Source organism: Magnolia sinica, chromosome 3 (genome assembly GCF_029962835.1).
Source record: "Magnolia sinica isolate HGM2019 chromosome 3, MsV1, whole genome shotgun sequence".
Taxonomy (NCBI): Eukaryota; Viridiplantae; Streptophyta; class Magnoliopsida; order Magnoliales; family Magnoliaceae; genus Magnolia; species Magnolia sinica.
The window spans coordinates 41,075,110-41,147,198 of record NC_080575.1 but is presented as its reverse complement, the minus strand read 5'-3'; the positions used below and the strand labels follow the sequence as shown (position 1 = coordinate 41,147,198).

The 72,089-nt window shown below is 40.6% G+C and overlaps 1 protein-coding gene and 2 non-coding genes across 3 annotated transcripts; all 3 read right to left on the bottom strand.

Annotated features, from left to right (window-relative positions):
- Positions 1-23,434: 23,434 nt before the first annotated feature.
- LOC131239835 (uncharacterized) lies at positions 23,435-55,169 on the bottom strand. Its single transcript, XM_058237713.1, has 5 exons — positions 53,501-55,169; positions 53,309-53,385; positions 31,443-31,554; positions 31,161-31,277; positions 23,435-24,035 (listed from the first exon to the last, which is right to left on the bottom strand). The coding sequence occupies exons 1-5, from the start codon at positions 54,866-54,868 to the stop codon at positions 23,691-23,693; spliced, it is 2,019 nt and encodes a 672-aa protein (XP_058093696.1). The 5' UTR covers positions 54,869-55,169; the 3' UTR covers positions 23,435-23,690.
- LOC131241635 (small nucleolar RNA R71) lies at positions 45,519-45,625 on the bottom strand. Its single transcript, XR_009169195.1, has one exon. It is a non-coding gene; the product is annotated as a small nucleolar RNA R71 (small nucleolar RNA).
- Positions 55,170-60,865: 5,696 nt separating the features above from the next.
- Positions 60,866-60,972, bottom strand: LOC131241692 (small nucleolar RNA R71). Its single transcript, XR_009169248.1, has one exon. It is a non-coding gene; the product is annotated as a small nucleolar RNA R71 (small nucleolar RNA).
- Positions 60,973-72,089: the final 11,117 nt, after the last annotated feature.

Below are 72,089 nucleotides of genomic sequence, written 5' to 3'. Positions count from 1 at the left end.
CCCAAAGGAACTCAGAACCGTCAGAAGAACGATTCAAAGTGAAGGTTCAAAGATGAAGAAGAACAAGGAAGAAATCAAGATGATTCACCAACTTATCTCTCTCACTTTCTCTCTCTTTTCCACTCCCTTTCCAAGCTAGGGTTAGAGAAAATTCGTATGGAAATGAGAGCTAGGGTTTAAGGACTATATATAGGCCTTAAAATGATGGAAATAACCCCAGGGTCAAGGTATACTTAGGTTATAACCAAAGCACGCCTTTCTCGATCCAACGAAGCACTTCTGGTGGGCCTATAACCACGAAAGGTCGGACTTAAGCTCATTGACCATGGATCTAGGTCAAGCTGAGTTTTCATACCGACCGGCTCTTCAGATCAGCCGTGGCGGACCACACTCAATTCAACGGTCATAGAAACTCGATCAGGTCCACAAGCACTAGGATATGCCTGGGCCAACTATCCTGATCAGAGGGTGAAATTGGGTCAGAATCCAACGGTCAGATAGCTTAAAATCGTCGCGCAAGCGACACGACTCAGATTTCATAAAAGCTTATTAAATTCCAACCGTTCTCACACTCTTCACTCCGAGCTCAAGCAAATCGACCCAGAACATCAGATCGACTTGATTTTCAAGGGGATGACCAAGCCCAACTCGGTGACCGCAACAGCCTAAGATCATCGCCATTGGACTTTCGACGTGCGGTCTAGGTCCGATCCAGATCTTCCAAAAATTCCCCAGAACAACTGGACTTAGCGATGGATCCCAGATTTCAGAGTAATGTAGCGCTCACTAGTCTACACATTTAGAGCCATGCAGATACAATTTAAAGTGATTGATGCGAATTTCACAAGCAATCGAGTAAAGCACTAATTACCCCAAAACAACTACTTAAGGAAAGATTAGCACAAAAATTCCAAGGTCGCTACAATCTACCCCCCTTAAAGAAAATTTCATCCTCGAAATTCATACCTTCATATAATCCTCGAGGATCAGAGGGTAGGTCTTCCTGACCTCAGCTTCAGATTCCTAAGTAGCCTCTTCCACACCATGATGCGTCCATAGCACCTTCACAAGAGGGATAACCTTGCTACTCAATACCTGCTCCTTTCTATCCAGAATACGCGTCGGTCGCAGTACATAAGTGGCATCCTCACTCAACTGTACTTGCTCCCAACTGATAATATGCGAAGGATTAGGAACGTACTTCTTTAGCATAGAAACATGAAATACGTTATGCACGCCCGCAAGAGGTGTGGGCAAAGCAAGGCGGTATGCTACCGCTCCCACTCGATCCAGAACTTGAAATGGACCAATAAATCTCGGCGTCAGCTTCCCCTTCTTACCGAACCGCAGAACTCCCTTCATAGGAGAGACCTTCAGAAAAACATGATCTCCCACTACAAACTCAAGCGGTCGACGCCTCGTATCAGCATAACTCTTCTGCCTGCTCTGCGCTGTCAAAAGTCGACGTCGAATGATGTCAACCTTCTCAGAAGTCACCTGCACCAACTCTGGGCCAAGCAAACTACGCTCACTAATTTCTGCCCAACAATGTGGTGCTCTGCACGGGCGACCATACAATGCCTCATAGGGAGCCATGCCGATACTCGCCTGGAAACTATTATTATACGCGAACTCTGCATACTGGAGACAATCATTCCAACTGTCTTTGAAATTCAAAACACAAGCTCGCAACATATCTTCCAGGACTTGATTCACGCGCTCCGTCTGTCCATCTGTTTGTGGATGAAACGCGGTGCTGAACTTCAGTTTCACACCCATTGCTTCCTGGATACAAGTCCAGAAGATAGATGTAAAATGCGTGTCTCTATCAGACACAATCTCTAGGGGAACTCCATGCAGACGTACTATCTCCTTGATATACAACCTAGCCAACTCGTCTGCAGAGTAAGTGACTCTGATCGGTAAGAAATGCGCCGACTTCGTTAATCGATCGACAATCACCCAAATAGAGTCAAATCCCTTTCTCGTCCTCGGCAACCCAGAAATAAAATCCATAGAGATGAAATCCCACTTCCATTCAGCTATGGGCATGGGCTGCAACAACCCAGGAGGTCGGCGATGCTCTACCTTGACCTGCTGGCACGTGAGCAACGAGAAACAAATTCAGCAATCTGGACCTTCATATTGTCCCACCAATAAGACCTCTTCATATCCTGATACATCTTCGTGCTACCTGGATGCATCGCAAGCTTAGAACTATGGGCTAACTCGAGAACCTCACGTCTCAAGTCAAAGATGTCAAGAACACATAGCCGGCCACGAAAACGTAGGCCCCCATCAGAACTAACACTCCAGTCAAAGTTCTCATCTGTACCAACCCGCTGCCTCATCTTCACCAAAACTCATCTTCTGCCTGAGCTGCAATGATCCTCTCGTCGATAACGGGCTGTACACGAATGTGTGCGATAACCTTATACGGCCCAACCACCATAAGCTTCTGCTCAAAATCGCGCACGAACTCCAACATATCCCACTCTGCTATCATCAGCGGAGCCGCAAACTCCAAAGCCTTCTTGCGACTCAACGCATCTGCCACAAGGTTTGCCTTACCAGGATGGTAAGAAACATCGAACTTGAAGTCCTTCAATGTTTCCATCCATCTGTGCTGCCTCATATTTAAATCACGCTGCGTGAAAATATACTTAAGGCTCTTGTGGTCGCAAAAGAGCTCGAACTCCTCACCATAAAGGTAATGTCTCCAAAGCTTTAATGCGAAGATGACAGCTGCCAATTCCAGGTCGTGCGTAGGGTAATTCTCTTCGTGTTTCCTTAACTGACGCGAAACATAAGCAATCACCATGTCCTTCTGCATAAGGACACAACCCAGACCAACGTGAGAGGCGTCAGTATATATAATATACTTAACCCCTTGCTCTGACAATACTAGCACAGGGGCGGACGTCAACTTGTCCTTCAGCTCCTGAAAAGCTAACTTCGCCTGCTCACTCCAAGCAAACTTCAAATCCTTCCGTGTCAGCTGCGACAACGGTCTGCAATCTTCGAGAAGTTCTGAATAAAGCGTCGATAGTAGCCTGCAAGACCCAGAAAACTCCTCACCTCGGTAACCGAACCAGGCGTCCTGCACTGCACCTACCTTGGCAAGGTCGACGGCTATCCTTCCTTGGACACCACATGTCCCAGAACTTGATTTCCTCTTTCCAGAAATCACATTCTTGAACTGCGCAAAAAGCTGATTCCTCCTAAGAGTATCCAAAACCGCTCTTAAGTGCTCCTCGTGCTCTGCCGGCTCGCCGAATAAACCAAGATGTCATCGATGAAGACAATAACGAATCGAAACAGGAAAGCCGAAATACCCTGTTCATCGGATCCATGAACACGGCCGGTGCGTTCGTCCGAACGACATCACAAGGAACTCATAATGACCGGAGCTAGTCCTGAGCGGTCTTCCGCACGTCCCCATCCTTGACGCATAAATGATACCACATTGCAGATCAACCTTCGAGAAGTACCGTGCCCCCTTCAATGATCAAGCAGATCATCAATCCCGGGCAAAGGGTACTTATTCTTCACGATTACCAGAAGTTCAACTGCGATAATCAATACACAATCGCAAGGAACCATCCTTCTTCTTCACAAACAGAACAGGTGCTCCCCAAGGAGACACACTAGGCCGAATAAAACCCAATTCCAACAAACCATCTATCTGCTTCCTCAACTCCTCCATTTCACTCGGAGGCATCCGATAGGTGGGTAAGGAAATGGGCGCCGCACCAGGCATAAGATCGATAGCAAAATCAATCTCACGCTGAGGAGGTAATCCAGGAATCGACTCAAACACATCTTCAAACTCCTGAACTACCGGCGTACTAACCAACGCCAAATCGGCCGAACTCTCCAACAGAGAAGAATAAAAATCAATATGAAGAGGGTAACTGACCTGAACTGGGAAAGTAATAATCCCGCCCTCAGGTCCATGGATTGTCACTGATCTCGCTTCACAATCAATCTCAGCTCGCATCCTCGTGAGCCAATCCATACCCATAATAACATCGTAGTGATAAAGAGGTGCGACTAGCAAATCAACACAGATCGATCCATTTCCCAGATCGACCAAACAATCCATACAACGCTTGCCCAAGGCAGAGGACATCCCCGTAGCGGTAGTAAGCGTCACTCCTTGTATAGGAACAGATCTCAAACCCAAACGCCTAACTGCCGCATAAGAAATAAGAGAAGTAGTGGACCCTGTATCCACTAGCACAGAAACGGGAATACCTTCAATATGCGCTGTCACCTCAAAGGACCTCGGCACCAAGTCAGACATAGGCGCTTCAGCTGAAAGCGCATGAACACGAGCCTGCTGCTGACGATTCGGCGAAGGAACCATAGGCCGCTGAGGTGGCTTGAAACCAGGAACTGCAGGTCTGAAGGATGGATGAGCTGGCGCTGATCGAAGAGGAGGAGGAGAAATAACCGGAGGCATCGGACGGCCAACCCTCTGCGGTGGAGTAAAATCACCTGCTCGCATACGGGAGAAGCAGAAACGGTCCAAGTGCCCCACCTTCCCACAATAAGAACATCTCAGATCAGCTCTCATCTGCTGAGCGGGCGGCGCTGAACGCCTAAGAGGAGAATCAACACAGGGCTTCTTGCCAAGGAAAGGTACACCCTAGAAATCCGGTCGCAGCCTAGGAGGCATCGGTGCTCGCATGCGGGACGCTCTATCTCCGTCCTGCTATGCTCGCGAGGACATGCTCACCAGCTCCGCATACGAAGAAATGCTAGCACAGCAAATCTTCGATCGGATCTCAGGTCTCAGTCCCTCAGAAAAACGCTGCATCCTCATCGGCTGATCACCCAGGATCAAAGGAACATACCGCCCCAACTCAGTAAACCGGTTCTCATACTCCGTAACCGACAACCCTCCCTGGCGGAGGTGAAGGAACTCACTCTCCTTCTCATGTCGGTACGTAACCGGGAAATACTTCTCGTGGAAGCGCGCCTCAAACGCCTGCCATGACCAAACAAAGTCCTCCTCGACAGTGCGAAGCACACTGTCCCACCACAAACTGGCCTCCTTCTCAAACATGAAGGTGGCAAGCTCAACCTGCTCGACCTCAGAGCAGTGCAATGGTCTCAGCATCTTAGAGATGCGGTCAATCCAATACTCGGCCTCCTCGGGTCTATGAGAACCGGTAAAAGTAGGAGGTCGCAAGCGCTGGAATCGCTCGAATGTGCCGCTGGCACTGACACTGGCACTGGCACTCCCAGATGGAGGCATAGGTGAAACAGGTGGAGTCGCCCCTACTGACTGAGCAAAGATGCCAGCCATGGAGGAGAGGAACTCCTGCTGTTGCTGTTGCTGCTGAAACTGCTGCTGCTGAATCAACAGCATCATCTGCTCAAACTTATCAATAGGCGACGCAGAAGAAGGTACATGTCTCGGCTCAGGAACCGAGGGTGTGACTGGAGGAGCCATCGGTGTCGACCCAACACCGGCACGAGATGGACCCGCTTGCGGATCCGACTGGCTATCGCTCAAGGGAGGAACCCCAGCAAGCGACTCAATCAGAGAGAGACGGGCCGAAGTCTTCGAACCCTTAGGAGGCATCCCTACATTAAATCAGAGGATGCAACCTGTCAGATTCTAAGTCACATAATCCATCCACACAACAACACAGCACAGCACAACTCCAAAAACAAACAACATGCATTCCATTAATCAAAATCGTCGCAATACAAGTAGTGCAGCAATACATGAATCACGACTAGGAAAGCATGAAAACAACAACATCTAACACTTCAAACAGCCACAATAACTACAACCACTAACAGCTACAACAACTCCAACTACAAGCCAACAACGGCTACACACAGAAAGAAAAACACAACAAAGCAAAGACGGCCACGATGATGCTACTCGTCGGAATGAGGAGATGGAGGCGGAGCACCCTTATCCTGCAAGCAACACAGGATAGACTTCAAAGTCCGGGACATCTTCCTAAGCTTATGCTTAACAAAGCCTAGAAGATCAACCATCTACTGGCGTAAAGCAGCTTGACCTTCTTCAAGCCGTGAAAGACGGGCATCTCTGGCAATCTGCTCTGCGCCCTGCTCTGGCACCACAGGAGGAGAGCTATCACTCGAATCCTGTGCCTCAATCTCTTCCTCGTCTTGCTCTGCTTCTTCCCCAGACTCCGCACCACCTTCAGCATAACTCTCATCATCACCACTCTCAGACCCAGCCTCACCCTCTGAGGCAAGCCGACCAGAACCAACCTCCATCAGCTTAAGAGTCCTCAAATTAATATGGCGAACAGGGACAGGCTTCTCAGCTCCAAGCCTATAGCCAAACTCATGTACGATCTTGCAAATGAGGCGGCCAAAGGGAAGAGACTCGGTCCTTCTACTCGAACGAGCGATGAGAATAATCTGACACAGGACGTACGTCGGCACACACAACTTCACATCCTGCCCCACCTGATACAGAAAATCCACCATCAGGGGCGTACACTCGCTGCGGTTGCTCCACCTTGGGTATATATTGAATGTAAAGATGTGGTGAAGCAAACGGAAGTCGTTCGTCATGAAAGAAGCCAGAAGACTCCTATTCGGCTGCCATTCAACCAGATGACCACACAAGAATCGGGTGCGACGATCCTTCTCGCGTACATTGTCCACATTCTTCTTGCTAGCATGCACTTCACCAAGTGGCACCTTCAAAAGTCAGGATATCAAAGCAACATTGACAATACCAACTCGACCGCTACCACAAGGAATCTTGAACTGCAGAGGATCCAGCGAAGGCTCCAGAATGTTGGCATAGAAGGCCCGAACAGTGCTAGCATTCGCGCGATACTCGCCTTCGAACAAGGGACCCCAACCAGCCCCTTCTAGGCGCTCCAACAAGAAGAACTCACCAAAGAGCCGCGGATCAACATGAGCCTCAAAAAGGACTCTACGCCCCTCATAGACTCCATGCGACAATTCCACCAACAAGGTCCTACTGACATGAGCTCGAGGATTGAGGTCCCGCTTCGTCTGGAATTCACGTGCTGCGGACGTGCTAGCGGCGGCACCTCTCGGCCTCCGTGCACGGGTTGGGCGGCTTGGCCCGGCTTCATCCACGGGTGCTCTCTTCTTCCCCATCAAGGAAAGGAGGGAAGAAATGGAAAAGATGGCCGTCACAATCTCAAAGAGGGCCATGAGAAATGAGAGAAAGAGAGAAATAGGAAGATGGTGAAGCTTCCACACAACTATTAGCCAAATAGAGAAAGCAATGCCTCAAATGAGAAGGAAAGAAAGAGAAATCAGCAATGGAAAGGAAGATTTGAAAATGGGGTGATGGGTTTGCACGAAAATGGGAGGAAGATGAAGATTTGGGAGAGATTTGAAGAGTTTGGAGAGGTTTTGGAAGAAAAGGAAAGCTTGGGGGTGGGTTTTGTGAAGGAAATAGGGTAAAGAAAAGGATATAAGGGTGAAACCGTGGAGAGGTGGGCCACACTAGTCCTAGGAACAATCGGCTCGCGTCGGCCCGGCCAGCCTGGCCCGGCGACCGGCGATCCCTCGCCGAACCGGCGATGACATCGCCGGTCTCTGGACATATCGGCGATGCCTCGCCGATTTGGCGAGGCCCTCCTGGTCCCCCTTGGCCCAAAAAGTGTGGTTCCCCCCCTGGGCCCCACTGAAAATGCCCCGATTGGCCCCTTGCGTAGTTTGAAGCCTATCGGGTCATTTTGACAAAAATCTGATCCAAATAACGATTTCTGAAAGGTTTAAAGATGAAAAAAGGGAAGATAGACCGTCTACACCCATTAATAGAGCGTCTAGGAAAGGTTTCGGGTCGCTGTGTGTGATCAGGTAGGAATACAGACTCGATCTCGGCAAAGGTTTTCAAGAAACTTTTGCCGATAGAAGCTACGGAGTACAAACACAAAGCGATGATAGACCCGCACCTAATTACCCTAAAGTGGCGACAACGTGCGGTGTGTGACTATAACCCAGGTCCGGTTTAATCCAGATCATGCTCTGATACCAACTTGTAACGCCCTGGAATTCGGGGGTCGAGCATAACTTAGCTCCCGAGGTCCAAAACATCACTTATGCAACATATTTAATGATAGATGTATGTTGACTGTATTAGTGCATAAAACATGGAATAGATTAAGCCAAAACACAAATATGATTCAGGGATAAGTGAATAAAGCAAGCGGAAGACTTATAGTAAAATATGTGTACAAGTGTAAACCCCTGAATTACATATACAAGCCAGGTCGCGTGAAAGTGTCATTTAACAAAATTATAAGTATCAATTACATCATTTCAGTCCCCAAAATAATCCCAGAAATCCCGCGCATCAAACCGAGGCTCGCTAGAACCCGTCTGAAAACTGCATATAGGAGAAGGCAGCCTCGTCGTCATCCAGCTCCCGCTCTGCCTCAGAAGTCGCATCCACATCTGCAACATCAGAGCCTAAGACAGAGTCTGGTGGGTGTGTAACACCGCCCCAGAAATGTGGGAGTGAGTGATCAACTCCGTGGAACAATAAGGCACTGGTTAACATGTTATCAGTTCAATCAAACAGTAATGATAAAGCAAGACAAGTAAATAAATCCTAAGTACTCTTGTTAATGCAAGGATGTATGCGAAATGATGCGTGCCCTCACGCGTACACCCTCAGCGTCTTCATCTTACGTTACGCATGACATCGCCTCAAAGTGCGCCACATCTACAAAGCACATGCAAATGCGGTGCATGGATATGATTACCAAGTCGTTATTAGTCCAATTCATACAGCAGGATTGGGAAGCTAAGATACCTTCCTCATGTCACCATCCAAACAGTGATCCATTCTAGGGTCGTCAATCCTAGACATCTCATACGATCATATAGTTGAGGTCGTAGCAAAGGGCTCGTCACCAATCAATGCACGCCTTTCATGCCCTTACTACCACAGTTCGGCTCGTCACCTCCTTGTGGTATCCAGGTATGCTCGAGGTCACTACAAAGGGCTCGTCACCAATCAATGTAGGCCGACAGCACGAATATAGTGTCCCATACCACCATAATCGGCTCACGAGTTAAGTTGCTCACTGGTCACTACGGGGAGGCTCGTCACCCCAGTGTAGGCTGACAGCTCGACCACGGTGTCCCATACCACCATGTCCGGCTCATGAGTCTTAGCGGATCAAGGTACCATGGTTATTAGGATTTCACTGGTAAGTTCAGTACCCTAGATTCAAGCAGTAGCGTCCATACATGGTTAACATACAACGGACAATCGGGTTACTGGACGAACTCGACTAACACGAGCGCACGTTGAGTTGAACGACATAGAGTGCGCAAACACTCCGTGTGGCCAAACCACTGCCGACAACTCTAATATGACTCGGGTTCGTCTAATACGTCCTACGTGGCGAAAGCAATCTCAACCACAATTCATAGGATCAATTACCGATTTCCTGGACTAAGGCATAGTCCCAAACACACTACACTACTACAGGTATTCTTATGGAATGTAAAACAGTAATGGAATAACCACTCAAATCATGGTACATACTCATCTGAAGAATATCAACTTAACATAAATGTAAGCATAGGAGATGCTTGAATTTAAATAACTTGGAATGTAACTGCATAAAGGAAATCATGCGCATCAATAGGAGTATTGAGAATCACTTCTCAAATAAGTGTAATAAGTTACACTTAGGTCATTCATGCATTTCTACAAACACTTAGCATACATGGAACAACATACATGACGCATGTTGAAATACATGCACTTAGACAATTCCTTTTATCAAGGAGTTGTCATACATGCATCTAGCATACATACATGACAATTAATCATGGAAAACATAAGTGCATATTTTATACGTATACGGTACTTTATAAATACACATAGAATACACAAATCTCAATATAGCACATGCATATCAGGAAAGCAATGTAAACATGACATTTGACATGTGAAATCTCATCCATAGCAAGAATAAATCACTAACTGGGATTGAAAGCCTTGAAAACCATAACCTATACACTTAAAGTCCGCACCTTAAGCCAGAAAAGAAACACCGACTGATTTAGACGAGTTGTCTTCGTCAACGGCGATAGAATACCCTAAAACAAAGATAGAAATGAGGTACAACAACACCAAGACTAGTCTAAGCTCTATCACAGGTTAGGGTTAGGTTAACCTACCCCAAAGGAACTCAGAACCGTCAGAAGAACGATTCAAAGTGAAGGTTCAAAGATGAAGAAGAACAAGGAAGAAATCAAGATGATTCACCAACTTATCTCTCTCACTTTCTCTCTCTTTTCCACTCCCTTTCCAAGCTAGGGTTAGAGAAAATTCGTATGGAAATGAGAGCTAGGGTTTAAGGACTATATATAGGCCTTAAAATGATGGAAATAACCCCAGGGTCAAGGTATACTTAGGTTATAACCAAAGCACGCCTTTCTCGATCCAACGAAGCACTTCTGGTGGGCCTATAACCACGAAAGGTCGGACTTAAGCTCATTGACCATGGATCTAGGTCAAGCTGAATTTTTATACCGACCGGCTCTTCAGATCAGCCGTGGCGGACCACACTCAATTCAACGGTCACGGAAACTCGATCAGGTCCACAAGCACTAGGATATGCCTGGGCCAACTATCCTGATCAGAGGGTGAAATTGGGTCAGAATCCAACGGTCAGATAGCTTAAAATCATCGCGCAAGCGACACGACTCTGATTTCATAAAAGCTTATTAAATTCCAACCGTTCTCACACTCTTCACTCCGAGCTCAAGCAAATCGACCCAGAACATCAGATCGACTTGATTTTTGAGGTGATGGTCAAGCCCAACATGGTGACCGCAACAGCCTAAGATCATCGCCATCGGACTTTCGACGCGCGGTCTAGGTCCGATCTAGATCTTCCAAAAATTCCCCAGAACAACTGGACTTAGCGATGGATCCCAGATTTCAGAGTAACGTAGTGCTCACTAGTCTACACGTTTAGAGCCATGCAGATACAATTTAAAGTGATTGATGCGAATTTCACAAGCAATCGAGTAAAGCGCTAATTACCCCAAAATAACTACTTAAGGAAAGATTAGCACAAAAATTCCAAGGTCGCTACACGATGGCATAGGATGCTCAATTGTGCATTTAAAGGCTTTCTGTAGTGAACTTAATGCCATGGAAGAAGATGACGGGGCATTGATCCGTTTGTTCCAAAAATCCCTAAGGAGTGATGCATTAGATTGGTACACGTCTCTTGATTATCATAAGATTAGAACATGGGAACAACTGTCTCAAGCATTTATAAATTGTTCCGCGTATAATCTAAATTCAACACCTTGAAGGTTAAACTTGGCCGCCATTATGCAAAGGAGCGATGAAACATTGTCTGCATATGTGGGCAATGGAGAGCCATGGCCACACGAATGAAAACACCCATCGACGAAGAAGGACAAATCTCTATGATTGTCCATTCGGCCAATCCAAATATATCGGGATATCTAATTTCATATCCGTATGCTAATTTTACCTAGCTAATCTGTGCAGGGGAACAGGTAAAAGCTGGAACAAGAGCTGACATAATTGCACCATGGCCCCACCAGTCTACTTCGGCACAAAAAACGAAACCTGAAGAAAAGATAGGCAAATACGATGTAATGACCCTGAAAATTTTGTGCTAATCTTTCCTTAGTAGTTTTTTTTGGGGTAATTAGCGCTTAACTTGATTACTTGTGAAATTTGCATCAATCACTTTAAATTATATCTGCATGACTCAAAACCTGTAGATTAGTTAGTGCTATGTTACTCTGAAATCTGGGATCCATCGCTAAAGCCAGTTGCTCTTGGGATTTTTTGGAAGTTCTGGATCGGACTTGGACCACGCGTTGAAAGTCCGATAGCGATGATCTTAGGCTGTTGCGGTCACCATGTTGGGCTTGACCATCACCTCAAAAATCAAGTCCAGAGGATGTCCTGGGTCGATTTGATTGAGTTCGGAGTGAAGAGTGTGAGAACGGTTGGAAATTTAATAAGATTTTATGAAATCTGAGTCGTGTCGCTTGCGCGATGATTTTAAGCAATCTGACCGTTGGATTCTGACCCAATTTCACCCTCTGATCAGGGAAGATGGCCCAGGCATGTCCTTTTGCTTGTGGACCTGATCGAGATTCGGTGACCGTTAAATTGAGTGTGGTCCGCCACGGCTGATCTGAAGATCCAGTCGGTACGAAAACTCAACTTCATCTAGATCCATAGTTAATGAGCTTAAGTCCGACCTTTGGTGGTAATAGGCCCACCGAAAGTGCTTCGTTGGATCGTGAGAGGCCGATTTTGGTTATACCCTAAGTATACCTTGGCCCTGGGGTTATTTTCATCAATATTAGGCCTATTTATAGTCCTTAAAACCCTAGCTCTCTTTTCCATACGAATTTCCTAACCCTAGCTAAGAAAGAGAAAGGAAAAGAGAGAGTAAGTGAGAGAGAAGTTGGTGAATCATCTTAGATTCTTTCCTGTTCTTCTTCCTCCTTGAACCTTCACTTTTGAATCGTTATTCCGGCGATTATGAGTTCATCTTTGGGTAAGTTAACCTAACCCTAATTTGTGTTAGAGCTTAGAATAGTCTCTGTGTGTTGTAGCTCATTTATATTCTTGCTTTAGGTTATCTTGTCACCGTTGACGAAGACATATCGTCTGAAATCAGTTCGGTGTTCTTTTCTAGCTTAAGGTGCGGACTTTAAGTGTATAGGTTATGGTTTTTAAGGCTTTCAATGCCAGTTAATGGTTTATTCTTGCTATGGATGAGATTTCACATGCCAAATGTTATGTTTACTTTGCGTTCCTGATATGCATGTGTTATATTGAGATTTGTGTATTCTATGTGTATGTATAACGTACCGTATGCGTATAAAATATGAACCTGTGTTTGCCATGATTATTTGTCGTGTACTTATGCTAATTGTATGTGCGACAACTCCTTGGTAAAAGGAATTGTCCAAATGTGTGTATTTCAACATACGTCATGTATGTTGTATTATGTATTCTAAGTGTTTCTAAGTGTTTGTAGAAATGTCTGAATGATCTAAAGTGTGATGTACCAACCTAGTATGGGCGTTGAGAAGCGATTCCCAACTCTCCCACTAGTGTGTATGATTTCCTTCATGCAAGTTTTATTCCTTGTTGTTTAAATTTAAGTATTACTTATGCTTACATTCATGTTAAGTTGATATTCTTCAAGTGCTTACATACCGCATGATTTGACTTGTTGTTCCTTTACTGTTCTAAATTGTAGATATGAATATCTGTTGTAGTGGAATGTGTGTGGGACAATGAATAGTCCAGGAAATCGGTAATCGGCCTTAAGTTCGTGGCTGAGGTTGCTTTCGCCACGTAGGACGTGATTAGACGAACCCGAGTCGTATTAGAGTTGTCGGCAGTGGTTTGGCCACACGGAGTGTTTGTGCACTCTATGTCGTTCAACCCAACGTGCGCTCGTGCTAGTCGAGTTCGTCAAGTAACCCGATTATCCGATGTATGTTCACTATGTATGGATGCTACTACTTGAATCTAGGGTACCAAACTTACCGATGAAATCCTAATAACCATGGTACCTTGATCCGTTAAGACTCATGAGCCGGACATGGTGGTATGGGACACCGTGGTCGAGCTGTCGGCCTACGCTGGGGTGACGAGCCTCCCCGTAGTGACTAGTGAGAAACCAAACTCGTGAGCCGATTATGGTGGTATGGGACACTATATTCGCGCTGTCGGCCTATATTGAAAGGTGATGAGCCCTTTGTAGTGACCTCAAGCATACCTGGATACCACATTGAGGTGACGAGCCTTATTGTAGTAACGATGGTATGATGGGCGTGCATTGATTGGTGACGAGCCCTTTGCAACGACCTGAAAACATATGATCGTATGAGATATCTAGGACTGACGACCCTAGAATGGATCACTGTTTGGATGGTAATATGAGGAAGGTACCTTAGCTTCCCAATCCTGCTATATGAATAGGACTAATAACAACTTGGTAATCATGATCATGCACCGCATTTGCATGTGCTTTGTAGACGTGGCGCACTTTGAGGCAATTTCATGCGTGACGTAAGATGAAGACGCTGAGGGTGTACGCGTGAGGGCATGCATCATTCTGCATGCATCCTTGCATTAACAAGAGTACTTAGGACATGTTTAATTCTTCTGCTTTATCATTACTGCTTGATTGAACTGATAACATGTTAACCTGTGCTTTATTGTTCCACTGAGTTGATCACTCACTCCCACGTTCTGGGGCGGTGTTAAACACCCACCAGACTCTGTCTTACTTGCTGATGTTGCAGATGTTGATGCGACTTCTGAGGCAGAGCGGGAGATTGATGATGATGAGGCTGCCTTCTCTTTTATGCAGTTTTCAGACGGGTTCTAGTGAGCCTTGTTCTGATGCGCAGGATGCTGGGATTTCTTTTGGGAATTAAATGATGTAATTTTGAAACTTGTAATTTTGATAGCAACACTTACTTTACGACCTAGTATGTGTATGTATTTCAGGGATTCGCATATGTACACACATATATTTCTTTAAGTCTTCCGCTTGCTTTCTTCACTTATCCCTGAATTATATCTGCACTTTGGCTTAATCTATTCCATGTTTTATGCACTAATACAGTCAACATACATCCATCATTAAATATGTTGCATAAGTGATGTTTTGGAACTCGGGAGCTGAGTTATGCTCGACCCCCGAATTTCAGGGCGTTACATACGATGTTAGAAACAAAATTATGACTGCTCTCGCCCAACAAAAATTAACAATGTCATTGCCTCTACACAAGGGGGGCCAAGTGCTCCTCTGCATGAACAACAACCCCAACCTCAGCAGCAACAACCCAGATAGAATCTACGATACACAAACCAAAATAGGCAAACGGGTGTGGCATATGTGCCTAGGCAATTTACACTATTGGCCCAGTCATACATGGACATTTTGGCCACACTCATCCAAAGGAAACCCTTGGTACCTCTCCAGCCTAAACCGCTACCAAACCCGTTGCCTCTAAATTATAAGGAGAATGAGTATCGCACATTCCACTAGGGGTGGGGTCATGTCACATAATGTCGTTTCTCCTTAAAACACGCAGTTCAAAATTTGATCAATCAGAACATGATCATTATCACGCCCCCCTGAAACTATTGCTGTCAACAATAACAACATACTTCGCAGCACCAAGCAAACCCTAACACTTTCAGCACCCCTACCATTAACGCCATCCAAGGAGACTATTCTCCCCATGTTTTTTAAGTATTTTCAGCCAAAAGCTACAATATGGAGTTTCCTCCACTCATTCTACGAGGGGTGCTACCACCTCCTCCATTGGTCTTTTAAGGGAAGGCCCTTGAACCACATCCGAGTCCTACTCATCAAATGCAACATACATGGGATTAACCCTTGGTCCTATAAGGAAGAGCCCCTCCATCATCACTAGTCAACAACCACCACTAGTCGGGGGGCTTCTAGCTAGTGGTCCTTGTGGGGAAGGCTCTATGTCACGCCCCAAACTCGAAAACCGGGCTCAAAAAATTCCCGATCGCCGAATCTGGCGCCGACAGCCTCCGTAGTACCCCATTCTCAGCTCCCGGCACCCATACACTAGGTTCCAATCCTGGCATGCTACAAGGAGGATTTCAAATCATCAGTTTAATTGTAATGAGCATAACCCACGAACAATAAACACAAGAACATCATCACAAAATCCACTATGATAAAAAACTTTAAGTACAATGCATCTGAAGGGAAATACAAGATAGAGTGAATAACAAAACTCCAAAGGCTCGACCGCACACTCCTGCTGCTGCTATGCTATGGCTGCGACCTGGCGTCACCTGCACGCATCAATCGTGCATAAGCTTATAGAAAGCTTAGGGGGTGGTGTAAGTGTGTGCGCAATATAAGCGTGCTCAGAATGCAAGGTCAGAGAAATGCGGAATCATGCTGATGAACACATGTATGCAATCAGCCATACCAAGGCCATGCAATGCAGAATGCAAGTCAAGCATGTCAATCCTCATCCACATATCAATGCAGCTCCTCACTAGAGCATCAAATCAGTGCGGTTCTCAGTATGGATAATCACCGGGGTCAAGTACACTCTACGCCAGCTTGCCGCCCCTATCCGGACGCACAACTGGGAGGGTGGAAGAGACCTCACTATCCGCCTGCCAATATCGGGCCCGGCTCGTCGATAGCGGACCGATTCCTCAAGCTGGTCAAACTCAACCTAGAAATTGCCTCCTCACTCAGGCGGGTAAGGTCACACCCCTTTCCAACCGACCACGACACAGTGGGAGACGTGACCTACTGGTATACGGCCCTTGCGTGCTCGTGTATCCACTCGGTCTCGACGTTGGAGTCATCCTCTGGTACCATCGGGTTTAGGGATTTTCACCCAAGGACATCTATGGCGCCCATATGCTAGAACCAAATATTTTCGGTATCCAATCCTGCCATCCACGATGTGTCTGTGGAGACTATGGCCCTGATGTCGCTAAGGCATACGGTAACTACAATCACACAAATGCAAGTGCATGAGTCAAACTATCAGTCATGCAACAGTCCTGCATGTACCATGCACTTATATGGGGCAACTCCGCCTATGAGGGAGCCCATAAACAGTCCGCCCAAAGGCATCTGTTATGATCGGTCACTCCTCACATCAGGCATACATATGATGCGAATGATCATGAATCATGGATCTATACTAAACATGTATAAAGAGATGGGCTCTGTGTATAACGGAGATGGGCCTAGACGGCCTACTTACCGCAAATATGGGCCTATCCGTGGGCCTTAGGGAAGTTATAATGCGGACATTTAACCAACATTATCCATTCAATGTAGACGTCAAACCATCATTGTTCCCAAGGTATAGCCCACTACAAAATCAACACATATACCATGGTGGAATTACACTACAATGGGCCTTATGTACGTCCTATTGGGCCTTGACCCATGGGCCTCCAGTACATCAAATGGGCCTCATACATGGGTCTCGCATATACATATCAAGGTGGACCTTAACAAGGACCACTAACACATCAAGATGGGCCTCAACAATGAGCCTTATACAATTCAAAGTGGGCCTTAATGAATGGCCCATAAATATGTCAAGATGGGCCTTATCACATGGCCTTAAAAATAATTTCCCAAATGATTGGCCGGCTTGGATGAAACACATGCATCATGGTGGGTCCTATGTGGGATGGAAAGGATGGTTGACATAGATGAAATACATACCTTATGGTGGGGCCCACACTAAAGGAAAGTGTAGATTACGATTCATGCCTTAGTGGGTCTCATATGGGGCCCACCATAATGTTTATATTCCATCCAGCCCATTGATAAGGTCACTCAGACCTGGGGGCCACAGTGATGTTTATTTCTCACCCAACCTATTGATAAGGTCACGTGGACCGGGGTCCACTGTACTATTTATTTGCCATCTAACTATTCATAAGGTCACGTGGACCAAGAGGGGGTAGGGCCCACAGTGATGCTTGTTTACCATACAACCTGTTCATGAGGTCACGTGGACCTTGGGCCCACCGTGATATTTATCTGTCATCCAATCTGTTTATAAGGTCACGTGGACCAGGGCCCACGGTAATGTTCATTTGCCATTCAAACTGTTGACGAGGCCACCCAAACCTGGGGCCCACCGTGATGTGGTCCACAAATCCAGCCCACCCATTATGTGTGTCCCACTGGACTGACGGTCCAGACCAAATTTCAACAACATCCAAAACTCAGGTAGGCCCCACCAAGCGATTTTATATGTTTTAGGCATGTCTTCACATGATTTTAGATGGTATGGCCCACCTGAGTTCCGTTTATGGCTGATTTTTAGAGACGTCCCATGGACAAAGGGGACCCATCAAATGCAAGGTGTTAATGGCCGAAATGCATCAAGGTGGGGCCCACGGCTGGGGCTGTGAGGCCTGCCTCGTTCACCCGTCCGCCAGCGCCGCAGGCAGCGCCTGCGCGTGCTTCTGACAGCAGCAGCTGCTGCTGTCTATGTTTTTTTTTTTTAATGTTTTTCTATGGTTTTTAGTAGATGGGGCCCACATCAGCAAGATCCACTCTAGCCATTAGTCCTTGTGGCTCGATACAAACCCATAGAGTCCAATATTGAGCTGTTTTTGATATACAGGAGCATCAGGGAGTAAATCGAAGGTAGGAACACTGTTTCCGATACCATGGCCCGCCAGAAAACCAGATTAACCTCATTTTTCGGTTCAACGCCTAAAATGATTTGAGGAAGAGGATGGATGGCTTGGATCTTATACATACATCCAGGTGGGGCCTACATGAGTGCCCAAAAAAATATATATTATTTTATATATATATATTTTTTAAAGCTGGCGTATGGACCAGCGTTGGTTCACACTTCTCTGTTTACCACTCCACGTCCAGCGTCTAGGGACGCTGGACGGTCCACATACAACACAAGCATTGTGGTGGGTCCCACTTGGACATGGCCCACCTATATGTATACATATATATACATATAATATATATTTTATATTATATATATACAAAACATATATATTATATATATCATATATATATATATATTATAAAATATAATATATAGAAAAGAAGATGTATTGGGTCCATCCAAACAGTGGATGGTGTGGATCATCACCTACAATAGGATGGGCCACACCGTCTGATGTAGATGGACAGGTAGATATGACACATATTGGTGGGATCCACACCATCACAAAGAGAGAGAGAGAGAGAGAGAGAGAGAGAGAAATATACGGTGAGATAGAGAGGAGGGACCCCGCCACTATGGGCCCTCCATTGATACAACACATACATCAAGTGGGTCCCATAACAAGTGGCCCTTAAAATTGAAAGCAACGGTAGATCACCCACCTTATCTTCCTTCTTCTTGGTCCCTTAGACTCCAATGCTCCATAGCTTGCCTTTTGATGGTGGATGATGGACTTTTGATGGTGTGGATGAAAGATGAGAAGGTGTAGATGGAAGATGAGAAGGTGGACCACACTTGTGGTTTGGGAGAGAGTTGGAGAGGCTTGGACATGTGAGGCTTGAGTTGCTTGGGAGATTTGAGAAATGAGAGAGAGAGAAATGATGGGAGTGATATGGATGGGTGGGGTGTGATGGGTGTAATTAATGAAGTATGGGTTGGTTTGAAAAATGGGTAAAAGAGGGATGGTGAGGGAGAGAGAGGTTTGACTTAAGGGAAAAGGAGGAGTGGGGTGGTTGTACTTGGATAATGGATGCATTTATGGTTGATTGATGGGACTTATTGTAGAGATTCCCTCGAGATTCGCAATGCGCGGCTTTTCTTCGGAATAAACGCAGATCGACATCTTCTAACCTCGGTAAAGGGTCAATGCGCGAGTCGCGGCGTTGGAACCGCGGCGACGGCGCGGTCGCCAAGATATAGGTTTCGGTTCGAGCCGACTTTGGTAAGCGGGACTCGGCTTAGGATCGCGCGCAATCGTTGGATACAGTGCGAAGGTTACCAGAATTTGACCGAAAGGATCACGAAAGCATACGGAACGATACAGACTAGGATACGGGTCTCACACTCTATCCCCCATCCCCAGTCAGGTCCCATACCACCTACCCATTGCTGCATAGGAAAGAAGTCCTCTCCCATTCTGCATGCCGCACAAACTCGCCAAGTATGGCCAAACAATCCAGGAAGTCTCTCCCATAAACCCCTGGCACTCTTAGGGGCATTGGTAGCTCCCCAATTGAACCACGTCTTCTATTGCTCACCCTCTATCCGCTTTAGAATCTTCGCCTCCTCTGGTTCTTCAAGGAAGGATAAAACTAGTCTTAGACAACATGGTAGTCCGTGGCATTACCTAGAATGCTCTAAGGTGGGAAACATGCATCCTAATGGGAGATGGTTCTTAAAAGGATTCAGAGGAGATCCTAAGGGACCTTTGGCCGGAGTGGCATATAAGGGAAACACCGCATATGATGTAGCGACCCAGCTTAAAATCATCCCGGTCCAAATGTCCGTTTCGGAACTCCTCTATACATCACAAGCACACTGGGTGATTTTTGTCAAAACTTTGAACGATGTGCATATCTCTTGGGAGGCTCCACGTGAAATGGTTGCACACATGATAGGCCAACTCCTTGCACCCTGAGCCATCACTTTCTCAAATAACGAGCTACCACCAGAAGGCCGCGACCATGCGACGTCATTAAATATAATCATCTGTCATAAGGACTGTAGCATCCTGCTGGTACTGATTGATAATGGTTCAAGTTTGAATGTTTGCTCACTTCTGACTTCCTTTATATTTAGGACTGAAACCATATATGTCCAGGCCAAGCAATATGAATGTGCGAGCATTCGATAATTCCTGAAAAAAGCACAAGGAGAGGTTGATCTTGAACTACAAATTGGCCCAGATACATCCATCGTCTCTTGTTAGGTTTTGGACATCGCTCCATCATTCAATCTTCTCCTCGGACGACCTTGGCTTCACGAAGTTGGGGTCGTACCAACAACTCTCCACCAGAGGGTTAAGTACATCCTTAGGAATAAGGTGCTATGCATTCTAGCAGATCCAGAACCACTTTTTTCCACTGAAATAAATCTTCCAAGGCAGCCTAACATCCCAGTCATTGACGCATGGTAACTATGCAGAGACAACCCCTACTAAAACTTTCAATTCAAAGTAGTAGATCACAGTCCAATGGTATGTCCTCTAAAATCAAACTATGTTTTCACTCCAGCTGAGCATCAAATCTTAAACTACCATCTTGCACACCAAGATACCTCCAAGGTAATTAAGGTTCAAGAATGAGTGGGAAAGATAGGACTGGGATATGAGTCTCATTCACAAGATGAACTAGAGGAGACAGATCCCAAGAGGAGGATGAAGGGCCAAGAGATAAGCCATCCCCTCCCTTTCACACCAATCCAATTTGTCAATGCCAGAGTCATCCATTCATGTCAAGATCCATATTTCGACTCACCAGCTCACAACAATAGTCTCACCCTCACTGAGTTGCACAAGCAACATCTGGGCAAGGGACAAGAGTTACCGACTCTTGATTGCACCACGATGGTGGTCCCACCAGAGCTGCAACAACCTGAAAAACTCCATGACATAGGGAATGAAGGAAGGTTTGATGAATCTGACATCGAGTTAAAACTTTGCCCTCACCACATCATGATGATTGGGCATAATAGAGAAAATCAGTCCATTGCAGCCCACAACCCTACCTCTTGAGGGGAGGGAGCATATGACTCCAATTAGTTCACCACTCCTATGACATTTGAATCGGCCGGTCAATCTTCTCAAAATATTGGTCTGGAAAAAAATGTCCTTTTAAATAGACAATCGAACCTCAGGCAAGACCAGAATAGATGCTAGTACGAAACGCTTGCTTGCTCGGCATCCGATAAATTTAAAACACAAAAAATCCAAAAAACCCTAAAAAAACAAAAAATAATAATAATAAACCCTTAAAACCCAAAAACAATAGAAAATTCTCAAAACTAGAAAATAATAGAAAATTCTCAAAACCAAAAAATAATATAAAATCCCCAAAACTAAAAAATAATAGAAAATCCACAAATCCAAAAATAGTAAAAAACCTACAAAAACCAAAAACATCAAAATTTTTTTTTTAATTTTTAAATACCCGAAAATCAAAAAACTTTTTAAAAATCGCATGCAATAAAGTGCTAGACTTATCTGAAGAGTTGCATGAAGTCGACATCTATGACTTTGACATAGAAATAGACTTCGAACTCATGGGTTTAGAAGAGGTCAAGGATGAGAGAAATGATGACCTGACCCCCAAACTTGAGGATCTCCTCAATAAGTTCGATTCAAAAGCCAACGTTATACTTATAATTTCGATGTGGTCAATCTTGGAACCCCTTAGAATCCTCGGGAAGTACGCATTGGAAAATATTTGTCTCCGAGTAAGAGGAAAAGGATAGTCGAATTTTTGAAACTGCAGTTATCAAAATTTGCCTTCTCTTATGAAAACATGCATGGACTCAATGAAGAACTGGTGGTACACAAAGCTTGAAATCAAGCCGGTCAAATAAAAGTTGAGGAGAATGCGACTAGAATGGATCACGAAAGTACAGGATGAAGTAATCAAGTAATACAACGCTAGTTTCTTGGTAGTATCCAACTATCCAGAATGGCTTGCCAACATCGTTCCCATTCCCAAGAAAGATGACAAGGTCCGAATGTGCATCGACTTCCGCAACTCAATAAAGCTAGTTCAAAGGACGACTTTCAACTGCCCCACATCGATATCCTGATCAACAACATGGGAGGATACAAAATCTTCTCTTTCATGGATGGTTTCTCTAGGTACAACTAAATCAAAATGGATGTAGAAGACCATGAAAAGACATTATTCATCACGCTGTGGGGAACCTTTTGCCACCGAGTCATGCTATTTCATGCTATTTGGGTTGAAAAACACCGGAGCAACATACTAGGGAGTCATGATGGCACTATTCCATGACATGATGAACAAAGAATTGAAAGTTTATATGAATGATATGATCATTAAGTCCCGAAGCATTGAGCGGCACTTCAAAGACCTTGGAAAACTCTTCAACCAATTGAAAAAGTTCAAGCTCCACCTCAATACACAAAAGTGTGTATTCAGGGCAACTAGGAATAAGTTGCTTGGTGTCATTGCTAGTGAGGATGGCATCCGAGTCGATGAATCAAAGATTTGGTTGCCTCAGGAGACCCTCTTTGGAAGGCTATCCTAGAAGAAGAGCTTGGCATGCTCCCTAACAACAACAATCTCGTTCCCTCAAGATGAATGTTGCTGGTGGAATCGTGCTGACGGTGACTTTGAGCGTGGCAAAAGGATCTAATCAACAACAGTAAGTTGATCTTTATGAAACTTCTTTTCTGGTTGTGAAACCAGCTACACTTTGCACCATCCTCTTGCTACCAAGTTGCTGCGAATGCCTTATTTGCATGGGAAATTTGAGCGAATAAGTTTGTGGAGCAACCGCTGGACTATTGAGACAGGACCCATTCTTGTCTTTCAAATCCTATCATACATTGAGATTGACTGAAATTTTGTTCCTGAGAATATTCAACTCAGACATTCATATTCAAATACTGAATAAGAACAGTTGAAAGATCAAATTGCTGATGTTTAGCCAAGATCATTTTCAATTTCTCCAAAGCAAACTCAGACGTGCATATTGTTTTGCATTGTTTTCAATTTCCTAAATTATCCCCTTCTATCATGGATCAATTGTATAGGGATTCAAACCTTTCCACATCAGAAATGATTTTGAGCACTTTGGCTGGACAGACAGTATTCCGCTTGATTTCTCAGAAGGATACTATATGTAACAAATCTTATTACTATCCATGCAATGAAAAAGGGAAGGACAGCAATGTGAAGACTCTTGAGCATTACAAGATTATTTCATCACCTTTAACACGCAGATGCTTGAGCCTCTCTTTCATTTTAATCAACAGAGTCAATACCATTCACACATGGGAAGAACAAACAAAAATGGAACAAAAACAAACCGTAACCACTTTAAAGAAAAAAGAAAAAGAAAAAAAGAAAAGAAAAGAAAAAAGAAGAAGAAACTTTTGTACAAAAAAAAAGGGGAAAAAAATACACATGGTAACACCAATCAACCTAAAGAAGGGGCTCCGAGAGCTCCATCTCATTGGAACCCTGATTGACCTGTGCTGGGTTTCCTACAAAGTTCAAGCCCAACCATTCCCATGGCCAACATACATACCTCTGCCTGCTCTGGTTCCCCAAATCATCCCGATTATCTGATTCTTCTACTTGACGGGTCAGCTCCTCCACCCTCTCCCTCAACCTCGAAGCCCTCAAGTCTGCCAACCTTAATGATTTCTCGGCCGCATCTCTTGCAGCCATGGCTGCTGCTGCTGTCTCTTCTTTGAATTTGAGCTTGTTCTCTGAATCCACCATGGCTTGTTTTGCCTCCTCCAATTCCTGCCTGAGGGCTGCCAACTGTATGTCGCAATCAAAACAGTTAAAAATCAGGATCTCTGCTCCTGTGAGATGTTCTCAAATTTCAGCAACACACACATCCATGCACACACGCACATTTGCACACATGCACAAAGAAAAGAAAACAAATGTAGGAACAATTCCTTGAAATTTCAAAGGTCCTGACAGGCTCCATGCTACCTGTAGGATGCTGCGATATAGATATGTACATACTCGAGTGAACCTAACGCAGGCCGAGGCGGTTTTGTGCTCTCAGGCTGCCTGAATGAGTCCTCTCATAAAACCTTTCTTCGTGTAATAATATTTTATATTCCAAAAAAAAAAAACCCTAATGTAGAAGAATTATAGGGTCCTGATGCAAAAGGATGTGAAAAGTGTCCTGATGCATCCAGTTCAAACAACTGTGGCGGTCCCATGCACCAGTTTGCATAAGTGGGATCCATATCGTTGATATAATGGGCCCCATCATGTATGGATCCCCCAGAAATCTCTGAAACTGGAAGATCATGATTGCCTTCACAGTATTCTTTTTGGGGCCCGAAGCTGTATTTCTTTTCTCAACCATCTATTTTTACACCACTGATTAAGGGTTAGGATCTCCTGCAATTGGGGATATGACCCCATATCAGCCAGATTTTTTTTTTCTTGGGAAAAAAATCTCAAAAAACTTTGGTGAAATACTAATAAAAAAATGAGGATCCAAATATATTTTCTTTTTTTGGTTTTGGACATTGTGGTGTAAAGGGCCATTCTTTGGTACGAATGTTGTTGGTCGAGCAGTGTCAGCTTGACCTGCTGAAGGTCGAACAAATAGGGCCTAATCAAATAGAAATCAAGCATGATTTGGTGGTTTAAGGTCCTTTACATATAAATACAACAAAAAAAGGAAAAATGGTATTAAAAAAAATGGTACTGCTTCTTCCAATGTTTCCCAAAATGGTCCACTCCACCTCGGTTCAAATTTCACTCAAATTTTGTGTTTTGATCCTTGAAGAAGGCTTAGATCTAGTTTAAAATTAGTTTCTAAGCCTCCTTCATGGTTCAAATGAATAAAGAGGCAGAACAAGAAGGAAAATTTTGTAGAAAAAAATAATAATCATAATGGGCCCTTTATAGCTGTATCAGTCACCATTACTGGCCGATACAGCCTATATTTTCATAATGGATCAATTCACCCTATATCGTGTAACAAGGGTAGCCATCCTTTACATAACAACCCTTACAACCGTAATGAACCATTTTTTAATACCATTATGATTAGTGAACCAGCCTGATATTCTCCCTAAGTGATCTTCAAGTAAGAAAGTTAATGGCTGTTACGTAATGGAAACGGTGGTAACACGTTATGGGGTCATAATGGTAGTTACCGAAAAAATTGTGCGTTACAACTACAATTACCATTATGGAATACCTAGAGTATGATATGCCTCTTACGTGGCTCAGAAATTATATACAAGTGACATATTGGCGGTGAATATAGGGCTGTGTGTGAATATCCACATGCATTGCCTCTATGTGATCATTTGTGCACAACGCAAGAACAGAAACCAACCGCCCTCGAATGTGAAAGTCCCATTGTTGGAGGACAATACCATATAGGTTGCCCAGGTGGCATCTGCCGATGTGCTAGATCCGCTACCCAAGAATTTGGTGATTGTCTTTGGGTATTATAGAAAAATGATAGAAAGACGGAAACAAGGACTTAGTGCTAGAAACCTCCATATTTTCTGACTTCACAATTAGGACTGATGCAACTCCAAAGGCAAATTTTAGTACATCCTATAAGTAGAAAACTACTTTTTCTATTATTACACCCTCTGAAAGTGAGAGAATACCTAAAAATGTTCAATTTCCCAAGGAAACAATTACGAATTCCATATCCGTAAAGATTCAGTCCTAGTTACCAGTCTCCCAAGGATCTTTCCCCTACTAGGGGTGCAACTGAGGTCAGGCTCAACCCGAACCTGATCAGTCCAACTCAAAGTTTTGGTTGGTTTGGGATGGTTTGGGTTGGATTGCAGTAGGGTCGGGCTTGTGTTGTACATCCTCAACCAGAACCCGGGTCCGGTTGAGATCGGGTTGAGGCCACCGGCAACCTGACCCAACACAAACCCTGCTATGGACTACATAGGAAGCTCTCGTTTGTCAAGCGCTTGACCTCAGGATTTTAAAATTTTAAAATGGATGGCCACAACTTTGGCAGGGGCTTGAAGGGTTGAAACAAGTGTAAACAAATGGAAACAAATGGAAACAATAAGAATGCGTCAAGTATGTAGTATTTCAATTTAGGCCTTAGCCCATACCTCTCTCATTCTCTTTCCCCCTCCACAATCCAAAAACCCTAGCCCCCGATTTGTTCCTACTCGATCTAGCACTAAAATCTCACCAGTTCCCTTTCTCTTCTTGATCTGCCTCTGTTATTCTCTGTATCATTGGATCTCTCATGACCACTCTCAGCAGAAATAACAAAGGAGAAGAAGAGGAAGAAGATTCAAGTAGTGTTTTTTTTTTTTCTGAGTGGTAATCGATGCAAATGGTTAGGCCCATCAATACAAAAAATGCATCATATCCAAACAATAGATGTATAAAGTTGGGCCCATCAGATCTACTGTTGATTCAAACATAATCCTTAGCCATGTTGGATTAGGGATCCATACCATAGTTGACCACTAATCTAGATGATCTGGTTTCACTAATAATCTGGATCACTCAACCTGACAAACACGACCCCCAACCCAAGACTGGTTAGGGTTAGGAATATCGCACATAGTGTAGGGATCTGGTTGGGGAGCTTAGGTTGGACCACAGGCTGCGTTGAGCCATGTGTTAGCCCAGTCTGAGGTCCCTGACCCTACCTGTCAAGTCACACCCAATCACCTCCCACCCTCGTTATAGAACATTTTTCATATCCTTCCATTATTACACCCTCTAAAAGTGCAAGAATTCTTAAATTGTACAAGCGAACAAATTTTTTTAAAATTTATTTATTTATTTTTATTTATTTTTATAGCCTGACACTTAGTAAGCGAGCAATTGAACATACACAAATTCCATGTTCTTGAACTTTCGGTCTAGATATAACAAGCTTACTAGGGGTCTCCTTACCTCCTTCCCTCCCTGCCTCTAGTCGAAGGCTACTACTACAAATGCTTCATTCTTAATTTCATCTTTCCCGGTCTTGCTACACATCAATCTCAACACTCATGTCTACAACAATCTAGTGGATTGAATAGCTGTTCTATACAATTTCCCGTGAGTTTATATCCATTGCTAGTAATCACGCAACACTCTAGAGGCACATTACCACTTCATTCACCCAACTCTAATTTTGTCCCCATTATTCGAGAATAATAGACAAGTTAACCAAACAAATCAATTTGAGAAATTTCTAGCCATCAATTTTAAGTACTCATCAGTCTCACCACAAGCCATTCACATAATGATATTGATATATCTTCCCAATACTCCCTTACCTAACCACCCACCAAATCACATCCTTAAACTACTCTATCATATGCATTCTCAAGATCTATGAAAATCGTGTAAATCATACTCATTGGCTCGATACTTTTCCATTAGCCACTAAAGTAGGAAAATTAGCAATTGTTGATCCCGATGGCATGGAGTTAGAATGTTTTCCAAATATCCACATTTCCATTTTAATTTTTCTCCTACCAACCTTTCCCAAAACTTCATGTATGAACTTTATTCGCTGATAGTTGGTGCAACCTTATGCATCTACTTCTATTTCTTGTAGGTATCATAATACTTCTCCTCTATCATCGAGCATTCACTGTTCATAAAATTTTGTTGAAAAGTCTAGTTAACCATACTATTCCAATTTCACAAGGTTCATAAAACCATCTACAAATCTAGAACACTGAAAGTAGGGATTTCAAAGACCTTTCTTTGGCATCTTTATCAAAGGGGGATCATAGGCCCCTCCCTTCCATTCTTGGACCTTTTTAAAGCATTTTCCAAAAATTTAACCTTTTTTGGTGAATGAATAAACATTTTCACCTTTCTTCTTTCTTATCAATTTTATAAAAAGATAGATTCTTGGATCTCTCTCTCTCTCTCTCTCTCTCTCTCTCTCTCTCTCTCTCTCTTCCTATTTTAAATATTTTTTCCTTTTTTAACTAAAAAAATTCTGTTTGATACGCTTCCAATAACGATACGCAACACTATATCATATCATTTTTTGGTTGGGCTGACATGCCTGCCGATACTGATATTCAGAACCATGCTCTCTCTCTCTCTCTCTCTCTCTCTCTCTCTCTCTCTCTCTCTCTCTCTCATACACACACATTACAAATAACCTCATTCTTAATTTATATCCTTCCCGGTTTAGTTGCACATCCATCTCAACACTCACTATTGTAATAGGTATGGCTACTCATGTTGCCTGCAAATTACCAAGACTTTGCCTCATAAAGTGGGTCAATTAATTGCCAATTTTAAAATTTTCCCTTGAATTTATATCCAATAGGGGGTATGGCATGTGCAACGCACATGGAGAGAAGGAATTGGTTTGCTAGATGTGTGAGTGAGGAAAGGCAAAGAAATCGGAAGGGAGAGGCATCGGGAGAGAGAGAGAGAGGATGTGATACACGAAGAGAGGTGTGGGAAACGTGCGGAGACAAAAAAAAAAAACAAGAAAAAAAGAAAAAAAAAAAAAAAGAGGGTTTTCCAGCCACACGCAGGGAAGGTAGTAGGGCTGTCAATGGGCTGGGCCTATGGTTGGCTTTGGCCCGGATTTTGAACTGTTCAAGCCAGGCCTATTAAAAAAAATTATTTTGCCTAGCCCGAGCTTGGTCCATTGACAGCCCTAGAAGGTAAAGAGGGTGCTGGCTACCCGCACAAAAAGAAGAGAATAAATAGACACTAAAATCGTCACACCATTGTTACAGGGATTGGGTAAAATTCTAGCCGTCTGTTGCAAGCACAACAATCTTAAAACACCCTAAATACCCCTGGCTTATGTTGGAAATTCCCTCTAATGTTTCGTAAGCAAAATTGTCCAATATTACTGTTGTTGTAGCTATTGTATATAATTACCCTTGCAGTTTAAGTGGCACACAATGATCACATAAAACTCCGGAGGAACATCTCCAATTCTTCCACCAGCTTGAATTATGTGGGCAACATCCTTCTCAATCTTTCCACTTTCATGAGACAACATGCTGCCCACCAACCCGAAAATTTCTAAGGAGAATTGAAGCAAAAAAACCAACCTACCCACCAGTCATCTTTCACCCATCCACCTTTCAATTGCAATGGTTTCATCATCACTCATTTCTCACCTCAGACTTCCTCAACATTTGCAAATTTTTTTTTCTCAACTTTACTCTGGCACCCAAACCCTTTTTCAGGATTTGTCAGGCCTTCACGACCATTAACCTAAAACCACCACATCTCTACAAAGTCTTCTTGCACTAGACTGCTTAGGAAGACTGCCAACATTTACTGCCACTTTTTTTTGAAAAAAAAAAATTCTTCTTTAGGGAAGCTTCCCATGAATCTGTACTTCAGTTGTCAGGACCATATTTCGAGAAGTGAACAATTAGATGCCCTGGAAACACATTTCCATTGAGGCCAGCAATTTCTTTAAACTGCATGAACATGAAGTCTCTAATCATTGATTATCGAAGTTGGCAAGGAATGACCATCTCCATCACCTTGCCAAAGCTTCCAAAAACCCAATGGAATTTCACCTCTGAGCATTCTTCCAAGAACTGCTCCATGAAGAGAGAATCTCTGTCGTGCTGTATTGATTTTACCATTCATAATCACCCATTGATTCCTCTTGTGAATCTCCATCATAATCCACTCAACGATTTGCGATTATCCACTGTTGAAATAGTCAAATGTTCCCCAAGACCCCTTCCAATCCAGATGGACCTGGGTTCCCCCTACCCTTATTTCAAAACAAAACAATAAAGCTTTGCAAGTATTCTTTCTTGTCTCTCTCAATGTTGAAAAAGAAAGAAAGAAAAGGAAAAAAAGAAAAAAGAAAAAGGAACTATACCATACTTTTGATGAGTATTACGGATCGTATGCATGCAATCAAGTACGATGCACCTAACCCATACCTCAACCATTATCCACCAATTACAAATGAGGAAGAATCCAATTATTAGACAATATCTAATTAAGAATAGGAAATTCCTCAATGAGGAATTATATCATAACCTACTGAAAATGGTTGATTATTAATAAATCTTTCTTTTTTAAGTTAATTAATTTAGCTTTGCAACCTCCCATGGGAATTGACCAGATTTGGTCCATGATTTGGAAATTTTCTCAATTAATCCAGAAGCTCCAAGCTTAGTTTAAGCTATTTCGTATATTTAAAGCCAACAAAAGTTAGTTTCCAAGCTTGCTCAATTGTTACCTTAGAGTACTCAATTATTTAGTTTATTGGTGAAAGATTGTTTTACTTGGTTTCTAATTTTAATTGGATTGAATTTAGGTAAGCTTCTGTTATAGGCAAGTTCCAAGTAAAATTTACATTTATTTTTGGATGGTGATAAGTTTTTGGAAGTCCTTATTTGATAGTAAGCTGAGTTGACAGTGCTTCAAAATTACAAAGTTGAGGTTTGGAATACTTGTTTAGATGGTAATAATATGGCCCAAGAGAAGTTATGTATTTGCAGATTATTATGTGAAAACTATTGAGTGAATTCGAGTTATTTTATCATAGCTGAAAATTCAGCCCTATAATCCAGTATTATCTCCTTTTGTTTTCTGGAGATCATGGAATCCATTGAGAGGATTAATCTCTTCTCTACATCATATTCCATCTCCCTCCCTCCCTCCCTCCTCTCATATACATATATAATTTTTCTAATTGTGGTATTACTATTTACCCTAAAGTAGATTAGATCACCCTAAAATGAACACGTTGTAACCTGAAAAAAAAAAAAAAAAAAAAATCCTATTTCTCATTCTCATTATCAAGCAACCTAATAGAATGGAAATTATGATGGCATCTGAAAATGCTAATATAATTTTTGGATCACTAGTAAGATCAAAATCATTCAATAAAAGGTGCAATTTATTGAACCAACTACATTTCAAAGACAAATAATCTCAGACTTCTATTGGCCTACAGCATGTGCATACCTGAGCCATAAACTCCTGTTCAACAGCTCTGCCCGCTGCAGCTTCTTGCTCTGCTGCCAATTTCCATCGTGCAATTTCTTCTTCTGCAGCCGCAATGTCCGTCATAAGGCCTTCAACCTTTAAATATTAACAAGCCCAGTCAATACTCAATACATACAAGTGACGTAAAGCAAACTGTAATTAGTCCACAGACACAGAAGAGAGTTATTACTTTTAATCACTAATTTGTTTATAAAGAAATAATATTAATAAACTCAGAAGCCAGTCCAGAAAATAGATTACACTTTCGTTTGCCACTTGCTCCTTCTCTTCAAGTTCTTTTATCTGATTTTTTCTTTGGTTGAGCTCTTTTGCTTGAGCCTCCACATGCGCTTTAAGTAGATTCGACTCTGCCCTTAAAACAGTGAAGTGATATGCAAAATAGGATATGCTAATCAGCATAGAATTTAAATAGCAAACTCATTTTAGCCCTTGGTACGATAAAGTGGAATGCAAAATAAAACAATACATAGCAGACTTCAAATGGTACTATGTTTATGGAGGCAGACAAATATTTTTTATTTTTATTTTTTATTAAATATTTTTTTTCTTTCCCTTTAATATTTATTTTTCATAACATATGATGCATTGTTGAATCCTTCTCAGCAGAATATGGAAGTGCTTGTAGCAGAATGAGCAGATCTGGTTTCTGTCAAATGCAACTCCCATGAAATGACTGGTTAGCAGATAAATAAATCACTTCATAATGGTGTATACATGGTGAAGTTGATGAATACATGTGTATATGTCATGTCTTTATCATTTTCTTTCACTTTATATAAAAATAAAAACCATGACAGGTGTGTGGTCTCATGAGGCTAAAAACTAGGAAAGAAAAGGAAAGAGGGAAGCTACAATATAGAGGGAGAAAGAAGGATATTGGAGAGGCTAGAAAATAAAAGAGGAGGATATGGAAGAGAATAGAAAAAAGGAAAGTTGGGCATGTAGCATTCTTCTAAATATAGGTTTTGGCCTTTTCGGGGACTGTATTGGGCCCCCTGAAACCCCATATGACACGAGCTGATATTGAGCCATATCGACCAAAATTTGTTTGGCCCAAAAAAATTTAAAATATATATAAACCAGAAAATTGGAAAGAAATGTAAAACACCAAAATGTATTCTTGGTTTTTAACATGTATTAAATGATGTAAAAGACCATTTTTTGGTGAGAATGTTGTCTATTGGCTTGGCCAGTTGAAAGCTGAGTTTTGACTCTTTAACCTCTAGAGTTTTAATGATTCCTATAAATGCATATGATATATGATATATTAACCAACATCTTCATCAATTCATATGACTACTAGAGTCATTACAACCAAGTAGGCAAGAGCTATCATGATTCATGATATCTAATAACGAGCACTTCAAACAGTACAGAGGTGAGCAAATACGTGTGGAAAGGTCCTGATGAGGACATCAGAGGACTTACTCGAGTGTACCAGAGACGGAGACGACCACCTAAATTAGCACAACTTTCTTTGTGGATGGGAGACGAGTTCCAGATGGGGCCCGCCGGGCCATTTTGATGACCCCACATGCATTTGATGTGCATTAGGAAGACCTCACTTTGGGATGATGCATGTGGGCTACTTAGGAGACCATTTTAGTCATACGATTTTTATTTTGTGTCAATCCGACCGCTAAATCTTATCGATCAAACCATGATCGGGCCGCCAGATCTTCCAGATCTGGGGCCACTTGGATTCTGATCTTGCTTCCTTTATGTTTTTTTTTTTTTTTTTTTTTTTTTTTTGTTATTTTTAGGATTTATTTGATGGTTGAGATTGATAATAAGTGTTTTAGTTTTCTTATTTTGAATGATGAGCCATTTCACTTAAGTGAGAGGAATAGTTGTAATTATTCCAAATTTTTAATTATAAAAGCACAGGGGGGGGGGGGGGGAGGTCCAACCCCAATAGTGTTATTGAGAAGAAAGAGAAAAAGAAGAAGATAGAAGCTCTCTTGTGTGAAAGAATTTTTCTCATTGTGTTTTGAGGTTTGTGAGAAACCCCCCATTCCAATTGAATTGTGGAAGAAGCTTGTTTGGTGGTGGATTCTCCAAGGTACATCGTTCATCTTTCTCTTCTTCAAAAGGTATTCTTCTTCTTCTCTTGTCTTCATCTTTCCCTTTCCCTTTTCATAACAACCTTCTAAACCCATCAAAACCCCACTCAATCCTCCCTCTCTTTCTTCTCCTTTACCTAGACACCTGTGGAACCCCGTTTGGGGTTTTGCCTCTTTGATTTTCCTCCAAAACTCCCTAATCTCTATATCCTTTGAATCCCTAAAAACCCCATTCCTAAATCTTCATGCATGAATACAAAACTCTAATGAAAATATGAATTTTTGTGAAACTTTCCTCAAACCAGAATTTTGCTTACATCTTTGTTTATCCACTGGTTGTTGCACTACCCACGCTAGATTGGAAGTCTCTACTTCCAAGTGGGCTACTATTGAATTATTTTATATTTTCATACCCCGCCAGGGTGTCCCAAAACGGTTACGTATCGGCCGTAACGGTAACGGGCGTAACGGCCGTTACTGACCCGTAACGGCTGTTACGGGCCTTGAAAAAAAAAAATAAATAAATAAATAAAAAAACCCTTACCTTTTTCCTTTCTTTTCCTCTTCTTCTTCTCTCTCTTCTTCTTCTTCTTCTTCTTCTTCTTGGCCTGCTGCGGCTGCGGCTGCGGCCTCCTCCTCCTCCTTCTTCTTCTTCTCTCTCTCTCTCTCTCTCCCTCTCTCTCTCTCTGTTCTTTCCCTCTTTCCCTCTTTTTTCTTCTCTTCTTTCCCTCTTTTTTCTTTTCGGTTTCCCTCTCTCCTTCTTTTTTTTTTGGCAGCGTAAGCTGCTGTAGGTATGTGTAACGCTGAGACGAGCGCTGACACTCCTCGAGCTCCGAGTTGTACGAACGGTTCAAAGGAGATCAAAGTTTTATAGGCTCCACAGTGATGTATTTATTATATCCACACCGTTCATCTATTTTTAAATATTATTTTAGAGCATTACCTAAAAAATGAATCGTATCCAAAGAACGCCTGGACCACACCAAAAATAGCAGCGGAGATGATGATTTTCACCGTTAAATAATTCATAGGCCCACCGTAACATTTATTTTCCATCCAATCTGTTCATAAGGTCAAAAAGACCTGAATGAAGAGGAAAAACAAATTTCATATTGATCTAAAAGTTATGTGATCCCAAAAAAGTTTTCAATGGTAGACGTTCAATCCCCCACTGCTTTTTGCAGTGTGGTCCACTTGATAATTAGATCTGTATTATTTTTCGTGTCAAGCCTTAAGACGATCTCGTCAAATGAATGGACGGTTTAGATATAACACATTCATCATGCGTGGGGCCCAAAAAACTTTGACATGTGTGCTACACTTCACCATCCAAGTCCCACCTAATTTGGGGCCTTAAAAAATTGTACCAAAGACATATTAACTTAAAATTTACCAATTAAATTATAAACTGCAATTGCTAACTCACAATGCCAAAATCAAATTATTTGAATAGTTTTAATTGTTATTTGGTGTACTCTTATTTTTTAAAATAGGGCCTTTTGATTTTTTTTCATGATTCACTATCCAATAAATGTCCACTAATACATAAGTGGGATAATGACAATAAATTGCATGAATTTGAGGCTAATTTGGGGCATAGATTGGTCCTCCAAGTCAGCCCGAAATTGGCAACGCCATCTACCTGAATTTAATTTCATTTTTTTAAAGAACTACTGGGAGAAAGATATTAAATTGTTAAGTATATAAATTAGATATTTAGAAAATTAAATATATACATTTTGTAGTCAAATTTAGGTTACCTGGTTCAAAAATTAATCAGACAGTCCGACACAGCTTCTCACCAAAGAGTGGACCGTTACACCACCATAAACATGTTCCAATTTATAAATGAATGCATATTTGGAATGCTTAGAATATTTCGGATTTAATACATATTTTTTAATATTTTTTTGGCAAAAAAAAATATTTAACGCCGTTATGGGCCGTTACGCCCCCGTATCGCCGTTACGACCCCATATCCGTATCGGTTTTGGAGGTCACCGTTATGCCAACCGATACCGATACGGGACACCTTGTACCCCGCACATGTGATAACCTAGGACTTTCGTGTTATAAATATGAATTTTTGAATCTATTATGTGGTTATGTTTGATTTTACATGTTGATTGCTGAAATTAATGTGTAAATTGATCTCTCATCTTGTATCCTAGGATAGTTTCCATCATCCTCCATTAGGTCCACAAATACACATGCACAAAGGTTCCAGTACATATACAATAAGATTCACTAATACATAAATGAGGCCCAACAAATGCCTGAAAATGCTAAATTGGTAAATTCATCTCTAGAGTGCATATATCATATATCTAGCTTAAACATTTTTAAAACAACCATTTTCCTAGAGACATTTCAAGAAAAATACTAGAGTTATTATTCAACTCCAATATTCCCTGAAAACTGGCAAAAGTTTAAAGAAATTTGAAGAAAAAAATTGGATGAATAAACCTCAATTACTATTCATCTCAAAAAATAACCTGAATTATGAAAAGCAATCAAATAGGCCCTATTTGAACATAAATCAAACATGATTTGGTAGATTAGAGCCTATTACAATGAAATCTAACAAAAAGAAGAAAAATGAATTAAAAAAATATATATAAATTACTGTCCTTTTTATTTCTCCAAAATGGCCATCCTCTACTTCAATTCGGGAAATACCACTCAAATATTGTGTATTGATCTCCTTCTTGGGCTAGATCTAGTGAAATGACTTCCTAAGATTCCTCTATGGTTTAAATGAAGAAAGAAGGAGAAAATGAGGGAAAAAAATAAAGTGAAAGAGGTTCTTTATAGGGCACATGTGTGCACAAAGCATGCATGCACACATAATGGTGACAGCATTGCCTGATATGGGCCAATATGTATTGCAAACATGCACAAAGCACACGAAATTATTCAAAATAACGCTCACACACCCAAAGAGAATAGAAATGATTGAAAATAACCCTAAATCCTATCACAAGACTCACAACCACACACAATCATGAAATGATTGAAAGTAATCCTAAATTTTGTAACAATACTTACAACAACAACACACACGCACAAAATGTTTGAAAATAACCCTAAATCCTTTAACAATACTTAAAACCAAAAACACACAGAGATATTAGAAATGGTTGAAAATAACCTTAGATCTTGTCACAAGAATCACAAGCATACAAGACTCTATAAATCCAATGTTTTCCATATCGTTATTGCATATTGCAACCCTTGGGATACGGATACATATCAGTTATTGCATGGGATATATTGGTTGTATCGCGTACTATATTGCTATTGTTGGGAAACATGAGGCAACATTGAGAAATTGATCGAATTTTTCAATGAAACTTTATGGATGATTAAAAAAATACATCAATACATACTTCAAAATCAAAACATCACAAAAAACAAGTGCACATAATAGGTTTCCTTTGTATGGGGTCCTAATCTATGAGTTGTCAAAATAAATTAATGCATATTCGAAGTCTATTCATATAATTTAAAACTGTAAGAAGACCTGTACAGAAACACAAGCAATACATTCAAAAGCAAAAGAAGAAGTATAAAACTATCAAATACCTGTGAATAATGTGTGGTTGTGGCTCATACCCACATAGAGCTACGAGTGGCTCAAAATCATCATTTTCATCTAGACAGGGCCACTATTTTTTGTGATGACCTGTACCATCCATTTCACTATAACGGTTGTATTGTGGCATGGATAAAAAAAATGAGGTAGATCAAATGATCATGTGGACCATACCGACAAGATTTCTTTTAGTAGTCCAGAAATTATATACTACTGAGACTTCGTAGTGCCAGCCTACCACTCAGAACAGTCTCATTTTTGGGCCCTTAACCAAAAAAGACATGACAAAACGGATGGACGGTGTTGATATTTGAAGTTGATGAAGGTGGGCCCCATTTCACACTTCTAGGGCATTTTTAATTAATGATGGCAATTTGGTAATTCACAATGTGAGGAGGGGGAAATAAGGAGTTGTCATGCATGTAGGGTTTTTGATGCAGGACAATTAACCACTTGCTCTAAAAGCTCGTACTAATAGAGCATGGCAAATTAATCCCTTTATCTCATAGCCCAGGCCCCACATTGCATGAGTTAGGACCAATGTTTTAAATAGCGGTAGCGTGTTGTGTAGCGTTCAACCCTCCGTAGCGTGTAGCAAAAGCTACACAATACTTCTATTTATATATATATATATATATATATATATATATATATATATATATATATATATATATATATATATATATATATATATATGTATGCATATATATATATATTAAATAGTAAGAAAAAAGTAAAATATATAAATGTCACATTCTTCAAAATAAAAATCCCAAAGAATACAAATCCACCCCTTCACGCACCTCAGTGGGCCCCACATGGGTCACACCATAGAAAACAATGCACATCCACCCCTTCACACACCTTAGTGGGCCCCACGTGGGCCACACCATAGAAAACAATACACATCCACCCCTTCACGCACCTCAGTGGGCCCCACGTGGACCACACCATAGAAAATAATGCACATCCACCCCCTCACAGACCTCAGTGGGCCCCACGTGGGCCATACCACAGAAAAAGAAATGGAAAAAAGTATAAAGAACAAAAAAAAGACAGTAACCAGCATTTTAAAAGGGAAAAAATGAAAAATAAAAAAAAACTCAAAATACCAAGTTATTTTCATTGTACATCAAAAAAATTCAAAAAAAGGAACGAGCATACCTATTTTTGTCTCAAGATGAGATTGAATCAATGAAAACTGCAAAAGTTGAAGCTCCACAGCCGATTACAACCGGAATAGGGGAAATCCGATTTCTCCGTCATTTCTTCTCCATTGTTGATGAAACTGCACCAAATGGAGCTCCTTGTAGTCTCCAACAATCGGCCAAAGAAGCCCCTTCGAAGGGCTTTTCGATCGCAAGATTGAAGAGTGGAGAGAGGAGCAGCGTCGGTTTGCGTTTAGAAACCCTTTCGAATAAGGGTTTTTTTTTTTAAGTGCTTGCTTGTGGTGTGAGTTCACAACTATTTAATACAGTGAAAAAAAAAAAAAAAGAACAGGTAGCGCGTGCTACTTGCGCTACATGCTACACGTCCGCAGCGTACACTACGACCCCTGTAGCATGCGCTACAGGGGATATACGCTATTTGTTGTGCTATGTAGCGATTTTGCTACGCTACGCTACGTGGCGTACGCTACTGCTACACTACGCACGCTACTCACAACACTGGTTAGGACCTCGACCAAACCTCCCTCGTGGGCCCCACTTCACACAAGCCACCTGCTTCACACAGATAGGGCCAGACTCACACAGACCACTCAACCCGAGTGTGCCCCTACATCCCACAGGCAACCCCACTCGAGTCCGGTGTGAAAATGCTACTGCATCCCATAGGCAACCTCACTCGAGCCCGGTGTGAAAATGCCCTTTCATTAATCACCTCCGGTGAAGAGTCTTGAACACGAGACCTGCTACTATGATACTACCTAGATGCAAGATAATTAACCACTTGCTCTAAAAGCTCGAACTGATAGAGCATGGCAAATTAATCCCTTTATCTCATAGCCCAGGCCTCACGTCGCATGGGTTAGGACTTCGGCCGAACCCCCCTCGTGGGCCTCACTTCACATGGGTTTTGCTTCACACAAGCCACCCGCTTCACACAGGTGGGGCCCGCCTCACATGGGCCGCCCACCCCAAGTGTGCCCCAGCATCCCACAGGCAAACCCACTCGAGCCTTTAGTTTTGTACATAAAGGCTGAAAATGCCCCTACATTAGTTTTGTACCCCTACTTCGAGAGTAGCTTGTATACTTTTCAATTTGACAAAAGTGCCCTTGTGAAAATAAATGAGTGGTGGGGAAGTTTTGGCCTTTAGTGTGGCCCACCTGAGATTCGGATTGCACCGTTGTTTACTTGCTAATGAATATCCTGGTGGATAAATGTGATGAAAAGTATACAAGCATCCATTACACCAGAATTTCCCCAACCCCTTACATTACAAGTGAGAATCTTCATTAAGAAACTTGGCAATTGATGCCATCTCTCCCTAATTTCTTTCTTTTTTTCTTTTTCTTTTTTTCCTCTTTTCTTTCTTTTTTCCTCTTTGTTTTTGTTGTAATCAATGAGAATTTTATTAAAAGGATGAAAATAAGCAAAGGGAATAAACATTGAGGCAATGCATCGGGAACCACCCCACATATAAAGATCAATTTACACCTCCTTTAGCCAATGAATCAACAATGGAATTAGCCTCCCAAGGAATAAGATGGAGAAGCTGATGGAGCCAACATCCCTTTATTCACATACATTATAAAATAACACTTCCATGGGCAATATTTTGATCTCGGTGGCCATAGAATAGCACTTTTCAAATCTTCTTTGACAATTATCTCATCCACCTAGCCACACCACTCCAAATAGAAGTTGGCCCAATTTCGGTTGCTTTTAAGACATCTTGGTTTGAGTTTCCAACATTGTAAGGACTAAATATACAAATTATGTATTGCCCTTGCTATCTCTGCGAATACCCTTAGCTCCTGAATTCCCAAGATTGTGCACAAAAGCTTCAACAGGGATCTAAGACATGAATATGACAATCTTGATTGGCCCACCCCTCACGACCTTGATCAAGCATCTATCCAACCGGGTGCTAGTACCCTTTTTGAATACTTTCTGACATCCATCCCCAATTAATAAGATGCCATTTTATTCTCTCCTTGGTTGCATCGCGTAGGACAACATCCTCAAACACCCTTTTTATTCTGCTCCTTCCAGATGCCCCAAAGGATCAGATGAGGCAGTATGCTCCATAAGATTCTCCCTCGAATCTTGAAAGGACCAACCCCACCCCTTATGAACAATAATGGATCTAGAAAGCACTAGCTGATCCAACTTTTCTCCATTCTCTATTACTTGACACCCGCTTTCACACGTTTCTCTTAGTTTACTAAATTTTTGTCCCTTCGAAATGGCCTTTTTGTGCCTCACTATCTTCCAATGCCAAAGCCTTCTCTAATTGCAACCTCATCCATAAGGGTCAGGTGGTTTTGAAGACTTAATTGCCAAAAGATTTGGATTTTTATTAGTTTTTCCTCACTTTCGCTGAATTCCACATGGATCTGTAACTGATGATTACTTTACTGTCTTCTGAGTCCAGTGATGGTTCACACACTACTATTGGACCACGTTGTGCAATATTAGAAAGCTCCTTAACACATTGAAGCCTCAAATCTTTTTTTTTTTTTTTTAGCTTCCTCCTTTGGTAACTCCATGTCTTCCACCTTCATGGAAATACATCATGGACCCATCCCCATCCTCTTGGCCAAGATTGGAGAGATTTGGAAGGTTTCATCATCATCCTTTGTCTCTGCCATCTTCTTTATGTTACTTGAATATATCCACTCATCTTGAGACATAAAACTACTTTGGCTACAACACTTCTGTCCAATAATCCATGAACCACCATGTAAAGCTCACATACATGATAGACGTCAAAAGTGCATTATAAAGGGTGTTGGATAGAGGTTTCTTGATAGCCAACTTTATTTTGAGATTGTGCTTTTTTTCCCAGCCAAAATCTTGTGAGAAATGGAGATTTTCTCAGTCGGAAAATTATTCCAAAATTCACTCTTTTTCTGAACTAACATTTTGGAGAAGCAATATCTATGTGGCACACTTCCTTCATCTTTTCAGTCATCTTTTGCCTCCAATGACTCATGTGCCCCTCTTGATGATTTTTTACCCATCAATTTATTCAACCTCTTGCCCATCAAACCTATCACGCAGAAAATCAGTTCTGCCCTCTTTTTTTTCCTCTCCATCTATGATCTTCATCTCATTGGCCATAACATGATCATTCGCTTTCCGCTCCCCTCCTTTCCCATCACCATCACCATCATTTTTGAGTGCATTATAAAGGGTGTTGGATAGAGGTTTCTTGATAGCCAACTTTATTTTGAGATTGTGCTTTTTTTTTCCCAGCCAAAATCTTGTGAGAAATGGAGATTTTCTCAATCGGAAAATTATTCCAAAATTCACTCTTTTTCTGAACTAACATTTTGGAGAAGCAATATCTGTCTGGCAAACATCCTTCATCTTTTCAGTCATCTTTTGCCTCCAATGACTCACGAGCCCCTCTTGATGATTTTTTACCCATCAATTTATTCAACCTCTCGCCCATCAAACCTATCAGGCAGAAAATCAGTTCTGCCTTTTTTTCTCCATCTATGATCTTCATCTCATTGGCCATAACAGGATCATTCTCTTTCCGCTCCCCTCCTTTCCCATCACCATCACCAGATACCATGACATGCATCCTAGGAGGCTTCAAGATGGATTTTTGCAGTTTGTTCCTCCCTTCAGCTACAAAAATGTTCTACCCCTTAACTCTGACCAATAGCACTAGGTTTTGATTCAACAAATTAGATGTAGTTGTCCTCATTGTATTAAAAATGGTCATACGGCGGGCCATATCGGCCATACTTAAAGGAAACAGTCACCCCTGTTTAGCGATATGGGGGTGAATTGGTCCGTTATGAAAAAGCGGGCTGTATTGGCAAATATACCCCATAACCCCCTCATTACAGGGCCGATACAGCCATAAATGGCCTATTATGGAAGGATTTTATTTTCAAATTCTCTGGTTCTTCAACTTCTTTATTCATTTCAACAATGAAGAAAGCTTTGAAACTAATTTTAAACTAAATCTAGGCCTATTTTGAGGATCGACACAAATTTTGAGTAGGACTTAATGAACTATGGAGTGGACCACTTTTGGAAATCTTGGAACAATGGGGTAACCATCCCCCCCCCCCCCCCCCCCTTTTTTTTTTCATGATTCCATCTTTTTCTTTAATTGTATTTGTATGTAATGGCCCTAATCCACAAATGCACGCTTGATTTGTGTTTGATTAGGGCCTTTTCGGTCGACTTTAGCAAGTCAAGCTGACACTGCCTGCCAAACATATTCTTACATTCCTACCAAAGAACTGGCCGTTACACCAGCGAATACATGTCCAGAAAAAAAAAAAAAAAAAAAATCACCCCCCCCCCCCAAAAAAATAATAATAATAATAATAATAATAACGGACCTGTGTCGATATGCTGACAAATACCGTTACATAATACCTTGCTTGTCCTTAGCCTCAATCACACGCCCACATCTCCAAGAAGAATTTCCCACATATGGGGTAATCTCTAGCTCCATCCCCATTCCAAACCTTCCCTTATTATGTGGAACATCAATTCACCCAAAGCATGTATCTGGACCCTCTGATGGAAAGCCAAACCTCTTTGAACCCTTCTTCTTCCTGATCCTCTACGCAGGTGGAAAGTGATAAAGCATGGGTTGTGGGCCACCTCTGTCATCCGTACGGCTAATCTAAACCGTCCATCTTGTAGATGGCTTCGAATATGACAAACCCATGTTGAAATTTCGGACCCATACGTACACACGTATGCGGTACAGAGGCCACAAACGGACTACACTGCAACGTTCAAAAGTACTTTTATTGTGATTTCTCCACTGGGCCGCGTCAATGGACGTTCAAAACCACCCATTCTTGACTGAAATTTCATCCTGAATATAATGGACGAGGTGGATTTCCATGAAAGCACCTCTGTGGGGCCCACCGATCACGACAGCGCTGGACGTGTGAAAGGTTACGCACGTCCGCGAAATCCGGTTTTCCAGGCGGTTGTGGCCCACCATCTTTGATCATATGGCAAATCTGAATCGTCTATCGTGTAGGCCAGCCAAAATACTTCCAAGAGATGTTGATTTTACAGAAATAATGCAAGGAACGCGAGAGTTATGAAGCCCCGAACTTGGCTGCGAAAAGGCTTTCGCTGCGCGTGCGATAGCTTTCCAAATCCGATTTCCACCACTCCAGCAGCTATAAAAAAAAGTTCCAAAACGTGGAGAAGAGGAGGGGTTGGGAAGCAAGGACGTGGAACAAGAAGAAGAGAGAGAGAGACAAGAGTAGAGACGGGTTCAGCTTTTCTTCTTCTTCTTTAGTTTCTTTTGTTTATGAATTTTTCTAGAGATTATAGCCTCATCATGTCCATGAGTGGCTGAACCTCTTAGCTAGGGCTAAGAGGTGAAGCTTGTAGTGTGATGGGGGACTCTTTCGCTTGTGTTTTGTATTCATATTGAACTGATACCGACTATAGTTTATTAAGGGAGTGTTTTTAGTTTTTAATGGTCTGTTGTGACTAAAATTACAATGGGTTTGCAATGGCTTTGAGCATGTTCCTTCCTTTTATGTTTATGACGTCAGGAAGCCCTGTTGTTCACCATCGTCTCCTGGGCATGGTAGGATGACGGTACCCTTCCTAACCTTCATAGCATGTTGATTGGTCGCTAATTAGTTTAATTCTGTTGTTTGCTTCGTCTCCTGGGTATGGTTTGGTGATAGAATCCATTCTAATTCATATACTTTTCATCTCTTTAAAATTATATCAGAGGAAGTTCAGTTTAATTTTCATGATTTTTGAAGCAGGCATAAGATCTCCCTGATCTCTACAAGTGGATCCTCTGAATCCCTAGTTTCTTATCTCTGATTTCTCTTAAGTTTTACATTAATCTCTCACCATTATTCATCAATTTATATTTGATTTAGATTTCATCTTAGGCTAGTTCTATTTCTACCGAGATTCGACCTCGGTCTCACCGAGTTTATTACTACATCACAACCCTATACTTGGGGAGTGAACAAGTTTTTGGCGCCGTTGCCGGGGACTAACGGTTTCGTTTTCTAAAATTAACTAGTTTTAGGAATAGTTTAAGATTAGAATTTTTCTAACTTTAGGTTTAGGTTTTTCTAATTTCTAGAAACTAACCTGTTTTCCTGTTTTGTAGGATCCTGACATAAACTTCTAAATTGGTAATCCCTTTCTAATTCCTCTACTTTTTCTATTTTTAGAATTAGGGTTTAAATTTTAGAAATTTTCTAATTTTAGTATTTTCCTATTTTTAGGAAATAGTTTATTTTTAGAAACTTTCCTCTTTTGTTTTTAGAAACTAGGTTAGTTATTTCCCTTTTTAGAAATTCTTTCTAATTTTAGAAACTAACTCATCTTTCCTTTATTTTATTTTTAGAAACTTTCTAATTTTAGGTTTAGATTTTCTATTTTAGAAACTTTCTAATTCTGGAACTTTCCTTTTTAGAAACTAACTTTCTATTTTTATTTTTAGTAACTTTCTAATTCTATCTCTTTTAGAATCTAACTTTGTTTCCTAATTTATTTTCAGAAATTTTCTACTTATAGAATTTTTGTTTAGAAACTAACTTTCCTATTTTGTAGGCTTTTAAGATAGAAATTTTTAATTCGGTAACCTTTTTCTCTACTTTCAATTTTTCAGATCTCTTTTAGTAACTTACTTTCTAGTTTAGGACTTTCCTAATTTATTTTAGAAATTTCCACTTTCTTTTTGAAATTTCTTCTTTTAGAAACTAGTCTACTTCTATCTTTCTTGTTAAGAATTTTCTAATTCCAGACCTCCTCTTTAGAAACTGACTTGTTTTGTTTTGTTTTGTAGGTTTTTAACTTAGGGACTCCAATTTGGTAACTTCTTTCCAACCCTCTCTTTCTTTTTAGATTTTCTTTTCCTTTCTTAGGATTAGGTTTCGAATTTGATTGAGGGCTGCGAGTGTTTCATGCCCAAGTGGGCCCATGACAACACTCGACGTCTCTTGACTGAAGGAGGATTGGTTAAGGGGTTAACTATCCATCGCAGGACTAGACACCACTCGAAATCCTCTGAGTTAATTGAAGTGATGGCTGAAAACCAACCTCTTCTACCCCAACCTAGGGTGGAGGACATTTAGGATGAGAATGAGGTGTATCAAGCACCCCCGCCTCATACTTTACGGGATTATTTACAACCAGCGGGGCTGAGTACACCCTCATGCATGATTTTTCCTGAAAATACAGGACATATGGACATCAAGCCAGGGGTTATCCAACTCCTTCCTAAGTTCCATGGGCTTGAATCTGAAGAATCATATCTACATTTGAAAGAGTTTGATGAGATCATAGCCATTTTATATTTTCAAAATGTGTCTGAGGACACAGTCAGGCTGAAACTCTTTCCTTTTTCCTTGAAGGAGAAGGCTAAGATGTGGTTACATTCACTGCGTCCTAGATCCATTGGCACATGGAATGATATGCAAAGGGAATTTATAAAGAAATTTTTTCCACATCATAAAACGATTACCCTTAGAAAAGCAATCATGAACTTCACCCAAAAGCAGGATGAAACATTTTACCAATGTTGGGAAAGGTTCAAGGATTTGGTCAGTTCATGCCCACAACACGGCTTTGAAACGTGGCGCATTACAAATTTTTTCTATGATGGACTGACATCTTCCATGCGCCAAATGGTCGAGACAATGTGTAATGGAGAATTCATTAATAAAAATGTTGACAAGGTACGGGATTACCTCGATAGTCTTGCTGAAAAAACACAATCATGGGACTATTACCCAAAATCGAACACCATGTCTAGGCCGACTCAATTTAAGGAGAAAGGTCGATTGTATCTCTTGAAAGAAGAGGATGATCTCAAGTATAAAGTGACTACACTCATAAGAAAAGTTGAGGCCATGGAAGGAAAGAAGGATAAGGTTAATGAAAGTGTTTGCGGCATCTGTGATTGTAACATTCATACAACTGAAAATTGTCCTACGATACTCGCCTTTCGAGAAGTGTTGAATGAACAATCCAATGCCGTAAATACTTATCAAAGACCTTTCAATGGACCGACCTCTAGTACGTACAATCCTAGTTGGAAAAATCATCCAAACTTTAGTTGGAGAAATGAACAAACTGCTACCCCTCAAAGTTTCTTCAATCAAAATCCAATTCAAGGGAAACCTCAAGAAGAACCGGTTCAAAATTCCATGCAAGAGCTGACCCAGGCAATGCGAGATTTTATGCAAAAGATGGATTCACGTATGACGGTTATAGAAAAGGGGATGCTTCCTGCACAACCGCTCCCCAATCCTAAACCGCAATACGAGATAAGTAATCCCAGCTCTTCAAATCAAATGGAGCACACTAAATCCATCACCACTCTTAAGAGTGGGAAGATCATTGATAAAACCCTTCCGGTTAGGCCCGAAAAGCCTCAAGAACCAGAAGAGGACAACAATGATGGATCTAGTGAGGCTCCACAAAAATTAGAACTGGAACTTCTAGAAAAGCCAGTTGCTCCATTTCCCCAACGGTTGATCTCACCAAAACCTCTCTCTAACTCTCAGGATATCCTAGAGGTGTTGAAACAAGTGAAAGTCAACATTCCTCTATTTGATATCGTAAAACCGATACCTTCATATGCCAAATTTCTGAAAGACTTATACACGACCAAACGGCGGCAGAGTATTCAAAAGAAGATCTTCTTGACCGAGAAAGTGAGTGTCATCCTAAAGCAAGACGTGCCACAGAAATTCAAAGATCCCGGTAGCCCAACCATATCATGTGTAATCGGGGACCACCGAATTGATCATGTACTTCTTGACTTAGGAGCGAGCGTCAATCTGATTCCCTACTCGGTATACAAACAGTTAGGTTTGGGTAAATTAAAACCCACCCTAACCATACTACAACTTGCTGATCGCTCTGTTCGTATACCAAGAGAGATAATTGAGGATGTGTTGGTCCAAGTTGATAGATTTTACTACCCTGTAGATTTTATCATCCTGAACACCGAACCCATCAATAACATGAACACTCAGATTCCTGTCATTCTTGGTCGTCCATTCCTTGCTACTTCAAACGCAATTATCAATTGCAGGAGTGGTGTCATGACTGTCTTTTGGGAATATGACATTGGAGTCAAACATTTTTTTCAATAACGGCAGAAACTTAGAGGATGATAACGATTTCCACGACATTAACATGATTGAATCTTTAGTGGCCTCGGACCCTCTAGAGACGTGTCTGGCCCACTCCTATGATTTTGACGATGACATGATTAGGGAAACGTGTGCCTTGCTTGATACTGCACCGGTACTTGAAGTTAACCGGTGGAGGCCACAATTTGAAGAGTTGCCCCAAACTGATGTAGTGCCTCTACCGTCTAACCTCAAGCCGCCGAAGCTTGACCTAAAACCTTTGCCCTCTGATTTGAAATATATCTATTTAGGTCAAGATGAGACGTACCCGGTGGTGATCTCTGCCCACCTGGAGAAAGAACAGGAGAGTATGCTTATATCTACTCTCATTGAGCATAAGGGAGCCCTTGGATGGATGATAGCGGACCTCAAGGGGATCGACCCCTCGATTTGTACTCACCGTATATATCTTGAGGATAATGCGAAGACCGCTCGGCAATCACAACGTAGACTAAATCCAAACATGAGGGAAGTGGTTAAGGCCGAGGTTCTTAAACTATTGGATGTGGGTATCATCTACCCCATATCCGATAGTCAATGGGTGAGTCCAACTCAGGTAGTTCCTAAGAAGTCCGAGATCACCATCGTAGCCAATGCCAATAATGAACTCGTGCTAACTAGAGTTACTACTAGTTGGAGAATGTGCATTGACTATAGGAAGCTGAATACCGTTACGAGGAAAGACCACTTTCCTTTGCCCTTCATTGATCAAATCTTGGAAAGGCTAGCTGGTCATTCCTATTACTGTTTCCTTGACGGGTATTCGGGCTACAATCAGATTGAAATCGCCCCTGAGGATCAGGAAAAGACCACATTTACATGTCCTTACGGCACCTTTGCATACAGAAGGATGCCATTCGGATTATGTAATGCCCCTGCCACCTTTCAGCGATGTATGATGAGTATCTTTTTTGACATGGTAGGGAAATATCTAGAGGTCTTCATGGACGATTTCTCTGTTTTCAGTTCATCTTTCAGCAGGTGTTTAGAAAGTCTTAAATGTGTGCTGAAAAGATGTGAAGAGAAGAACTTGGTACTTAATTGGGAGAAGTGTCATTTTATGGTTCATAAGGGAATTGTCCTTGGACATATTATCTCGTCCAAAGGAATCGAGGTGGATAAGGCAATCTCTAACCTACCTCCACGTAAAAACATACGTGACGTGCGATCCTTCTTAGAACGCGCTGAGTTTTACAGAAGATTCATAAAGGACTTTAGTCTCATCTCTCGTCCTTTATGTAATCTACTTCAAAAGGATGCACTATACGAGTGGACTGAGCCATGTCAGGAAGCTTTCACTAAGCTTAAGGGCATGTTGACTAGTGCACCCATCATACAACCACCCGACTGGAGCCTTCCTTTTGAGCTTATGTGCAACGCTTCTGATTATGCTCATGGAGCGGTTCTAGGTCAGAGAAAAGATAAGAGGCCCTACGTCATTCATTACGCGAGTAGGACTTTAAATCTTGCCCAAGTGAACTACTCGACTACGGAAAAGGATCTCTTAGCCGTAGTGTTCGCCTTGGACAAATTTAGGTCCTACTTGATCGGATCCAAGATCATTATCTACACAGACCATGCGGCACTTAAGTATCTTCTTTCTAAGAATGATTCTAAGCCCCGCCTGATACGATGGATCCTTCTACTCCAAGAGTTTGATTTGGAGATTAAAGATAAAAAGGGAGTAGAGAACGTAGTGGCCGACCACCTTTCTCGCCTTAATACTTCTGATTCCCTTGAGGCGACCCATTTTAATGACATGTTCCCTGATGAACAACTGTTTAGAGTCTCTCATTCACCTTGGTTCGCTGATATTGCTAATTATCTTGCTACAAGTTCCATACCGACACAGTGAACTGCACAAGATAAAAAGAAATTCTTTGCCGAGTTGCGCAACTTTTTCTGGGACGATCCATATTTGTTTAAATATTGTCCAGATCAGATCCTAAGGAGATGTGTGCCAGACGATGAGCATCAGAGTGTCATCTCCTTCTGTCACTCACAGGCCTGTGGTGGTCACTTTTCTGCTAAAAAGACCACGGCCAAGATTTTGCAGTGTGGCTTTTATTGGCCCACTATGTTCAGGGACACTCATGAGTTTTGCAAGGCTTGTGAGCGTTGTCAGAAATTGGGAGCATTGTCCCGTCGAAATATGATGCCTTTGAATCCCATCCTTATCATAAAAGCATTTGATTGCTGGGGCATTGATTTCATGGGACCATTCCCCCAATCTTTTGGAAATCTATATATTTTGCTCGCTGTAGACTATGTCACTAAATGGGTTGAAGCGATTCCGTGTCGGAATAATGACCATCGCACGGTCATTAAATTCCTAAAAGAGAACATCCTTTCCCGATTCGGAACGCCTCGAGCTATCATTAGTGATGGGGGCTCACACTTTTGTAATAGGCCATTCGAGAGTTTAATAAAGAAATATGATATCTCTCATAAGGTGAGCACCCCATATCACCCACAGACAAGTGGGCAAGTTGAGATTTCCAATAGGGAGATCAAACACATTTTGGAGAAAACGGTTAACCCTGACCGTAAGGATTGGTCAATCCGATTGACTGTGTCTTATGGGCTTACCGTACTGCGTTTAAAACCCCTATTGGAATGTCTCCCTTTAGACTTGTCTATGGGAAAGCTTGCCACTTGCCTGTGAAGTTGGAACATAAAGCCTACTGGGCAATAAAAAAATTGAATTTCAATCTGGACAACGCTGGCTCGCTATGCAAACTTCAGTTGAATGAACTCGAAGAAATCCGGAACGATGCATACAAGAACTCGAGAATTTATAAGAACAGAATGAAGGCGTTTCATGACCAACGTATTTTACGGAAATCATTCACACCTGGTCAGAAAGTCCTTTTATATAATTCTCGATTACATCTCTTTCCAGGTAAGCTTCGATCTCGTTGGACTGGCCCTTACATTGTGGTCACTGCGTATCCTCATGGGGCCGTTGAGATAAGAGATCCTGACAATGGCGAGGAGTTTAAAGTAAATAGACATCGCTTAAAGCCATTTGTCGAGAAAGTTGATTTAGAGGACATGTCCATACCTCTGACTGATCCTGTTTACTAGGATTGATCTCCTAGTCTGATGGAGGTATAGGTAGGTTTCCTACTTTCATAGGACTAGGGTAGTTTGTTTTATACTGCTTTAGGATAGATGTTAAACTTAGCGCTCCTGGGAGGCAACCCAGCTTTTCATTCCATTTCATTTTCCTAGTTAGTTAGTTCAATGTTTGTGGATAACATTGCTGCAAACCCTCACGAGACTACAACTCGTCCATTAGGGGCAACCTAGGGGTTTAAAAGCTTGTTGCATACGCTAAATGCAATCGAGAGTACCTGCGAAAGTGGTGTAGGTAGGATCTTCTTTTTGTTATTTTGTTTTTGTTGATTTCTCTCTTGTGCTAACTCGCTTTTACGTTGATATTTTTGAGAAAGCCTCTTGATTCTTCGTTCAGGTACTATCTTTCCATCACTCCTTTTTTATTTTCGTTGTCCCATGTGCATTGCATGATTATTTCTTTTACAATGAGGACAATGTAGATTTTAGGTTGGGAGTGGGAGATTAGGCTACTTAATCAGTATTTTTATGGTCTTGAGCAAAAATTGTGAAAATTTTTAATTTTTCCTGAAATTTCTTGTGAATTTGAAGTGATTTTGACAATCATCTTGGATTTAGAATTAAAAGAGACGTGATGTTGGTAATTTATGATTCTTAGATTCAGTTGTCTGTTAGATTTCACAGTTAAGTTCGAGTTATTAATCCATGATTAGAAGTTGTAAACATTGATTGAGTCATGATTTCATAGGACACATCTCGCTTACACATTGAATGATTAACTTAGTATTCACTAAGCATGAAAGGAACTAGCCTGAAAAAAATAAAATAAAATAAAATAATAAAAAAATAAAATAAAATAAAAAATTCATGTTCAGTAAGAAGAATTGAAAAGGTAAGTCGCATAATCTTCACCATAAGTTTGCTCCCTATAGGTGTAGATTCGATTCCCCATGGCTGACATGAGAAAAGGGTTAGGTGTACAATCTTTACCATAAGTTTGCTCCCTATAGGTGAGGATTTGATTCCCTTCCTTGGCATTACTGTTCATGAAAAAATCGAAGGCTGATAGAATGAAAAGTTAATCTGTAAGGCAAGTGTTGGTTTCAATTTTGGTTGTCATGAATTTCGTTGTTAATTACCAATGATATCATGAAATTGACAATTGGATCTCTTAATGATTTTAAGTCGAGATTACACTATACACTCATGGAACTCGATGTTTAGAATTGTTCTAATTAATGGATTAATATTTTGAACTTGATTATGAAGTTTACCATGAGCTTGATTCCAAAAAAAAAAAATACTGCTCACCATTCATGTATCCTAGAATTTTCGCATCTCAATTATTGGTTCACAAGTCACTTGGGTTTACAGGAATTGTCTTTTATTTCTGAAATTATTTTTTCGCATGTTTTGCTCGGGACTAGCAAAATGCTGGTTGGGGGTTGTGATGAGGGTCAAATATTGCATATTAGACCCCATTTATTGCCTGATTTTATGTACATGATAACGCCTAATGTCATAATTTAATCGTGTTTTTATTGCAGGATGTAATAAGGAGCGTTGATTGAAAAAGAGTATCAAAAGCGTGGATTTGATGCTCCGAAGTCACCAGAGCAAGGGACGAACTCCAGAGGACCAATACTGAAGAATTTACATGCCAGGAATCCGAGGAAATCAAGTCGTTCACGTTAAAGAGGCCCGAAACTGGTGAAGAATGCAAGATCACAGGGTTCCCGCCATCCGATTGGCTCGAAAACGTCATACATGGCTGGGGACCATAAATAAACCGTAAATTTCAACCATTGGATATCTCTAGAAGTGGGCCAACGGACAGATCAACCCATTAGTCTCCAATTTTAGGCCCACCTACAATATGGATATGCTTCAAAATTGGACTTGACGGTTTAAATAAGATGAACTTGAAGACCCACAGTTTGACTAAATCACATGTGGGGTCCACTAAATGATCGACCACTCATGGAGCCAATAGATTGATTCATTAGACCATTATCAGGGCCCGCAACTGTCCAGGCATATTGTGGAACCCAATTCTCTGTTCTCTATGAGGACTGATTGTGGGCCCACTCCTGGGCTTTCATGGGACCAACTCCTAGGTTTCATTAGGTACAAAAGTGCAGATTGCACAAGAATCCAATCTAGCCAAGTTAAAGTTCAATATCATCCACAAAGCTCCCAATATTTGACCTAGTAATTGTCACATCATACTTGACACTTAGCAAATTGCAATTGAGTTTGACACGTAACATGCACACTACATATGTTCTCATATGTTAGGAACAAGGTATGCCGTGATGGTTGTTACGTAATAGTAATGGTGGCAACTGTTGCATGTTAAGGGTCATAATGGCCGTTATGAAAAAAATAAAAAAGTAGACCTGTAATGGCCATTACAGAACTGATACAGGTTTTTTCCCAAAAAAAAAAAAAGACTTCAACGTCCGTTACGGCCTGTCTTGTAATGGTAACACTGGTGGCTTCTATGGCCACCATTACCATTAGGGAATACTTTGGTTAGGAATGAGTCTCATAACACCCATATTGGGTACTATCACTTCACTACTTCTAGGTTCTCATGTCAAGATCGTTAAAATAATTTTAGATTTGGCATTTACGTGATTACTTACTAACATTTTTTAAAGCAATATTACTAATAATTACTTAAAATATTTATTGGTTGCTTAAATAATGGTTTAGACTTTTTGAGCAATGACTTCAATCACCAACTAAAAGAGTAACCTTCATCCCAACCAATAATAAATATGTTCAGATTGTAAATATTTGTGCTGTTGCCAATTTCAAGTTAGTTAATAATTAACTGAGAGAAATAAAACTACAAAAAGGAGGCTGTAAAGTACTTGTACCATGTTGTACACAAAAGTCCAAACTACGCTCGAATCACATAGAGCTTAGCACTCACCATTTTACCAGTTCAAAATAACCAAATGTCTCAAGGAAAAGAAAAAAGAGCAAGAAAAAAAGATGCCTGGACGATCACAATGCAGGCATACCTGAGCATTTCCATGGAATGTTGCAACTCGATGATTTCAAGCTGAGATGCCTGGACGATCTTCTCTAAAGCACCAGCCTACATAAAATACATTCAATCTGTATATGACCTTAAACTTGAGAAACACAAAGACGAATCAAAGCCTTGACTCATCCAAAATAGCCCAAGCACCATAATGAATGGAAACACATACCAATGTATAGACTTCATCCTCCTCCGCCTCCAACCCATCTGCCACATCATCAACATCCAGATTCTCGCCATTCCCAATAAGTTCATTAAATCTGACGTCTATCCCAGCCCTTCTCAGGCCATTTTCCGCAACTTGTAGAACCTCACTCGCTTTGGAAGATGGGTCTGATGCTGCCTTTCTTGACAAAGCACTTCTAAGCAAAGAACCGATATGCTTTTTCTCTGTTACCAGCCGAGCGATCATCTCATTCAGACCTTTTACTTCACAGTTTTTCCCTTCCATTCCATCCGTCACCTTTTCGACCGCCACTTTGGCCAGCTCATAGATAGACGTCATCCCAGTCAGAGAAGCGCGTAAACTCTCATCCATATCCATTTCATTCGATAGGAACACAGAGTCAGAAAAACCCATTTGGTCTAATTTATCTGCACCAACAACTGTCCTAATAATTTCACAGATCCGGTCGTGTGTTTTTGATATGTAATTCAACTGATCAATAATCAAAGGCCTCTGCAAATCCACCTTCGACTCCAAGCTCCTCAGCTTGAGATTGTACTCCTCCCCAATACATTTCATCTCTGACATCTCTCTCTCCATCTCGGCGATCTTCGCATCTCTCTCAGCGACTGATTTCTCCAAATTGTCAGCTTCCGCAGCCTTTTTCCCTAGATCTACCCTCAACCCATTAATCATAGCCTCGAGCTGAGAAACTTCGATGGCGATCTCATAATTCCTCTGCTCCATCTGGTCACGGGCACCATTTCTAGACTTGGTGGCCGCGTCGACCTGCTTGAGAAGTTCTTCGACGATCTCGTTCGTTCTTTTGATGACCCCATAGGCGATGGCCGGCAGGCCTGAGTACTTTTGCGACATTGGGAGACCGCCCGCTGAGAAATTCTTGAACCCGCTGGCCTTCCCAGATATCTTCTCAATGCCAGTGACAAGCATCTGAGCGGTGGATTCAATCTCGGCCCGGGACGAGTCCTTTGCCTTGACCGCTTCCTCCAACTGCCAGGCAATCTCATCCCTCTGCTTCAAGGCCTCATCTTTCAGCCGTAGAGAATCTTCCAATTCCGACGAGAGCTTCTCGCTCGAACGGACCAAATCTTCCTTTTCCCGCAAGGCCTCATCGCGCTTTTTGATGGCCTCGTGAGCAAGGACCTTGAGGCGGTTGAAAGAGGCCTGGAGATCGGATTTTGCGGCCTCAGCGGCTTCTCGAGCTTGGCGCTCACGGTCGAGATCAGCAATGAGCTGTCGGATGCGGTCGGCGGAGATGTCTTCGGTTTGGAATGATATAGGGGAAGGATCTTCGGCTTCAACGTCGCTGAGGACAGCATCAGCGTCTTCGTCGGCAGCGACGGAAGCCATGAGAGAATATTGGTGTATTGGAGATTGGAATGTATGTATGGGAAATCCAATGGGGGTGAAGGAATAGATGAATCGCGATTGACAGAACCAGAAAATAAGATTTATTTTATTTTATTTTATTTTGTTTATTAATTGGGGTTATTTTATTTTATTTTGTTTATTAATTGAGGTTTGGGCGGTTTTGAAGAGGAGGAATTAAGAGCGTACCTGGTGAGAAGGAAGAGGAAGAAAGGGGAAGGAGAAAGAGAGAGACTTCTCTCCTACCAGTCTCTCTCTCGTATTTGCGAGTCGTCGACGATTTTGTTTTCACGTCCATCTTTTATTAGAAAATACGGATTGGTACCGGTCGTCCCGTATGCTTAAGGTGCTACGGGGCAGGTGTGGTTCCACGTCATGTATCGACACCATCCAATCCGTCTATCAGATGTGTCACCTGAGAAAACCCTCAACATCCAAATATCAGCCCGATCTAAATTAAGAATGTATCTGAAAAGGGAACGTCCACTCTTGAATTTTTCACGAAGGACCACCTGAGTCTCCAAACTGGATGAGCCTTTTTCTGACCGTTCATCTGAAATGGATGAAGGGTATGAACGGCCTAGATTATAATTAAACAATAGGGTGAGGTCCCGTACGGATCACGGTGGGTGTCCCATCTCAATAGGATTCCTAGTTTTTGAGCCCATCTTGAGTTTTTTTTTATCAGGCCAAGTGCACAACTATAGGAGTTTTCTGAAGGGGGATGTAGTAGCGGGTTGGATTTCAAGAAAACATCACTGGCCTACGTATATCCAGTACCTAGTCCCAAATAAATTAAGGTGCCGTTGGTACGGAAGACTGGCCCACATAATGTTTAATGGAGTCGAATTCGTCCATCTAAGACCGATACAAGACTAAGGTGGGTCAAAGAAAAGGAAGCAAAATGGGTGGGAACGCCTGCCCTTGAATTTCGTATAACCCAGCCGAGTCATAAAACAGTCTTAATTTTGGACTGGCCCATTTTCTTAGACGGGCGTTGAACGGCAGACGCGGATTGGATACTGAACCCGACAGTAGCCAGTATCCATGATGAAGTGACCACGTTCTGCGGGCCCACCATAATGTATGCATTGTATCCACACCGTCCATCCATTTGGAGAGATAATATTAGGACATGAGCCAAAGAATGAGGCAGATCCAAAGATCAAGTAGACCCACTGCAGAAAACAGGGGAGAGTGACGCCTACCTTTGAAACCTTCGTAGAGCCCACCGTAATGATTATTTGAGATCCAACCTGTTTATAAGTTAACACAGACATACACACATGTAATAGGGGAAAACACAAATATCAGCTTGATAGGAAACATCTGTGGCCTTTGGAAGTTTTTAATGGCGGGCGTTCAATCCTTATTGTTTTCTATGGTAAGGTACATTTATGCTCTTAATCTACTTAATTTTCTACCTCATATTTTAAAATGATCTCTCCAAATTGATGAATGATGTGGATACAACACATATATCAGTGGGGCGCACAGAATGTGGTGACATCAGGTCAGTAGCGAGACGGTGGCTACTGTCGAGTTCAGTAGCTAATCCGCATCCTTGAATGGCTATGATTACAAATACCAACGTGGTGAGCCCCACGCTGATCACCTGTGGGCGGTCCCTCTCAACAAGTTCTTAGTGTGCCGGTCCATCCACCTTATGGATTGTGTGAATTTTTGGCTGGGTTTCTTGAGGTGATGTGTGTGTGTGTATATATATATATATATATATTTGGGTTAGCATGTCAGTACACACACTCCATATTAGCCACCCCCGCTAGGGATCGATTCCAAGACCAGTGTTGAAACGAGGTATCTCCACTCAGTCTGCCAGTTGAGATATGGATCTGGGTGTTACTCAGGTTGCTTCCCGTACACGGTCCTACATCTACCCAGTGAACTACACCGGACAATAAATTAAAGGGTAGTTACTAGCCAGGCGACGAAATGGAGTGAAAAGATTAGTCCTATGATAGTTCCATCTATACACATTGTAAATGTGGCAAGGCCATGTTCAAATCGGAAGCTGATTGGCTGGTGTACCACACACCTCCAACCTAGCTGGTGTGGGTATTTGTCATGTGGAGATCAGCGCTGACTAGAGCCGTACACGAGTTGAACCGAGTCAGGCTTCGCACAACTCGACTCGACTCGGCCAGTAACTAACCCCACTTCGACCTCAGCTCGGCTCGGTCCTCGAGTCTAATTGGCCAACTCAGCTTGTTCGGTCAGCAGCTCGGGCCAGCTCAGGCCCGTTCAAATCGAGTTCGAGCTGAGTTTGAGCCTATGCGACATTTTCTCAAACACGAGTGCACATTCGATTTTTCACAAAATGCAAAACAGTAGTAGCATTATACATGTATTTCATCAAATACTGTGCGACATTTGAAGGGCCAGGTATGTTGAAGGACTAATACAGATGGGTTTGTTTGTTATATATATATATATATATATATATATATATATATATATATATATATATATATATATATATATATATATATATATATTGTATCCATTTCTTCCATGCCACTAGCCAATCTCACCAAGAATGCATGAACCCGAAATAGCGTTTCATTGAGTCATTTCATTAAACACTTGGCAAGCAACATGAATATCAAAATAACCGAGTCAACGAGTTGATTCGATCCGAGTCAATTCGAGTTGAGGTTCGATCTGAGTCAAGTCGAGTCAAGCTCACGCAAGCTCAAACTCGGCTTGAAATTTTTTCGAACTAAAAAAATCAGCTCAAACTCAATTTTGAACTGAGTCGAATTGAGCTTTTTCGAGTTGAGTCGAGCGAGTTAATCGAGCTAACTCGGTTCATGTGCAGCTCTAGCGCAAATGCTCCTCAAGCTCCAAGTTGTACGAACGATTAAAAGGAGATCAAAGTTACATGGGTCCCACAATGATGTATTCATTATATCCACACCGTTCATCCATTTGGAGAGATCATTTTAGTTCTTGATCCCAAAAATGAGTCACATCCAAAACTCAAGTGAACCACATCACAAATAGAAGTGGGAATAATGATTTTCACCGTTAAAACATTCGTAGGGACCACTATAACATTTATTTTCCATCTAATTTGTTCATAAGGTTACACAGACTTGGATGAAGAGGAAAAACAAATATCATATTGATCTAAAATTTCTGTGACACCTAAAAGGGTTTCAATGGTAGACATTCAATCTCCCATTGCTTTTTGTAGTGCGGTTCACTTGATCTTTGGATCTTTGTTATTTTTTGGCTCAAACATTATGATGAGCTCACCAAGTGTACAGACGGTTTGGATATTACTCATACCTTAAGATGGGACCCACAAAACTTGGTAACGTCAACACACCAAACAGGTCGGTGGTGTGCGCTACACCAGCCAATCTGCTTCTGTTTAAATTAACACCCCCCATGTGTAGGGCATCATCTTTGAAAGATAACACCTATTAGTTAATCATATCCATTTAATCAATAATTATTAAAGTAACATTGGAGAGATGACTGCGAGTTTATGATCGATGCATCACCCCGCATTAGGGCTAAAAGTCGGGCAGGTTCAACCTGACCGACCTGTGACCAACCCGACAATGGGTTGGGCTCGGGCAAGATGTATCGTGTCGAGCATCAAATATTGCATATTTCTCCTAGTTTATATCTTGGTTTTATGAACATGGTAACACTCATTAGGTATATTTTATACACTTTTGTATTGCAAGGTGAGTTTAAGAGCTTGGATTGAAAAGAATGTTAAAAGCATGGATTTGATGCTCAAGAATCACCAAGGCAATGAATAGATCATAGGAGACCAAGATTGAAGATTTCAAGACCTCAAGATTCAAGGAAATCAAGTGGAGAAGAGAGGAAGTTGAAAGTGCAAAGTACAGAAATTCACAGAATCTGAACTTCACTGTCTATGTCATCGACCACTGGTCGATGATATCGAAGCCAGTGTTTGATGACATCGAGCACGGGTCGATGACATTGAAGAATTACGTGAAAATCAAGTTTGGTTACTGGATAAATTGGATGTAGTTTTCGATGACATCGAAGCCATGTTCGATTGCTCGAAGACCTACTTGATGACATCGAAGGCGATTCGATAACATCGAGATTTTTGTGGATTTTTAGAGCAACTCGCTGGAAGACTCTTAATACATTTTTTGATTACTTAAACACCCTTCGACGACATCGAATGACTGTTCAATGACACGAAGAGTTACGCAGTGCGAAAGGCATTATGCAATGCAAAAAGGCGCGACTTCCGGATTCAAGTTACGTTCGATGACATCGAAGGCTGTTCAATGACATCGAAGGCGTTACGCTGAGTACGTAAATTTAAGGTGATTTTCAAAGATGGTTGGACAAAGGCTATAAATATGGGTTGTTTGAGGGGATCTAAACATGAATTAGGTTTTGAGAAGCAGAGCCAAATTATGGAGCAGCATCCTAAGAGTTTTTCTTCCTTATTTATCTTTAATGTTTTCTTTCAGGGTTTTATATCTAATCATGTCTATGGTTGGCTAAACCTCTTAACTAGGGCTAAGAGGTGAAGCTTGTAGCATGTTGGGATGATTTTCTTGCTTTGATTTTTGTTTTTCTAGAACCTCATTGATTTCTAGTTTGAATTTAAGGAATATTTTCAGTTTTTTATGATTTTTTGTGACTTAAATTACAATAGATGCTGTGATAGCTTTGAATATCTTCTTTTCCCATTTTGAGATTGGTAAATCCTGTTGTTCACCATCGTCTCCTGGGCATGGTAGGATGATGGAATCCCTTCTAATCGTAACAATACTCCTTCACGTGTGGCTAGGTCCATGAGAAGTTCAGATTTGGTTTAATTGCTCCATCTTCCAATTGGATAAGATAGAACTCCAATTCCAATTGTATTTCTTGAATCAAGTAAGATAGCATCCTGGTAGCTACAAGTGGATCCTTGGCGCTCTAGTTCCCTTTTAATTATTGAAATCACATTCACAATTACTCTCTTTTATTATATATTTAGATTTAAATATTATTCTTGTTCTACTTCCAGTTACTTTTAGAATACGTACGAGTTTACTCCATGTGGATTCGACTTCGGTCGCACCAAGTTATTACTACATTGCGACCTACACTCGGGGTTATGAACAGGTTTTTGGTACCATTGCTGGGGACTACAGCTGCGTTTTTCTGAGATTAATTAGTATTAGAATTAGTTTAAGAATATGGTTTATTTTTTGGCTATGCTTTTAGGTTAAGATTTTTCTAAAATTGTTTTTAGAGACTAACATCGTTTTTCTGTTTTGTAGAATCCTAACATAGCAACCCTAATCAAGTAACCTCTCTCCAACTCTGTCTTATCTTTTTAGATTTCTTATTTGTTTTAGTTTTTCTTTCTCTTAGATTTTAGTTGTTTAGTTACTTGAGGGTTGAGAGTGTTTCATGCCCAAGTGGGTTCGTGATAACACTCTCCGTCTCTTAAGTGAAGGAGGATTAGTTGAAGGGTTGCCTATCCATCACCGAATTAGACACCACTTAAGATCCTCTAAGTCAGTAGAAGTTATAGCTACACATCAACCTCAGCACCTAGTTGAGGAAGCCCAGGATGAAAATGAGAAGCATCACGCACCCCCGCCTTGTACTCTACGAGATTATTTACAACCGACGGGGGTGAGTACACCTTTTTGCATGATATTTTCATTGAATGCAGGAATTGTGGAAGTTAAACCAGGGGTGATTTAACTCTTTCCTAAGTTTTATAGACTAGATATGAAAGTTCATACTTGCATATGAAAGAGTTTGATGAAATAAGATCTACATTACACTTCCCAAACGTGTCTAAGGACACAGTAAGACTGAAATTATTTCCTTTCTCTTTAAAAGAAAAGGCTAAGTCACGGTTACATTCCTTAATTTAGACAACGGTCCATTGACACATGGGCTGAGATGACACTAGAGTTCCTTAAAAAGTTCTTCCCATATCACAAAACGAATAACTTAAGGAAAGCAATAATGAATTTTGCACAAAAAGAAGATGAGACCTTCTTCCAATGTTGGGAGCGATTTAAGGATCTCATAAATTCATGTCCATAACATGACTATGAAACATGATGGATAACGAGCTTTTTTCTATAAAGGATTGACCTCATCCTTGCGCCAATTTGTAAAGATGATGTGTAATGGGGAATTTATGAATAAGGAAGCCGATGATGCATGAGATTATTTTGATAAACTCACTAAAAATGCGCAGTCATGGGATACCTTCTCAAGAAATACCACTTCTAAGCCTACTCAATCAAAGGAAAGGGGAGGAATTTATGTGTTAAAAGAGGAAGATATAAATGCAAGAGTGGCCAAACTCATAAGAAAATTCGAGGCCATGGAACTTAAGAAGGCAGAACCCGAAAAGGCTGCGAAAGTTGTTTGTGGTATTTGTGCTTTTAACATACATACAACTGAAAATCACCCAACAATTCCTGTTTTTCAAGAGATATTAATGAGCAATCAAATGCTATAAACAACTACTAAAGACCTTTTAGAAGACCCACCTCAAATACTTACAGCTCCAACTGGAGAAATCATCCAAATTTCAGTTGGAGGAATGGACAAACAGCTAACCCACAAGAGGCCCTTACTCAAATTTTAAATCAGAAGAGGCCTTAAGAGGATACGGTTCAAAAATTCATGCAAAACCAAGAGCTATTTGAAAAGGCCAAGCTATATGTCCTAGAGGGGGAGTGAATAGGACAATGCCAAATAAAACTTATAACAGTGGAAAAAAAAATGATAGCCAAAGTAAATTACAATGCAGTAAATTAAAATAACCTCAAAATTCAGATCTTGAGAGGTTGATACAAACGTTGTTCTAAGGACAACCTTACACCAAAAACCAGAGTTTATGGTAGAACAATCTTATTTCTAGAAAGGTCTTTGTATCAAATCTCAAATCGAAGAGGAATGCCAAATTAAATACAAACTGAATTGAAATAACTTGTAATAAAAAATGTATTGTTCTAGGGACAGCCATACACCATAAAAATGGCAGGGCAACCTTGCTGGAACAACTTTCAAATGAAATTGAAAATCAAGCTGATAAAGGAATAGCAGAAAATAAATTTTAAGCTATTACAACATTCTCACAAAGCTTGAATTAAATAATTACAACATTCACCACCATACATACATCCCACAAAAATAATTAAAGATTAGAAAAATAAATCATTCAACCACAACTCAAGGGATTATAGTGGTTCGCCTGTGTGTTCACCAACTGTTAAACAACAGCCACACAAAATGCTACTCCACTCCTAATATCCTCACACAGGGGATATTAGCGTTCACTAAAAATAGGTTTTCCCAGGTTCACCCAAAACCTTTACAATTGTGTCTTTGTATGTGGGCTTACATAATTAAAAAACTCCACTTCTGAGTTTTCCTGGCTCTCCTCAGAAAACCAATACAACAAGATTTTTCTGGCAAATCTTGAAAGAAACCAAAATAGAAAGGGATTTACAATTAAATGTAAAATACCTGATTATCTCCTTCGTTGTAGCAGCCCGGTAGAACCAAATCAAAGTAGATGATTGAATGTCCAAGTTCAATGTCCAGTACTCGATTACAATGGTTCTAATTCTAATAGATTTTAAATTAAACCGAATAGGGCTTGCCTTAATTGATTTTGATTCCAAAGAAAGGGAATAATAATTCCTCTTATCAAATCAGATTGGAATATAAGAAACAAAATCAATTAAAATAAAGCTAAGGAAAGAGAATATTAAATAAGCACACTTAGCTTAGATGGAGCACAGAATTATCTTTCAGAAGTTCGACGAAGATTGGCTTGAATGGATTAAGTAATTCGATGATTTCTTCTGAGATTTGTGCACTATTTATAGGTGAGCAGATCGTGTCTTCGACTGGTCTAGAGAGCTCTTCGACTAGTCGAAGCAATAACAGATATTTGAAAAATCCGGCGGGATATGCTCTGACCGTTCTACGACTGGTTGAAGGTCTCCTACGACTGGTCGTAGGTCCTGAAAAACTTCGCTGGAATTCGAGTCGAAGATGTTCGACTGGTCGAAGATGCAGTCGACACTGTTCCTACGACTGGTCGAACAGATTCCTGGACTAGTCGAATCCTAACAGATTTCATCCGTAATTTGTAACAAACTCACGACTGCTCGAGAAATTTCTTAGACTGGTCGAAGAAAGTCTAGGACTAGTCGAAGAAGGCCTAGGCTAGTCGAAGAACAGACCAATCACATGTAAAATAAACATTCGGTTTATGTATCCGAAATGACCTACTTCTAAGGTCAACCTATGGTCAATCAAACCTCAATCATGAAGTATGGACATTGAAACATTAGGAACAAGTGACCTTGAAGTATGAGTCTTGAAGTCTTGATGTAGATCAATCTTGAAATCTTGATGTAGCTCAATCTTGAAAGAGTCTTGAGTTCTTTACCAACTGCCTTGTATTCTTCAGCTTGAGTCTTGTCTTGTGAGCTTTACTTGATGTGAGCATAGCTTGTTCATGAATGTTGATCCATGAGAGAGCTTCACTTATGCAAGTTATATATAACATAACAGTGATTTTGGCACCATAAATTTGACAACAGATAGGGATATAAACTATAGCACTTACAATCTCCCCCTTTGTCAAATTAGTGACAAAACACATAACCAAGATAAACAAAAGTAAAACAACTGGTTAATACCTGCAAATCAATATTCAATATTCAATATTCAACCAGTTTCAACATTCAACCATTTTCATTCAACAAGATCAAACAGATACTGCCCTTGACTCCCCCTGAGTAACATAACCAATGCTACTCCTCTCACAATCACATTAAGAACAAACCATTCTCCCCCCTTTTGTCACAATATGACAAAGGAGAACTAAATAAAGGAATTCATGAGAGTAAACATTAGGAGGTAAGCATAAAACATAGATAATATCAAACTCAAAGTCAGTCAAATGCTAAGTTATAAAGTTATTACATACCAAAAGTCTCATAAAAACTAGTCAGAACTAGAACTTGATGACGGAGCAGGAATAGAGGGATCAAGTTGGTGCATGCCTTTGTTTAAGCGCCTAAGATATTTGCGCATGTACTTGAATTGCAAATCATGAGCAACAGACATGTTTTCCAACTTTACATTTATATCCTCAACTTTACCCTCTATTGCACTCAGACGTGCATCAACATCAGATGGTACAAAATCTAGATCATTTGCTGAGTCAGAATCCAGTTCCTCAAAAATGTCATCCATATTAATGTCAACACCAGCTTCTTCAGGACCACCACCACCACCACCACCACCACCACCTTGTTCAGGAAGCAGATCCAACTTCATCTTATTGATATTAGTATTGTTGAAAATCAGATGATGGATAGGTGCCTCATCAACTGGCATATCGACTAACATATGAGTAGCCAATATAGTCATAAAATAGGCAAAAGGAATGTCACTATGACCAGGATGGAGTCGAAACTGAAGAATGAAATGACAGATTAAGGATGGTAAACAAATCTGAGTACCATTAGAAATAGCATGGATAACACGAACCATAAACGAAGTCAAGTCAGATTTATTACCCGAACGAGGATACAGATTAGACACAAAGATTCTGTGGAGAATTCTGTACTTGGGTAACAAATACCTTGCGGGGAGCGCATTCCCTTTTTGAGTCCATTGAATATCCATGTTGCATAAATCTCTAGTGAGCATCCGTTTTTCAGACATTGAGGGTTTATCAGTTAAGTTATGAATTGGAATACCCTCATCATTCACAGGAATTTCCATAAGGGCTGAAATTAAATGACGATCAACGTCAAAAGGACCTTCTCTAGTGGATATTTGGAAGGTTAAATTATCTTGTGAAAATGCACTAATACATGTAAACATGGATTGGACAATGGACCGGTATGCAGGCCCACCCCAATGTAATAAGTTAATCCAACCTACAGCTTCAAGCATAGGAAGGATGTCAAAAGGTGCAATATGATTGACATCAACAGGATGTTCAACAATAACATTACGAGATCTAATGTCCCTAACATATGATGGATCATCATTGGGAACAAGAAGATGACGTTTAGATATAGGGGTCGATCTGGAGGAAGAAGAAGGACCACGGGAAGTAGTTTTTCTACCTCTAGAAGCCATTTGCAACAAGGATTTCAAGAAATTAGGAAGTTGCAAAGGATTGAGAAGTGGGTTTAATCAAAACAGATTTTTCACAATCCAAACCCTCAAATCTCAATAATTTTCAAAATAGAAAGCTTCAAGAGAGAAAAGGAAACAATCTTGACACAAATCTGCAAGAAAAATGGGATTTGGAACACTAACCTTGAAGAACTTGAAGGATGGGTTCGACAAGTCGAAGTTCGGCTCCAAGGAGAAGAAAGAAGAAATGAGGAAGAAAGGAAAAAAATCCCCAATTTGAAGTGAAACCCGTGTTCCACGACTGGTCGTGGGTATCTACGACTGGTCGTGTATACTCACGACTGGTCGAATAAATCCCAAAAATTCAAAATTTCTTGCAATTTAAACAAAAAAAGGAATTTAATCTACCAAATATATACAATATAATACAAGAAGGCATGAATTATCATTTTAAAATGCACATGCCAAGATCAAATTTCATCTTTTTAAACCTGCTTTTATCGAGAGGTTTTGTGAAAATGTCAGTTCGTTGATCTTCAGTAGGAATATATTCTAGAGATATAACTTTTTCTTCTACTAATTCCCTTATATAATGAAATCTAATGTCAATGTGCTTAGTATGAGAATGCTGAATAGGATTTTTTGAAATATTTATCGCACTGGAATTATCACAATGTAATAACATAGAATCCTGTTTAATTCCATAATCACTTAGCATTCGTTGCATCCAAACAAGCTGTGTACATGCATTACCAGCTGCGATATACTCAGCTTCAGCTGTTGAAAGTGATATAGAATTTTGTTTCTTACTAAACCAGGAAATTAGACAATTTCCAATGTAAAAACAACCACCACTGGTTGATTTTCTATCATCTAGATTACCAGCCCAGTCAGCATCTGAGTACCCAGCTAATTGGACATTGGTTTCATGAGGATACCAGAGACCAAGATTTATAGTACTTGCGACATATCTAATAATTCGCTTGACAACAATCAAGTGAGATTCTTTTGGATCAGATTGATATCTTGCGCAAATACCAACACTTAGAGAAATATCAGGTCTACTAGCAGTTAAATATAACAAACTACCAATCATACTCCGATAAAGTTTTGAGTCAACAATTTTACCATTAGAGTCTTTTGATAGTTTCAGGGTAGTACTCATAGGAGTATCGAAATTCTTGCCATTCTCAAATCCAAATCTCTTGATTAGATTCAAGGCATACTTAGATTAAGAAATGAATATTCCTTCAGGTTGTTGCTTTACTTGCAATCCAAGGAAATAAGTCAATTCCCCAACCATGCTCATTTCGAACTGTGATTTCATCAAATCTACAAACTCAGTAGTCAAGTTAGTACAAGTTGATCCATAAATGATATCATCAACATAAATCTGCACCATTAAGATATGATCATTATGTTTCTTAACAAACAGAGTTTTATCAACAGATCCCATTTGAAAATTATGACTTAAAAGAAATTTTGTTAGTTTCTCATACCATGCCGTAGGTGCTTGTTTTAATCCATAAAGTGCCTTTTTAAGCCGATATACATGATCAGTATTTTTGGAATCTTCAAATCCCATTGACTGGTCAACATAGACTTCTTCATGTAAATCGCCATTTAGAAAAACACTTTTCACATCCATCTGATAGATCTTTATCTTTCTAAAACATGCAATGGATATAAATAGTCTGATAGATTCAAGACGTGCTACTGGTGCAAAGGTTTCATCGAAATCAATCCCTTCAATTTGAGTATAACCTTGTACCACCAGTCTAGCCTTGTTTCTAATTATATTTCCACATTCGTCAGACTTATTTTTGAAAATCCATTTTGTTCCAATGATGTGTTTATCTTTAGGTCTTGGTACGAGATACCAAACATCATTTCTTACGAATTGGTTGAGTTCATCTTGCATCGCAACAATCCAGTTCTCATCAGCCAGAGCTTCTTTTACGTTAGATGGTTCAATTTGGGATGTAAAACATACATAATTACATATATCCTCAAGTTGTCTACGGGTGCGAACACCGGTGAGAGAGTTTCCAAGAATTTGTGTGGTTGGATGATCTTTAACAGTCCTCAACTCAGAATCAATCTGATTCGATGAAGTATCGGATTTATCAATGATTAGTACTTCATCATTATCTGAATTAGAAATTGGTGTGTTTAAATGATCATCAATGACAACATTAATGGATTCTTGAATCACACCAGCCCTTTTGTTCAGAACTCTATAAGCTCGACTGTTTAAAGAATATCCTAGAAAAATACCTTCATCACTCTTCGTATCGAATTTTCACAAATTTTCACGATCACGTAAAATATAGCACTTGCTGCCAAAAACTCGAAAGTATTTAACAGTAGGCTTTTTATTGAACCACAATTCGTAAGCCGTTTTATTATTATCTTTGCTAGTGTATACTCGATTAATAATATAGTAAGCTGTGTTGACTGCTTCAGCCCAAAGATTTTTAGAGAGCTTCATGCTATTCAACATGACATTAGCCATTTCTTGAAGCACCCTATTCTTTCTTTCTACAATTTTATTTTGTTGTGGAGTTTTGGGAGCAGAGAATTCATGTAATATTCCTTGGTCGGTACAGAACTTCTCAAAATTGCTATTCTCAAATTCAGATCCATGATCACTACGAATTTTACTGATTTGAGAAGATTTTTCAGTTTGAATCCTTTTGAGAACTTTTCTTACTTCTTCAAGGGTTTCAGATTTATCCCTTAAGAAGACTACCCAAGTGAATCTGGTAAAGTCATCAACTATTACCAAGATATACTTTTTACCACCACGACTTTCCGTTCTGGTAGGACCTATCAGATTCTTGTGGAGAAGTTCGAGTGGTCTTGATGTGGTATTTGAATTCACCTTTTTGTGTGAATTCCTTGTTTGTTTGCCTATCTGGCACTCACCACATATTTTATCTAATTTTTGAAGTTTGGGTAAACCTCTTACAAGTTCTCGTTTGCTCAATCTATATAAATTTCGATAATGTACATGTCCAAGATGTTTGTGCCATAAATCCGTCTCGTCTGTATGGACCATGTAACATGTTTGATTAGATGAGCTGGATTTACTAATAATATAGTAATTTTCAGATGTTCTACGACCAGTTAATATTACAGAACCCTTGTTGTTTAGTATTTCACAGCTTTGATTAGAAAACCGAACATTATGGTTATTATTACATATTTGTGATATACTAAGCAAGTTATGTTTTAAGCCTTCAACGTATAAAACATTTTTAAATACCAGAAGATTAAAAAGTTGAACCGTACCTTGGCCTATAATCTTGCAGTTGCTACCATCACCAAATGTGACTGAACCATCAGTCATATCTTTCAGATCGGTGAATAAAGCTTTGTCACCTGTCATATGCCTGGAGCATCCACTATCTAGGTACCACTTCGAATGACTTGTTGCTTTGAAAGCAGTGTGAGCAACCAAGCAGGTAACTTTAGGAACCCATTTCATAACTGTTTTGGGTTTAGGAACATAGTTGGTCTTCTTTTGTGTACATTTGTAGGAATGACCTATAGAGTTAGATTTTAATAGCTCCTTGAGTAAATCAACTATCTTTTCAGCTAGTGGATTTTGTTTCTAATTAAAGTTGACATGGTTACTTCTAGGTTTTTGAAAAGTTTTTGAATTTCTAGAAAAATTTTGATAAGTATTTTTCCCTTTTGAGTTTGAGGACTCTCCTTTAACAAACATAGGAGGAGTATACTTTTGTTTAGGAGGTAAATTTTTATCATAGCCCAACCCGGATCGATCGCCACATTTTCTTGATTCGGATAAAAGTTTCTCTAACTTTGGATCACCTTGGGCATACTTCCATGTGTCCTTTAAACTCAGAAGAGAAGATACTTCAGTTTTAAGTTTCTCAATTTCAGATTTTAAATCAATAATTAGGGAGTTTTTGAATTCCAAATCGCATTTTGATTTTTCAAAACAATCTGAAATTTGTGATTTTTCTAAGACAAGTGATTCAAAACAATTTTTGAGTTTAGAAAACTTTTCTTTTTGAAGTTTAAGTTTGACAGCAATTTTACAACTTTCCTTATATAGGGCATTGTAAGCGTCTTGAAGATCATCTTCATTTTCACATTCACTATTCAGATTTTCTTCACTTGTAGAGTCATTATCTGAAAATGTGAATTTGGCTAGAGTCATAAGAGCTTTAACCTCATTGCCCGACTCGCTTCTGATTCAGAAGTACCTTCAGAATCAGATGATTCATCCCATGTAGCCAACATACCCATCTTCTTGGGTTTGTCCCTTTCAGGACATCTATTTGCTAAGTGCCCATATTCTTGACAGTTGTAACATTGATTATCTTTCAAAGATTTTCTAGATTTGGGTCTAAACTCTTTTTATCATTTGATTTTTGAAAATCAACCCTTTTCTTGCTTTTGAAAATTTTGTAAAATTTTTTAGCTAAAAGAGCCATATCATCTTCTGAATCAGAATTTTTTTCTGAATTACATTTAGAAGATTTTAGTGCGATAGATTTACCTTTAGGAGCTTTAAAGTTTAACTCGTAGGTTTGTAGAGAACCAACTAGTTCTTCTACCCTCATATTATTCGTATCACGAAGTTCCTGGATTGCGGTTACTTTAGAATTGAACCGTTCAGGAAGTGAGCGTAGTATTTTTGCACACACTTTACTTTCTGGGATTTTATCACCAAGACCCCACATTGAGTTTACAATGTCATTCAATCTAGTGTAAAAGTCCATAAACATTTCATTTTCCTCCATATGAATTTCTTCAAATCTGGTTGTGAGGAGTTGGACTTTAGATTTTTTGACAATTGTAGTACCCTCGTGTGTCATTTCTAATATATCCCAAGCTTGCTTTGCAGTATCACATGAAATGATTCTTTTGAACTCATCCGGTGATAGTGCGCAAGTAATTACATTTAGTGCTTTAGCATTTGCACTACTCTCACTTTTCTGAAGAGTGGTCCATTGGTAATATGGTGTGGCTTTCATTTATTTTGAACCATCAACCCCAGTAACTTCCATGATAGGAGGATTCCATTCAGTCACTGTGGCTTGCCACACATTTTCATCCATTGATTTGAGGAAGATCCTCATTCTGGCTTTCCAATAGGCATAGTTGGAGCCATCAAAGGGTGGAGGCCTAGTGACTGAAAGGCTATCAAAATTTGACATCTTAAATAGCTTAAATCGTTAGCTCAGGAATTAAATCCAAGAATTAAAAAAGAGCTATTAGGCTCTGATACCACTTGAAAAGGCCAAGCTATATGTCCTAGAGGGGGGGTGAATAGGACAATGCCAAATAAAACTTATAACAGCGAAAATAAAAAGAAAATGATAGCCAAAGTAAATTACAATGCAGTAAATTAAAATAACCTCAAAATTCAGATCTTGAGAGGTTGATACAAATGTTGTTCTAAGGACAACCTTACACCAAAAACCAGAGTTTATGGTAGGACAACCTTATTTCTAGAAAGGTCTTTGTATCAAATCTCAAATCGAAGAGGAATACAGAATTAAATACAAACTGAATTGAAATAACTTGTAATAAAAAATGTATTGTTCTAGGGACAGCCATACACCATAAAAATGGCAGGGCAACCTTGCTGGAACAACTTTCAAATGAAATTGAAAATCAAGCTGATAAAGGAATAGCAGAAAATAAATTCTAAGCTATTACAACATTCTCACAAAGCTTGAATTAAATAATTACAACATTCACCACCATATATACATCCCATAAAAATAATTAAAGATTAGAAAAATAAATCATTCAACCACAACTCAAGGGATTATAGTGGTTCGCCTGTGTGTTCACCAACTGTTAAACAACAGCCACACAAAATGCTACTCCACTCCTAATATCCTCACCTAGGGGATATTAGCGTTCACTAAAAATAGGTTTTCCCAGGTTCACCCAAAACCTTTACAATTGTGTCTTTGTATGTGGGCTTACACAATTAAAAAACCCCACTTCTGAGTTTTCCTGGCTCTCCTCAGAAAACCAATACAACAAGATTTTTCTGGCAAATCTTGAAAGAAACCAAAATAGAAAGGGATTTACAATTAAATGTAAAATACCTGATTATCTCCTTCGTTGTAGCAGCCCGGTAGAATCAAATGAAAGTAGATGATTGAATGTCCAAGTTCAATGTCCAGTACTCGATTACAATGGTTCTAATTCTAATAGATTTTAAATTAAACCGAATAGGGCTTGCCTTAATTGATTTTGATTCCAAAGAAAGGGAATAATAATTCCTCTTATCAAATCAGATTGGAATATAAGAAATAAAATCAATTAAAATAAAGCTAAGGAAAGAGAATATTAAATGAGCACACTTAGCTTAGATGGAGCACAGAATTATCTTTCAGAAGTTCGACGAAGATTGGCTTGAATGGATTAAGTAATTCGATGATTTCTTCTGAGATTTGTGCACTATTTATAGGTGAGCAGATCGTGTCTTCGACTGGTCTAGAGAGCTCTTCGACTAGTCGAAGCAATAACAGATATTTGAAAAATCCGGCGGGATATGCTCTGACCGTTCTACGACTGGTCGAAGGTCTCCTACGACTGGTCGTAGGTCACCTACGACTGGTCGTAGGTCTCCTTCGACTGGTCGTAGGTCCTGAAAAACTTCGCTGGAATTCAAGTCGAAGATGTTCGACTGGTCGAAGATGCAGTCGACACTGTTCCTACAACTGGTCGAATAGATTCCTGGACTAGTCGAAGCCTAACAGATTTCATCCGTAATTTGTAATAAACTCACGACTGCTTGAGGAATTTCTTAGACTAGTCGAAGCAAGTCTAGGACTAGTCGAAGAAGGCCTAGGACTAGTCGAAGAACAGACTAATCACATGTAAAATAAACATTCGGTTTATGTATCCGAAATGACCTACTTCTAAGGTCAACCTATGGTCAATTAAACCTCAATCATGAAGTATGGACATTGAAACATTAGGAACAAGTGACCTTGAAGTATGAGTCTTGAAGTCTTGATGTAGATCAATCTTGAAATCTTGATGTAGC

What these genes read in the sequence shown, in the direction of transcription:
- LOC131239835 (XM_058237713.1), bottom strand. Translation starts at nt 54,868, where the DNA reads ATGGCTTCCGTCGCTGCCGACGAAGACGCTGATGCTGTCCTCAGCGAC. An exon ending in AGGATGAAGTCTATACATTG is followed by an intron (nt 53,386 to 53,500) that starts GTATGTGTTTCC and finishes TATTTTATGTAG; the next exon opens with GCTGGTGCTTTAGAGAAGAT. An exon ending in AGCAAGTGGCAAACGAAAGT is followed by an intron (nt 31,278 to 31,442) that starts GTAATCTATTTT and finishes TAATATTTAAAG; the next exon opens with GTTGAAGGCCTTATGACGGA.